This window comes from Salvia miltiorrhiza, chromosome 7 (assembly GCF_028751815.1).
Source record: "Salvia miltiorrhiza cultivar Shanhuang (shh) chromosome 7, IMPLAD_Smil_shh, whole genome shotgun sequence".
Classification (NCBI taxonomy): Eukaryota; Viridiplantae; Streptophyta; class Magnoliopsida; order Lamiales; family Lamiaceae; genus Salvia; species Salvia miltiorrhiza.
Window position 1 is genome coordinate 45,912,479 of NC_080393.1, and position 71,863 is coordinate 45,984,341.

At 39.3% G+C, this 71,863-nt stretch overlaps 4 protein-coding genes across 6 annotated transcripts; 2 read left to right on the forward strand and 2 right to left on the reverse strand.

Annotated features, from left to right (window-relative positions):
• Positions 1-12,547: 12,547 nt before the first annotated feature.
• LOC130994282 (uncharacterized) lies at positions 12,548-13,387 on the forward strand. Its single transcript, XM_057919329.1, has 2 exons — positions 12,548-13,084; positions 13,175-13,387. The coding sequence occupies exons 1-2, from the start codon at positions 12,548-12,550 to the stop codon at positions 13,385-13,387; spliced, it is 750 nt and encodes a 249-aa protein (XP_057775312.1).
• A 12,951-nt stretch (positions 13,388-26,338) lies between these two features.
• LOC130992775 (protein ABA AND ROS SENSITIVE 1) lies at positions 26,339-32,673 on the forward strand. Its single transcript, XM_057917528.1, has 7 exons — positions 26,339-26,704; positions 27,205-27,304; positions 28,295-28,505; positions 29,026-29,320; positions 31,890-31,965; positions 32,104-32,150; positions 32,246-32,673. The coding sequence occupies exons 1-7, from the start codon at positions 26,613-26,615 to the stop codon at positions 32,424-32,426; spliced, it is 1,002 nt and encodes a 333-aa protein (XP_057773511.1). The 5' UTR covers positions 26,339-26,612; the 3' UTR covers positions 32,427-32,673.
• An 8,165-nt stretch (positions 32,674-40,838) lies between these two features.
• On the reverse strand, positions 40,839-46,292 carry LOC130992776 (tobamovirus multiplication protein 2A). 2 transcript variants are annotated; one of them, XM_057917529.1, is made up of 7 exons: positions 46,138-46,292; positions 45,429-45,720; positions 44,919-45,018; positions 44,478-44,558; positions 44,297-44,401; positions 43,625-43,837; positions 40,839-41,096 (listed from the first exon to the last, which is right to left on the reverse strand). In XM_057917529.1, the coding sequence occupies exons 2-7, from the start codon at positions 45,665-45,667 to the stop codon at positions 40,989-40,991; spliced, it is 846 nt and encodes a 281-aa protein (XP_057773512.1). In that variant the 5' UTR covers positions 45,668-45,720; positions 46,138-46,292; the 3' UTR covers positions 40,839-40,988. The 2 variants fall into 2 exon arrangements, with proteins under 2 accessions (XP_057773512.1, XP_057773513.1); XM_057917530.1 differs by lacking the exon at positions 46,138-46,292 and adding an exon at positions 45,840-46,121.
• A 15,102-nt stretch (positions 46,293-61,394) lies between these two features.
• Positions 61,395-70,772, reverse strand: LOC130992777 (protein phosphatase 2C 29). Of its 2 annotated transcripts, none has more exons than XM_057917532.1 (4): positions 68,550-70,772; positions 63,883-63,996; positions 62,924-63,005; positions 61,395-61,997 (listed from the first exon to the last, which is right to left on the reverse strand). In XM_057917532.1, the coding sequence occupies exons 1-4, from the start codon at positions 70,422-70,424 to the stop codon at positions 61,873-61,875; spliced, it is 2,196 nt and encodes a 731-aa protein (XP_057773515.1). In that variant the 5' UTR covers positions 70,425-70,772; the 3' UTR covers positions 61,395-61,872. The 2 variants fall into 2 exon arrangements, with proteins under 2 accessions (XP_057773515.1, XP_057773514.1); XM_057917531.1 differs by having other exon boundaries at positions 62,924-63,188.
• Positions 70,773-71,863: the final 1,091 nt, after the last annotated feature.

The window sequence follows — 71,863 nt, forward strand, 5'->3', positions numbered from 1 at the left end:
CTCTTATAAAAACATGCATTATATACCCAAATTATTGACAATGGACCAAACTACCCTTTAGCATGAAATTCTCTAATTGTTCATCATTTATAAAATTCCTTGTTTGTATTGGAAATAGTCGATATCACTTATATTAATCTTAACATAAATCAACTTCATACATTTAGTCTAATTACTTCTGGAGCCGGCAAGTTGCGTTTGACAGACTGTTCACCTCCTTGGGTCACGTTCAACCATACACTCGCAAGAGATGGTTGCAGCACTCCTCCTTCAGCATCAACTGGAGTCTATCACCCTCGTTTTGCAGATTAGATCTAACCACACAGACGCATCAGATGGTTAAACGATGATTTTCTCTGAAAATTCCCAGCTTCGACGTATTATACTCAGTTCATAAATGGAAGAGAATATTTACTCAACCAAAAAGTTAAGCAAAACAAAACGTTTATTGAGAAATTGTAAGATATTTAATATATAAGTAATATTTCCTTTAGGGATGAGACTAACTCTACTCATAAGTAGCTAACTGCATACATAAAATTAAAGAAATTAAACTTAGAAAGGGTGTTGTGTTTGAAGTGTGATTTTCGGATCATTTTCTTCATTTTCAAAGTTCTGCTTTTATAGAGGTTTGAACCCCTCTATCAATCTTGAATTTTTGGCCTCCGATTCCTTTTCTCGTGGCCAGTTCATTGTTAATTGTGATGTCACCTTTCTTTGTCGGTCATTTCTATCAATTATCTTTTGGTGCCTTCAATATATACAAAATTGTCGCCATGATTTAGTTTGTAATTCACAATTTTCTCATATTTTTACGTGGAATATTTCTCAACATTTTTCTTTTCCTATGTCATTTACAATAGACACGCCATAGTTTATTTTTGAGATGTCATAAGAAATGAACAAGGTTTTCTATTGATCTTGGATGATGAGGGGCAAGATAAGGGCACGCGCCTAAGAATTTTCAAGCCACTGGTTGGGCGTTTTGCAAATTCTTGGCCAAAGCTTTAGAACCATCTTCATAAGTCGTCGTATACTGTCCAAACCAATGTAACCTAAACATCTACGGCTTGGACTTTGAAATTTTCCCACCATTGGATTACTAAGGAGCACTATCAGCTGTTGACTTTAGGTCGATGTATTGCTGAACGAAATGGTCGTACGAGAATAACTACAGAATTCCTCGGCGAGTTTTGTTACCTCAGAGGTTACTAGTAGTGGAATGAAGATATTCTGAGCTCTTTCGAGACGAACTGCATGGCATCGGCATTTACGAACCTATACAGCCTTGTTGTTTACATATGATTGGATCATCAAAGCGGTTAAAGCATTTTGTAAAGTCTGGTGTCCTTCCACCAATACTGTTTGACTCAACCTAAAACACCTCTAGATTGACTTGCAATAGGACAAGGACACTCTAGCAATGGTACGTTGACCCAAAGTCGTCTCTTAAGGAAGATCTTAAAGGCCTTCTAATTGTATCACAAGAAAGCGGTAAAGTTATCGTTTGAAAGCAGTAAAATTAAACTAAAGCTTGGAATTAAAACATAAACTTAAGAATTAACTAGGCAGAAAAGAACCATTAACTAATGCTTGTAAATTAAACTTAACTTAAAACTTAAACTTAAAATTAACTAGGCGAAAAAGAATCATTAACTAGGCAGAAAAGAACAAAATATAAATACGAAGCAGAAATAAACTATTAAACCTAGGCAGAATTAAAAGCATAAAGTAAAGGCTACTAGAAATTAAATGCTACTACGCTAAGAATCTAAATAACTTTAATTAAAAGCTTCTAATCTAAACTAATGTAAACGAAATTTCATAATTGAAAGCAAAGAATAATTCAAGTAGAAACTAATAAATAAACGTAATTAATAAACACCGAAATCGTCTCGAGAAGCAAATCTGTCACTTGATTACAACTCTAAACGAAGAACTAACTAAAACTAAATTAAATGCTAACTAAAACTCGAAACTAAAGAACTATGAAAAACGAGAATTAAACTAAAGATTGTTTTGATTGCCTAAGGTCGAAGCTCAATAATTCCCAAAGGCAAAAGAAGTAAAGTGCCGGAGGCAGAAGATTATCCTTGATCATGAACGTTCAGCCTTTTTTATAGACCACCCTTCATCAACCCTAATGACCATCAAGTACGGCCCAGCCAAACTGGGACTAAGAGATAGACATCAAGGCAGGCGTGTGCGCACAGGAGATTGCAAGGGATAACGTGCTCAGCAAGTCATGGCAACTCTGGCAAGTGATTGCTAGCTCTGGAACAATGTTGGCGTAGGTAGCTCTGGAGTTTGTCATGGCAGAGCTGGAAGTAGTCAGCTCTGGATACGGTGAGCTCTGGGTATGAATTGTCAGCTCTGGAAGCGGTGAGCTCTGGAGACGTAGTCAGCTCTGGAGATGTATTCTGCTCTGGAGATGTATTCTGCTCTGGATGCGTGATCAACTCCGTCATAAGAAGTTCAGCTCTGTCGAGCTTGGTCAGTTCTGGAACTCAGCTCTGGCTTGGGATTGTTAGCTCTGGCTCTGGCATGAGAAATCCACTATGACGAATGGACTTCAGCTCTGTCAGCTCTGGCGACGCAACAAAGTATGCGCCGTCAGCTCTGGACACCACTTTGAGCTCAAAATAGCCATTTTTGATCCAAAAACTCGAACAAAACATTTGCTAGATCCGAAGGATCTCGAATAGGTGCATGGGGGGGAAAAATACACCTATGGGCTATTTTTCGATCTTTACACAGAGATCAAAATGAAACTTTAAACACAAACTCAGACACCTATTTACAGAAAAGAGTTTTGACTAAAACAGGGTTGACGACTGATACTGAAAGCTCTTCAGTAAGGAGTTATCAGTTAAGTAAAAAGAACTTAACTTATGCACGTAAGGCTTCAGTCGAGTTTGATAAACAGAGATGTTATTAATCTTACTGACTATCAGATGATAGATCAGTCAGACTGATAACACACGCAACAGAAAACTTTTGTTTCAAAATAGCCTTTGAGTTGAGCACGTTGTTAGTCTTAAGTTTCTCTTTACAATTAATCAGTTTTCAGTTTACAAAGGAAGAGCACAAGTAAGAACGTAAATACTGAAAGCTGTAAATAACACAGAGATTTTTACATGGTTCGGAAAACACTTCCTACATCCACGGTCTGTTGATCAGACCAACAACTTCACTCTGCAAGTGCTTACGGGTGCACAACAAACCTGAACGTGTGCTTGCAGGTGCACACAACCGAAACAACTGAAGATCCAATCTTCAGTACCAACACACCTTGTTGGATTTCTCACTCCTAGCACGCACTGGGCACTAGGATCTCACGGAGTCAAAGTACCTTCCTGAACTCCTTTACAACTCAAACACTCGATTCTGTCGGTCGAAGGGAGGTTTGAAAACTTGCCAACTAAACTTCAAAGACAAGTTCTTTGCAGTTAGTTTGACCTAGGCTTTGGATAAACGAGGTTTTCCTAAGGTCTAAGAGAATTTATGTAATCAGCGGTGACTGATTTTTGGCTTTAGGGATTCTCTTCTTCGATTCAAACTTTGGAGAGTCTGGGCTTTAGCTGAGAAATAATTTTGGCAGAGTTTCAGCTTATGTCGTTGAATCGGTGAAGATTGAAGTGATCCTCGAGCGCTATTTATAGGAGAAGTCTTGAATAGATCCGTTGGCGGAGAAGGTTTTCAAGATTTCTTCCGTTAGAGAGTAATTTGAACTTGGGCTGAGGCTTCAATCTTCGAGGTTCCTTGTTTGGTGAGAACGGCTATGTTGAAGAGCAGGAGATGCGGCATCTCTGAAAAAGTAATCACCGAAGAGGAATGACCTCTATAGAGAAAGGACGATCCTGAGATCTCTGCGTTTAATGCGGCTGTACTTCTGGAGTGCGTGGCTTTCTTTGAACGTTGGAGGTTCAGTTCGAGGAAGAATGTTTAACTGATACTTGACTTTAGTATCAGTCCGCTGATTCCACGTGGCACGCATTAAGTAATCAGTTAAAAACTGATTCTTCGACTGTTGCTTCAGTCGGCAACTTCAGTCTTCAGTCTTCAGTCCTTCATTCTTCAGTCTTTAGTCTTCAGAACAGCAAGCTAAACTAGAAAAAGAACTCTAACACTTGAGTTCAAGCAGTTATAGTCTATTACAAAATAAACCTATTGATTTTGGTATCATCAAAACAAGGATTATGATATTTCATTAAGTTCCCAACAACATTCTTCCGATCCTGTTTTATCAAAAGCTCATACAAAGCATTAAACAAACCCATAAACACACCAACTTCCAGAATATTTAACTAATAAATAGCACAATCAAACCCCCAAAATAAGAACAATTAAGCCTAAATGAACCCCCCCCCACACTTAGCCTTTTGCTTGTCATCAAGCAAAATCAGTGTGAATCCTAGGAAGAGAGCATTCCACGATGATTATCTCCATCCAAACATTCAACAAATCAATTCAAAATTTTCCAATCAACATATATCTCTCAGATCATGCAAGTAACTTAAAGTTTACGAAGCAACACAACAGTAATGCAAATAATCCGATTAGACCCAATTCTCTGCTAGAAGTGAATTCCCTAATGTGATCGCCTTTATAATCAGTATCTCCATTTCACAACTTTTCCTTTTTCACACTTTGTGTGCTTAATCACTTAAATTTCGACAGTTGAGCCATAATTCGTGAAATAAAACCATTTGGATGTAATCCAAAGTCTTCTCACGTGGTTTCCCGTGCTCATAGTTAAACTAGCGGAGCAGAGACTCAGAGCTGTCACGATTTTCAAAGCTGGCCAAATTTTTAGAGCTGGCAGAATTTTCAGCAATCAAACATTTCACAGATAAGGATACGATCGTAGCCAATCACAATGACAACACTCCCTCTAGCTTCTACCAGACAAATAACATTTTATTTACTTACCAAAGTGTTGCAACAAAACTCATAATTCTTTGCACAATCAAGAAACATATATCAAAAGCAAAACAAGAATAACCACCATTCAATCACTAACCCGAAATTCTCATCAAAAACCATCTCTTCCACACATTCATAATAATTAGCAAGCATCCAAGAACAAGCTAAGAACAGAGAGACCAATTGCCCAATTAAAAGCATAAGCAAAATGCACGCATCAAACAAGTCACCCCCCACACTTAAAGTATGCCATGTCCTCAGGGCAAAAGATAAGTAGAGTTAGAAAAACGTCCCTGAATATCGGCACTGAAAAGCAGAAGCACTGTGAGAGGAGGCGAAAATTAGGGTTTGCGGCAGAGTGTAAAGTCAGCGTTGGCGGCATTGTTAGAGCTGGCGGCAGTGTCAGCGCTGGCAACTTAGTCAGAGTGGAAGTTCAGCGCTGGGATTTCAGAGGGGAAATTCAGTGCCAGAGTGGAATTGCAGCTCTGGGAAATGACTCTTCTACCTAACATAAACAAGAACACCCAAGAATCAAAGCAACCGAGCAGGCACCAAAACAAGAAACACAAAAATGGAAAGCAAAGAATAAGAAAAACATAAATAAAACAAAACCAACTGTGGGTTGCCTCCCACAAAGTGCTCTGATTAACGTCTAGAGCTCGACACCAGCCTTCATTCATCAATAAGGATTGAGCAGAGCTTGAGACTCCACCACCATCGGAGTACTCAGGTGCTCATAATACGGCTTCACGCTATGACCATTTATTCTGAAATTCTCCTTAGTATTCTCATTGTACAGCTCGACTGCACTAGGGTCAAACACCTCCCTTGGCAACGCATCTTCTTGCTCCTGAGGCAGCGCTGCCGATATGATCACCGACTTCTCCTCTTTCACTTCTAAGAACACGTACTTGAGATTTGCAGGGAGTTCCTTCAGCTCTAACTCGGGTTTCTTGAACCCCACCGGTTCATCAAGAGGCAGCATAACCCATTCCATCTCTTCGGCTTCTCGTGCTAACTCCTCCATATCGGTTGATCCTGCAAAAACTTCCACATACTTCTGCTCCTGCACAAAAATCGTCTCGACCAAGCCATCAATAGCATCTATAAATGAGCATTCATTAGTAAAACTTGCAGAAGGTATTGCACGACTACCATGCACAGAGAAAGACACAGACTCCCCTAACACAGTCATTTTAATAGTTCCATCCTTAACCTCGATCAAAGTGTTAGTGGTTTCCATAAACGGTCTTCCTAACAGCAGTGTGTGCTCTATACCATTTTCATGCACCTCCCCAATCTCAAGAACCACAAAGTCGACGGAAACAATCAATCCCCCAACACTCACCAAAACATCAACTATTATCCCACGAGGATATCTAACAGACCTATCGGCTAGCTGCAAACACATGCGAGTGGGTTTCAAATTACCTAACTCTAATTGTTTAAAAATAGAGTAGGGCATCAAATTAATTCCAGCACCCAAATCTAACACACCAGAGGCTTCCTTACCATTCCCTAAAGCAATATTAATCATAAAGCTACCTGGATCGCGCTGCTTTGGTGGCAAAGGCTGCTGCATGATAGAGTTTGCAACTTCTCAGACCAGAACCTTCTCATTGTCCCTGAACTTCCTCTTGTTGGACGCCAACTCTTTGAAAAACTTAACATACGCCGGGACATTTGGTAAATTCACATTCACTTTGGCCAGCATGTTGTAGAGGTCGGCAAACTGCTGATCATTCTTTTCATTTCTCAATCTGCTAGGGAAAGGAATCGGTGGTCGATATGGTGCAGTGGACTTGTGAAGTTTCAGCTCCTTCTCTTTCTCCCTCTCTCCTTCCTTCTGATGCATCTGCTGCTCTTCATTCTCTTCCTGGCAGGTGCTCGCCAAAGTTGGCGGCCTGATCAGAGCTGGGGATCTTGTCAGCACTGGCGGCATTACCAGAGCTGACAGTCTTGGTGATATTGGCAGAGCTGGCGATCTTGACAGAGCTGGCGGTCTTGGCAGAACTGTCAATCTTGGCAGAGCTGGAGGTCTTGGCAGAGCTGGCGGTCTGATTAGCTTTGGCACCCTTATCTGCTCTGGTTAGGGTTGTAAACAAACCAAGCCGCTAGCGAACTATTCGGAGCTCGGCTAAAAAAAAGCTCGTTCAAGTTCGTTTAGAGAAGCTCGTAAAATAAACAAACCAAACTTGAGTTTAGTAGTATTCGGCTCGTTAGCTCGTGAACATGTTCGTCAAGTGATTCAGCTTGAAAAATATAAATTATTAGTAGACATAACTTATATTTATCCACTAAAATTAATAATAATTGTATTAAATCTCTAATTAATTTTGTTTGTTATAAGAAAATAATTAATATATTTATTATTTTAAATAAAATAATTTATTTTTAAAATAAAATAATCAATATTTTGGATATAAATATAAATTTAGAAAGTTCGTATAGGCTTGATTAGGCTCGTGAGCCGCTCGTGAGCCTCAAAGTATTCGGTAAGTAAAGTTCGGGATTTGATTTGATACTTAACAAACCAAACTTGAGCACACCACTATTCGGTTCGGCTCAGTTCGATTACACCCCTAGCTCTGGTACCCTAGTCTGCACTGGTACCCTAGTCTGCTCTGGTACCCTAGTATGCTATGGTATCCATGTTTGCTCTGGTACCCTTGTGTACTCTGGTACCCTGGTCTGCTCTGGTATCCATGTCTGCTCTGGTATACCCTTGTGTACTCGGGTACCCTGGTCTGCTCTGGTATCCATGTCTGCTCTGCTCTGTCCACTTTATTATCCACTATCTTGCCACTGCGGAGAACAGTAACAGCTTGCGCCTGATGAGCCTGGAAAGGCTGACCGTGACTGTGAAGTTTCCCGGGCTGCTGCTGCTACAGCTGATTCAGAGTGCCCAACAGTTGCCTCACAGTAGTCTCAAGGCGTTTGACCGTAGCTGACTGAGACTCCATGTTTTGCTTGGTCATCTCAATGTTTTGCTTGGTCATCTCCATAAACGATTGCATCGTCTCATCCAGAGATAGTTTCGGCTTTTGATACTATGGAGCATTCTGAAATTGTTGAGCAGGCTGAAAATTCCCTTGCTGTTGATTTCTCGGTGGATATTGTTGGGGAAAGTTTTGCTGCGGTGCATAAGGCTGCTGACCTCTCTATCCGCTATTGAAGTTTTGTTGGCCTTGATTGTAAGTCTGCCCAAATTGTAGTCTGCGAAATCCTTGCGCAGAGTGAACTTCAGCTTGCCCTTCTGGCGTGTACTTTCCCATTCTGTTGCATTCATTGATTCCATGGCTAAGATCACCATAGATTCCACAAGGTTAGATGTTCTGCGCAGGGACCAGAGGGGTTTCCATCTTGCTCATCTTGAGCTGCTGTACTTCTCTCATAAGTGTAGCCAACTGTTTCTGCAGATCGCCAGTCTGTGATACTGCGCTGGCCTCAACCTTCTTTCCACGAACTGATTTCTGCTGGGAGCTTTCAGCTAGAGTTTTGAATATTCCCTTTAGCTCGTCTGTAGTCTTCCTAGCAATGTTTCCCCCTGCAGTGCTGTCCACCATGAATTGCGCAGTCTGCACTAGCCCATCGTAGAAAAATTGCATCAACATCACATTAGTCAGTTGATGTTGCAGGCACTGGCGGAGGAGTTCTTGAAATCTCTCCCAAGCCTCATGAAAAGGCTCGTCTGTTCCTTGGATGAAGTCTATGATTTGAGCTCTGATCTCCCGTGTCTTGTGATTCTGGTAGTATTTCAGCATGAACTTCTCACAAGCTTCTCCCCAAGTGGTGATGGTATTGGGCGGCAGAGATAGCAGCCACGTCCTCGCCCGATCTTTAAATGCGTAAGGGAAACACTTAAGCTATAATTGATCCTCAGTAAGATTCAGCAGTGGGATGGTTTGCACTTGATTACAAAAGTCACGAATGAACTGCAGGGCATCCTCATTCGGCATCCCATAGAACAGAGGTAGCAAACTTGAATCATTTGGCTTCAATTGTAGTTTCTGACGGCGGTAGGGAGCATAATAGACGAGGTGTTCGTGTGGCCTATAACGGGCCGAGTGAAGTCTCCCATATACTGCATATCATTTTGCGCCATCTCTTCTTCTTCCTCCTTTAAGGTCTGCTCTGAACGGTCAGAGTCAGAGTCTGCTTCTTCTTTCCTTTCTATGGTCTGCTCTAAACGATCAGAGTCAGAGTCAGAGCTAGAACCAGAACTAGAGTAGTAGAACTCGTCTGCTCTGTCGCGCCCCCTTCTGTCAAAGCCAGACTCAGAATCGTCTGCTCTGTCACGCGCCTTCCCAAAAATACCCGCGTTCGTGCTGTCCAAGGGAGGCACCAGTTTTCTTTTCAGACTACGGCGTCCCTGCATGCACAACACTAACAAACGGATCAAACGCACCGGTGGGAGACAAAAACAAGAAAAAGCAAAAAAAACAAAGCAAGTAAACACAGAAAGTAAAGTAACACAATTAAAACGCCTAAAACCTACCCCGGCAACGGCGCCAAAATTTGACTCAACCTAAAACACCTCTAGATTGACTTGCAATAGGACAAGGACACTCTAGCAATGGTAAGTTGACCTAAAGTCGTCTCTCAAGGAAGATCTTAAAGGGCTTCTAATTGTATCACAAGAAAGCGGTAAAGTTGTCGTTTGAAAGCAGTAAAATTAAACTAAAGCTTGGAATTAAAACTTAACTAGAAACTTAAACTTAAGAATTAACTAGGCAGAAAAGAACCATTAACTAATGCTTGTAAATTAAACTTAACTTAAAACTTAAACTTAAAATTAACTAGGCCAAAAAGAATCATTAATGTTTACCTCGGTTTTGGGTAGTTTTTGTGTATGTTTCTGCTGTGCATTCGAGCATGTTTCATATCTTTTTGCCCTATTTTTCACGTGCTCGATGATCTTTTTGGGTGTGCTATTGTCGTGTGCAGGATTCGTGAGTTGTCAAGCGTTTTCGGCATAGTTTGGAGCAGTTTTGGAGTTTGGCTCACGGCCGCCGCCGTCGAGACGGCGCGAGCCGTGTAATTCTTGGAGATTTCTGCGAAAGGCACCCACGGCGGCGCCGTCCCACGGCGGCCGCCGTCCCTGGCGTTTCGGCAGTTACGGTTTTTCCGTATTTAAGCCCGTTTTTAGGGTTTTTCATGGCACTCTCGATCCCAGCAGCCTCTAGGGCGATTTCCACTATTTTCCTTTGGTTTTTAGAGATTCAAAACATCAACATTCGCTCTCGGATTCATTGGATTACTGTTGATTACACTTTTCATTTCCGTTGGATTAGTATTACTTGGATCGCTACGTTTTGTAAGAACTCATTTGTTTCTCTTAGTTAATTTGAATCCTTTGGTTTATGCTTTTGATGAATGTGATGATTTGAAGTTACTTTCGTTGAATCTTGATAATTTACGTGATTCGTTAGTTCGTCTTTGTTTGCCTACGTATTTCTCTTAATGGTGAATGTTTAGGAATCTCTTTTATGGTGATTAAAGCTTTCTTGAATTTGAAGAATTTGAATTTGATGTTTGATTTAGTTTTCATGCCTAGGAAGCTATTGATTGTTGGTTAAGAGTTTATGATCGCTTTGTTTAGAGTACTAGCTTAAAACCCTAGTTTATAGGTTTAATGTTTAATCTTTATGTTCTTAGTTGTTTAATATCTACTGCATTAGTTAATGTTTATTGCTTTCTTTCATTTATGTCTTGGTGATTAGAGAGTGAGATAGTGCCAGACCCAACTACCCGATTAGAGTGTTTAGGTTTTCTTTCCGTTTCTTGTGAGTGATACAATTAAAGCCCTGCTAAGCCTTGCGTGTGAGACGACTTGAGTCACCTTACCGCTCTAGGACGACCTCGTATAAATTCGAGTCCATCCGCTAGGTGTTTTTGGATGAGTCAAAATTTGGCGCCGTTGCCGGGGAAGGCTTTAGGCATTTGATTGTGTTGCATTTGTTTTCAGTGTTTATTTTATTTCTTTCTTTTAACTTGGTTATTTTCTCCCTCCGGTGCGTTTGATTTGTTTGTTCGTGTTGTGTATGCAAGGACGTAGAAGTTTGAAGAGAAAGCTTGCACCTTACTACGACAACATACATCGACCCCGTGAGATCCTTTCAAGCCTGGAGGAGGAGTCCGAGTCCAGTTCGAGAAACCTTGTGGAATCACAGTTTCGAGAGGAAGACTGTGAAGAGAGAATCACTTCCAACCCCATTCTGGAAGACTTTGAGGATTCACGCTCAGTTGACTTAGAAGACCCGTTAGAGAACGGTGAAGGGCGTGAGCAAGAAGAAGAAGAAGTTCGTCCAATCCTCACCAAGAAGCCATGGCGGAGCAGAATGTCCAATACATGGGAGATTTCTCCAGGCCGGTTATTGGGAACACTAGCACTTCAGCGATAGTGCTTCCCACAGCAGTCCGGAATTACAATCTGAAGTCCAACGATTCAAACCTGCTGCCGCTTTTTCATGGGATGCCGAGCGAGGACGCCTTACAGTTAATCCGTGACTTCTGCACTCAAGTGCAGACCTTCCCACTGCTGGAACTCACCGAGGATCAGTTGAGACTCAAGTGCTTACCTTATGCACTCAAGGACCGAGCGAGAATGTGGTTATTGTCCTTGCCGCCGAACTCCATCACTACATGGGGAGAGGCGTGTGAGAAGTTCATGCTCAAATACTACCCTAATCACAAGACACAGGAGATTAGAAGCCAGATAATGAACTTCATGCAAGGAGCTGACGAGCCTCTCCACGAAGCTTGGGAGAGATTCCAAGAGCTCCTCCGCCGGTGCCCGCAGCACCAGTTAGCACCCGTCATGTTGATGCAGTTCTTCTATGACGGATTGATTCAGACGGCACAGTTTATGGTGGACAGTACAGCAGGGGGCAACATTGCCCGGAAGACAGCTGATGAGCTCAAGGAGATCTTCGACACACTTGCCGCGAGTTCTCAACAAAAATCAGTCAGAGGAAGGAGGGTTGAAGCCAATGCAGTAGCCCCAAATAATGAGCTTCAGAAGCAAGTAGCGGACTTGATGAGGCAAGTTCAGCACTTAAGAATGAACCAGGTAGAGACTCCACCCGTTCAAGCACCGCCAGCTGAGAGTTGTGGCATATGTGGCGATTTTGGCCACCGAACCAATGAGTGCCATCGAATGGGGAAATTCACACCTGAAGGGGAGGTAGAGGTCTATGCTGCCCAGGGATACCAGGGGAGACCTCAATTTGAACAGAGGCCCATGTTTAATCAAGGGCAACAAATTTCCAACTCGGGTTGGAGAGCTCAGCAGAATTCTGGATGGAGGAACCAAGCTCCTGGCCAAGGGTCGGGATCAAATCAAGGCAATCAGTTCCGTCGACCTCCTCAACAATTTGGGTATCAGAACCAGCAGCAGTTCTACCCACCTCAACAGCAGTTCCCCTTTCCTCAGCAGCAGAACTACACTCAAGCGCATCAGCAGCAGCAGCCCCCGCAGTATCAGCAGTATCAACAGTTCCCCATGCAACAAGGGAATTTTCAGCAGCAGCAGCAATACCAGAATGCCCCCCAACAGTTTCAGAAGCAAGCTCAACCGCAGAAGCCGTCTCTCGAGGACACCATGCAATCCTTTATGGAGATGACCAAACAGAGCATGGAGTCCCAGTCGGCTACAATCAAGCGTCTCGAGACAACCGTTGGGCAGCTCTCCGGGACATTGAACCAGATGCAACAACAGCAACAACCAGGGAAGCTCCATGGACAAGGATTGCAACCCCACCAAGCCCAAGCTGTCACTGTTCTACGCAGTGGAAAGGTGGTGAACAACAAAGTGGAAGCCCCTGTGGAAGAACCACCCAAGGAAGCCCGCATGGAAGAGCAAGTAAAGGAGCCGCTGCAGCCAAGAGAGGAGGAGAAGGAGAAAGAGCAGGAGCCCGAAGTGAAGCTCCACAAGGCTACCAAGCCATATAAGCCACCGGTCCCCTACCCAAGCCGGTTGAAGAATGAAAAGCTGGACCAACAGTTCACCGATTTCTACAACATGTTGGCAAAGGTGAACGTGAACTTGCCATTTTTAGACGTGATCAGGAATGTCCCAGCTTACTTGAAGTTCTTTAAAGAGTTGGCCTCCAAGAAGAGGAGGTTCGAGGACAACGAGAAGATTTTGGTGTCCGAGGTTGCAAACTCCATAATGCAACAGCCCTTACCGACCAAGCAACGAGACCCAGGTAGCTTTGTGATTAATATTGCTTTGGGTAATGGTAAGGAGGCCTCGGGGATGTTAGATTTGGGGGCTGGAATCAATCTAATGCCTTACTCTATTCTCAAGCAATTAGAGTTAGGAAATTTGAAACCCACTCGTATGTGCTTGCAATTAGCCGATAGGTCGGTGAGGTATCCTCATGGGGTAGTTGAAGATATCCTTGTTAGAGTGGGTGGTTTGATTGTACCTGTTGATTTTGTTGTCTTGGAGATATGAGAGGTACATGAAAATGGCAAAGAACATACTCTATTGCTAGGAAGACCATTCATGGAAACTACTAACACATTGATAGATGTTAAAAATGGCACCATTAAAATGACTGTGTTAGGAGAGTCAGTGTCTTTCTCTGTGCATCATAATCGAGCCATGCCATCATGCTCACTCACTAATGAATGTTCTTATATTGATGATATTGATGGCTTGGCCGAGATGTTCTTTGTGCAGGAGCAAGAAGTTGTTGAGGTTTTTGCAGGGTCCGCGGACATGGAAGAGTTTGCCCGTGAAGCCGAAGAAAGAGAGTGGGCCCGCAAGGCTAAGCTTCCCATTGATGAGGCCGTGGTGATTGACTATGCCACGAAGATTAAGCCGACCTTGGAGCTCAAGGAGCTCCCCAAGAACCTCAAGTATGTGTACTTGGAAGGAGAGGCGGAAAAGCACGTGATCATATCTGTCGAGCTCACGCACGAGCAAGAGTTGGCATTGATGGTGGTTTTGCAGAAAAACAAGGCAACTTTCGGATGGGGTCTTGCCGATATTAAAGGCATCAGCCCCGCCACTTGCATGCACAGGATCCACCTTGAGGAAGGGGCGAGGCCCAAGAGAGATGGCCAAAGGAGATTGAATCCGGTTCTCATGGAGGTGGTACGCAAAGAAATCCTCAAGCTATTGGCGGAGAGGATCATCTACCCGATCGCCGATAGTGAGAGGGTTAGTCCGGTGCACGTGGTGCCGAAGAAAGGAGGGATCACCGTCATCCTTAATGACGATCAAGAGTTGGTGCCAACCCGCCCCGTGACGGGATGGCGCATGTGCATCGACTACAGGAAATTGAATGCAGCCACCAAAAAGGACCACTTTCCCCACCCCTTTATTGATAAAATGCTTGATCATTTAGCTGGTCATAACTTTTATTGTTTTCTTGATGGACTTTCAGGGTACTACCAAATAGCCATTGCACCAGAGGACCAAGACAAGACGGCATTCACCACTCCCTTCGGCACCTTTGTGTGGAAGAGGATGCCGTTCGGATTGTGCAATGCACCGGGGACTTTCCAACAGTGCATGATGTCGATCTTCGCGGAAATGATAGGTGATTTTGTTGAGATTTTTATGGATGATTTTTCCGTGTTTGGTTGCTCTTTTAATGATTGCTTGGCGAAAATTGATTTGGTGTTGCGAAGGTGCATAACTAGTGGGTTGACTTTAAGTTGGGAGAAGAGTAACTTCATGGTGACTAGTGGCATTGTTCTTGGCCACGTCGTGTCTAAAAATGGTATAGAGGTCGATAAGGCCAAGGTAGAGGTCATTCAAAAGTTGCCTCCACCTATTGATGTGAAAGGGATTAGAAGTTTCCTAGGTCATGCCGGGTTTTACCGGCGTTTCATTAAGGATTTTTCTAAGATTAGTCAACCTTTATGCCGTTTACTTGCCCAAGATGTGCCTTTTGAATTCAATGATTCTTGCATGCATGCTTTTGAGTTGCTTAAGCTTAAGTTGAGCACAGCTCCAATTGTGGTTGCACCCGATTGGGCAATGCCCTTTGAAATCATGTGTGATGCTTCTAATTCCGCTGTGGGTGCGGTGCTTGGTCAACGTGTTGATAAGATGTTGCGTGTGATTTACTATGCTAGCTTGACTTTGAATAGTGCACAAGTGAATTACACCACCACTGAAAAAGAGTTGCTTGCTGTGGTTTTTGCTTTAGACAAGTTTCGTGCTTATATTATTGGTTCTAAAGTAATCGTCCATAGTGATCATGCGGCTCTAAGATATTTGTTGACTAAGTCCCAAGCCAAGCCACGGCTTATCCGTTGGATTTTGTTGTTGCAAGAATTTGATGTTGAGATTAAGGATAGGAAGGGGAGTGAAAACTCTGTGGCTGATCACTTGTCTAGACTTGAACAAAATGAGGTAGAGTCAAACGATGTCGCTATTCATGAGTCTTTCCCATTTGAGCATGCATACGCATTGACTTCGGTCCCGTGGTTTGCAGATATTGTCAATTATCTTACTTGTGGAGAACTCCGACCTAACCTCACTTCCCAAGAGAGGAAGCGTTTTCTGTCTCTTTGCAGGCAATACTATTGGGAGGATCCCTACTTGTTCAAGTTGGGAAAGGACGAAGTGATACGAAGGTGTGTGCCCAATGAAGAGCAACAACGCGTCTTACAGTGGTGTCATGACGCTCATTGTGGAGGCCATTTCGGCGGACAAAAGACAGCACACAAAGTGCTCCAATCTGGTTTGTATTGGCCAACTCTCTTTAAGGATGCTCATTCATTTTATCTAGCTTGTGACCGTTGTCAACGAGTGGGAAACATTGGCCATAGGAATGAAATGCCCCTAACTAACATTTTAGTTGTGGAAATTTTTGACGTATGGGTCATCGATTTCATGGGGCCATTTCCCATTTCTTACGGATTGAATACATTTTATTGGCGGTTGATTATGTGTCCAAGTGGGTTGAGGCAATCCCCACGAGGACTTGTGATGCTAATGTTGTCCTCAAGTTTGTGCAGGAGAACATTTTGTGCCGTTTTGGGTTCCCCCGTGCTATCATTAGTGATGGGGAAAAACACTTCTGCAACAAATTGTTTGAGAAGCTCATGCGAAAAAATGGCATCACCCATAAGGTTGCAACTCCTTATCATCCGCAGACTTCGGGGCAAGCCGAAACCAGCAACCGGCAAATCAAGGGCATACTTGAAAAGACCGTGCAACCATCGCGCAAGGATTGGTCCATCAAGCTCTCGGATGCTCTATGGGCATATCGGACCGCCTTCAAAGGAGTTCTTGGGATGAGCTCCTACCGTCTTGTGTATGGCAAAGCTTGCCATTTGCCGGTAGAGATCGAGCATCGCGCTTATTGGGCTATCAAGGCTGCAAACTTGGATCTTCAATCCTCAGGGAAACACCGAACCCTACAAATGGAAGAGCTTGATGAGTTGCGCAATGAAGCATACGAGAATGCGCGCATCTACAAAGACAAAGTGAAGAAAATGCATGATCGTCGTGTCGTGCAAAAGGACTTCCACCCGGGCATGAAAGTACTGTTGTTCAACTCACGGTTGAAACTCTTTCCCGGAAAACTCAAGTCCCGTTGGATTGGCCCATTCATCATCAAAGAAGTGCTCAATCATGGAGTCGTGGTGTTGACAAAGGAAGGAACCGATGAGCAATTTACGGTCAACGGGCATAGGGTGAAGCCCTACCTGGAGCATAAGTGGTTGCTGTTGTAGTGGAGTCTCAAGCACTCCACGACCCAACGTGTTGACAAGCTTTTTACCGTCGAGCTCTCGACCTTAACTAGAGCGCTTCGTGGGAGGCAACCCACGTTTCTTTCTTTTCTCTTTTCTCTTTTCTCTTTTGTTTTGTGTGGAGTGAGTTCTTGTGGTGTTTTATCCTGTCTTTGTTGGTTTTAATTGGGTTTTTACTAGTGTTTAATTGTGGTTATACAGGTAATAGGCTTATCGGACTCTCTCCGAGCTCGAAGACGGTGAGAAGGGGCCGCTGGACGTCCAGGGACACCCGCCGCCGCCCCACGGCGGCGGCCGTACGTTTTCCTAAGACCAAAACCCACCAAAACGCCGAAAGGGGGAGACGGCGGCGCCGTCCCACGGCGGGCGCCGTCCACGGCACCGCTGTGCCACGGCGGGCGCCGTACCCCCCAATTCCCCCCAATTCCCCAAATTCCACCCAAAACCCCGTAGGGGGTGCACGGCGGCGCCGTCCTACGGCGACCGCCGTCACCCCCAGCCTGTTCCTCCCAGCCCGCCCAGCCCAGCCCAGCCCTCCACTTCCCTGTAAAAAGCTAAACCCTACTTCCCCTCCCCACCATCAGCCACCCGCCTCCCTCACCACCTCTCTCTCTCTCCCTTCCTTCACCAAAACACCACCACCAACATCCATCACTATCACCGCTGCCGCCGCCACACAGCCGCCGCCGCCGCAGCAACCGCACCTGCCGCCGTCAGCACCACCTGCTCCCGCACGCCACCACCAACACCAGCCCCTGCACAGCAACTTCGGCCCACCACCAACCACAGCCACCACCTGCCCCGCCACCGCCTTCAGTAGCCCACGACCGCCGCCGTCTGCACGGCCGCCGCCGAGCTCCACAGCCGCCGCCGTCTGCACAGCCGCCGCCGAGCTCCACAGCCGCCGCCGTCTGAACCGCCTCCGCCGTCAGCACAGCCGCCGCCGTCTGCCACCATCCACCTCATATTATGGCTAATCTCAATACTTACAAGCGCCGACGACGCCTATTAGTCACAGACGAAGAGGACGAGGCCCCACCTAGCCCTCAGGCCTCTCCTAGCCGCCCCCCTCGCCCTCCCATGCCACCGAAGGATATCCGCCATGTCTATAATGCCCCTTTCGCCATCTATGAAGATTGGGAGGGCACTCGGTGGACGGCGTTAAAAGGGAAGCAAGTCACCCAACCTCGCTGTCTTGATTGGCCACTGCTCAGAAGGTTGAAGCTTGACAAGGCCATCGAGACACATTTGAAGAATATGGGACTCTACAAGTTTTCACAAACCACACTGCCGGGTTTGCTTCCGTTGCATTTGGAGTTCCTTTGCACCCTCAACATGACCGCCGACAAGTCCGAGCTCCATTGTCGCATGCTGAATAGGCCGTGCGTCGTCACTTACCGGATAATGAATGAAGTCTTTGGGTTTCACCCGAAGCGATTAAAAGGTATCCTGGATACGTGGGTGGCGGCTAATGCTTGGAAAGAGTTGACTGGTTTGCCCACTTGGACCGGCCAGGGTGCTCCGAGCAACCAACTCATAGACGCCGACATCGGCGTGCTACACAAGTTCCTGTCCTTCTGTGTTGTGGGCAAGGAACAGGCAAACAAAGTGAATGCGTCAGAAGCCTATATGCTATGGTGTGCAAAGTGTAAGAAGAAGATTGACGCCACCACCATCATTTGGAACCAGCTGCACACCATGGCCCGCCACGGGGGTTTCAAGCCCTCCCTGAGTCCTATCTCTACCGCCCTGGCCCTCCATTTCCGCCTCTTCCCGCCGACCCAGGTCCCCGACCACCTGCGCGCCTCTGTCACTAGGCCGATCGATCGCTCAGAGCTAAAGACATTTGTGACCGCTGATTTCACCATCATCCCACAGGCCCAACGCCCTAATGTGCGCTCCATCCTCCTGCAACTCAACCAGGGCGAAGGCACTTCATCCTCGGCGCGCCATGTTTTAGATGACGATGATGAGGACGATGATGCCTAGGAGGAGGAGCCTGCGCCACCACCTTCTTTCATCTATGATCCTGAGGCCGGCCCTTCCAATGCCTTCCAGCAGTTTCAGGCCCACTTTGACGAGTCCTTTGGCCAGTTCCGCCAGGAGGTTTACTCCCGTTTTGATACAGTGCAGGACTCGGTGGGCGGCATCTATGCCAGGATTGATGACATTTACGGTCATCTGGACCATCTCGGTGGCCAAGTGACGCCCATGCAGCAACAGTTGGGCGACGTCTATGGCCGTGCCAATACTCTAGGCGGAGAGGTCACGCGTCTGCGTGAACAGGTGTCGTCATATGATGCTCGGTTTGCCCAATACAACCAGGGCCTCACCGACGCCAACCAGGGACTCACCGACACCAACTACTACATCGCCGACCTCGAGAGGCAGTGGGCCGCCTTCTCCTTGCAGAACCAGGACCAGTTCCGGCACCCCCCGGGCCCCCCTCGGGGCCCCTACTGAGCTTCCCTTTTACCCACTTTTGTACATATTTTCTTTGCTTTCTTTTCTTTCTTGTTTTATGCTGTTTTCTCTTGTGGGTTTTTGTGGTTGCTCGTTTTACAGGTTTTGGGTCGCTGCCCTCTCTACCGCCGTCGCCGTGTTGGCTGCACTCTTATTCAGGGATGTTCTTAAACTTTCTCTTTTTTGTGCCCTGAGGACAGTGCAAGTTTTTCTCTGTGGGGGAGGGGCGTTATTTATTCGTTGTGGGGGTCTTATGGTTTTGTCTTGGTTGTGTTGTTGATTGTGCTGCATGCGGAGTTTATGATGCTCTATCACTACGTTGCATGCTTGGTTGTGGTGCCCTGTTTGCTTGTCTTGGGGCGAATGGTCCCCTCGTCTTGTTTTCTTGCCTGTTTTTAAGTACATCGCATGATTGATGGTGGTTCATTGGCGATTCTGGATTGTGTCTGTGTTGTTTGTTATCCTTGTCTTTCATGATTGATTTGTTCCCAATGAAGTGTAATTAGTTTAAGGTTTTGGTGCAACACCCTGATGAGCAACTCTTGACGTGATTTGTCCGGTAGATGCTAAGGGGAGTGTTTTTCAGTGCAATTTCCTAATATCTGTCTCCGTGTTGAATTATTTGGTTGGTTGTTGAGTTTTTGATAGCCCTGGGTCTCTGCTCCTCTAATGATTTCATTATGAGCATGGGAAACCACACGAGAACATTTTGGATCACCTCCAAAAGTTCAATCTCGTGAATTATGGCCCATCTATTAAGAGCGAAAATAACTTGACCCCCAAAAAAAAGAGAAGTGTAACGTGAAAAAATGAAAGAATATGAAAAAGGAATGAGATATGATTGTAAAGGGAATTGCATTAGGAAATTCACCCTTAGCGGAGAATTGGGTCTGATCGGATTGAGTTGTATCACCTTGTTGTTGCATTTTTAAATCTTAGCTTTGAACACTTGATTGGGGGACATTGATATCTTGAAGGACTTGGATTGGTTTGTGTTTTCTTGGTGAGAAGAATCGCTTGTGGACTTTCTTTCGACTTTGTGATTGTTGCTTGAGGACAAGCAAGGATTTAAGTATGGGGGGGGGGGTTGTTTACCTCATTTTGGGTAGTTTTTGTGTATGTTTCTGCTGTGCATTCGAGCATATTTCATATCTTTTTGCCCTATTTTTCACGTGCTCGATGATCTTTTTGGGTGTGCTATTGTCGTGTGCAGGATTCGTGAGTTGTCAAGCGTTTTCGGCATAGTTTGGAGCAGTTTTGGAGTCTGGCTCACGGCCGCCGCCGTGCCACGGCGGCCGCGGCCCCACGGCGCGAGCCGTGTAATTCTTGGAGATTTCTGCGAAAGGCACCCACGGCGGCCGCCGTCCCTGGCGTTTCGGCAGTTACGGTTTTTCCGTATTTAAGCCCTTTTTTAGGGTTTTTCATGGCACTCTCGATCCCAGCAGCCTCTAGGGCGATTTCCACTATTTTCCTTTGGTTTTTAGAGATTCAAAACATCAACATTCGCTCTCGGATTCATTGGATTACTGTTGATTACACTCTTCATTTCCGTTGGATTAGTATTACTTGGATCGCTACGTTTTGTAAGAACTCATTTGTTTCTCTTAGTTAATTTGAATCCTTTGGTTTATTTGAATCCTTTGGTTTATGCTTTTGATGAATGTGATGATTTGAAGTTACTTTCGTTGAATCTTGATAATTTACGTGATTCGTTAGTTCGTCTTTGTTTGCCTACGTATTTCTCTTAATGGTGAATGTTTAGGAATCTCTTTTATGGTGATTAAAGCTTTCTTGAATTTGAAGAATTTGAATCTGATGTTTGATTTAGTTTTCATGCCTAGGGAGCTATTGATTGTTGGTTAAGAGTTTATGATCACTTTGTTTAGAGTACTAGCTTAAAACCCTAGTTTATAGGTTTAATGTTTAATCTTTATGTTCTTAGTTGTTTAATATCTACTGCATTAGTTAATGTTTATTGCTTTCTTTCATTTATGTCTTGGTGATTAGAGAGTGAGATAGTGCCAGACCCAACTACCCGATTAGAGTGTTTAGGTTTTCTTTCCGTTTCTTGTGAGTGATACAATTAAAGCCCTGCTAAGCCTTCCGTGTGAGACGACTTGAGTCACCTTACCGCCCTAGGACGACCTCGTATAAATTCGAGTCCATCCGCTAGGTGTTTTTGGATGAGTCAATTAACTAGGCAGAAAAGAACAAAGCATAAATACGAAGCAGAAATAAACTATTAAACCTAGGCAGAATTAAAAGCATAAAGTAAAGGCTACTAGAAATTAAATGCTACTACGCTAAGAATTTAAATAACTTTAATTAAAAGCTTATAATCTAAACTAATGTAAACGAAATTGCATAATTGAAAGCAAAGCATAATTCAAGTAGAAACTAATAAATAAACGTAATTAATAAATACCGAAATCGTCTCGAGAAGCAAATTTGTCACTTGATTACAACTCTAAACGAAGAACTAACTAAAACTGAATTAAATGCTAACTAAAACTCGAAACTAAAGAACTATGAAAAACGAGAATTAAACTAAAGATTGTTTTGATTGCCTAAGGTCGAAGCTCAATAATTTCCAAAGGCGAAAGAAGTAAAGTGCCGGAGGCAGAAGATTATCCTTGATCATGAACGTTCAGCCCTTTTTATAGACCACTCTTCATCAACCCTAATGACCATCAAGTACGACCCAGCCAAACTCGGCCTAAGAGATAGACATCAAGGCAGGCGTGTGCGCACAGGAGATTGCAAGGGATAACGTGCTCAACAAGTCATGGCAACTCTGGCAAGTGATTGCCAACTCTGGAACAGTATTGGCGTAGGTAGCTTTGAAGTTTGTCATGGCAGAGCTGGAAATAGTCAACTCTGGATACGGTGAGCTCTGGGTATGAATTGTCAGCTCTGGAAGCGGTGAACTCTGGAGACGTAGTCAGCTCTGGAGATGTATTATACTCTGGAGATGTATTTTGCTCTGGAGGCGTGATCAGCTCTGCCATAAGAAGTTCAGCTCTGTCGAGCTTGGTCAGTTCTGGAACTCAGCTCTGGCTTGGGATTGTTAGCTTTGGCTCTGGCACGGGAAATCCACTCTGACGAATGGACTTCAGCTCTGTCAACTCTGGCAAGGGAACAGAGTAAGCGCCGTCAGCTGTGGACCCCACTTTGAGCCCAAAATAGCCATTTCTGATCCAAAAACTCGAACAAAATATTATTCCTCCTGTTTTATCAAAAGCTCCTACAAAGCATTAAACAAACCCATAAACGCACCAACTTCCAAAATATTTAACTCATAAATAGCACAATCAAACCCCCAAAATAAGAACAATTAAGCATAAATCACTGTTCTTACCTCCTTCCGACTAGCTGTTAGTTTCACTGTGAGATTCGCACTATCTTTCTAGGCTCTCGGTGGATGGATCACTTTATAACGAAACAACTCCCTGTGTGAAGGAACTTACCGGTGTGGATCAACACGAGAAGTCATTTCTCCCTGTAAGTTGCAAGAATTTGTTCTACACCTACCATATGATTAAGAGAGACAGTGATGCGAGTTCGAATTGCCCAATCACGATTGAGAAATCGAATAAGTTTTGGTCGAAGAAGTGCCCAAGATACCAACCGCCCCCTCCATTTAGATAAGGAAGTTAACACGTCTTAAGATGACTCATAATCCCGACGATGCTTTTGGAGTTCATGAGCTATGGACTTCTAGGAATGGGACACTTTTGTTTGCCTTGGTGTTAAGGAAAAACATTGGAACGAGACATATTTGGTTGAGTATATTTCTTCTTGGCAATGTGTTTTTGTTCTCCCTAGTGATGAGCTACCTTGATAAGGCCATCCACATTCAAGATGGAAAGTATGATGGCAAGCCAAAAGAAGTCATTCAACTCTTAGCTAGCATCTACAAAGGTTCGAATATTATTTCTTCCACCGTAGAGCCCTCTCAAGCTCAAGCTACGCTTTCGTTCCACTTTGTCTATTATTGGATGGCGTGCTATTTCAAGACTCATTTTTCCCTAGAATTGAATAGAACTTTTGCGTTCATAAAATGGTTCAATTTTTGGGTGAAGGTAGTGCGAGATTTTATGATCCTAAAGATGCTTAAACCATATCCATAAGTGGGAATTCATCTCTTGAAATTGTACTATGCTTGTGAAGGACAAAGATATTGCATACGTTGATGATGAAAATGCAAGGGTCCAAGAGCGAAGTCTAATCATGGCTATTAGCTCCAACTACTTGGTTCCGAGAATCGATGATTACTTCATTATTGAGTCATATAGCCCACTTCGCTTCAGCCGTCAACTTAGGTATTATCAAACTATTTTGGGTATTCTCAATACGGGTATTCAGAGAGTTTGTTTAGATGGCAAACTCTTGTATATGTCTGCTTTGTGAATCACAATCGACAACTTGTTTCCACGCATGACCCAGAATAGGAATAAGTTTCTCATTGTCGCTGCTTATAAAGATTGGTGGGATCTGCTAAATAAGAATTCTTTGGAAGTCAATATAAGAATAACAGGGCATTTCGTGGAGGTTGAAGTTCTTGAAAGGTCAGGTTTAGGTAAAGCTGTTGATTTTTACGATGAACTTCACCAATCCCAGTCTTTTGTTTAGAGTGTTTAGGTTTATTTTCTTGTCATATGTGTGCAATACAAGTGAATGTCCTACTTAGTCTTCCTCGAGAGTACGACTTGGATTAGCTTACTTCACTAGATGACCTCGTACGATTGCGAGTCAATTCAATAGGTGTATTGAGTTGAGTCAATACTTCAAATACATTACAAATAACTTAAGAATAAATACTTGGTGGGCTAATTGTTTATGTTTGAGAAAGTACTGACAATTGACACAAATTGAAAAATGAAAATCACAGTCATTGACCATAGGCCACAGAAGTTGGCGAAGATTGACGAGTTACGGCAGGGCGGGGCGACAGCGTGGTGCGGCGTGACTCAATGCGGCAGGCGGCGTAGTGCGGTGTGACAGAATGGAGAAGAAAAAATAGGTGGGTGCGAGCGGTCAGGTGCTTTAAATGTTTTCTAATTTTGTTCCCCTCTTTTTGTTTTCTGATTTTTTTCGCCCCGCTCTCTATTTACTTATTACTACTCCATTCATCCTGTAAAAAAAGTCATAATTTTCTTTTTTGGGGAGTTTACAAAAATAGTCTTTTTTTTCTTTCATTCTTTTTAGTTTTTCTTTCAAATTTTGTTCTAGCTATAATAACGGCCAAATTTTTAACGTAATTTTTTTTGCTATAACGTTCAAAAGCATAATGGGCAAATTTTTAACAGTCAATTTTTTTACTATAAATAACACAACAATCTCATATATTTCCTGCACAGCTTTGTATACACATTTCTCAAATTTCTTGCTTCTCACAAAATTTAAAGAATATCATGAGTGGATTTTCAAATTCATTTGATCCCTATGGATCAAATTCTGTTTCTCAAAATTCAAGTTTCCCTTCTCAAAATTCTGAAAATCCTTCTCAAAATTCAGGCATTCGTCCGAATTTTTCAAATTTCTCGTGGTCAAATATGCCTAATCCTCAAATATATCCTAACAATCCCAATCCCATGAGTCAATCGGTCCCTCCATTTCAATTTTCATCCCAAGGGCATCTGCCTCAGGGGTTTCAGCCAACAGATATCCCCCGAGTTGGTATCACATCGACACGGTTTTCCCCGCAAGGATATCCTTCACAGGGGTTGATGTTTTCAGATTCGTCTAGGAGGAGCAACATATATTGGAGTGGTACTGACAGAGGGACACCATCTTCAAGAAAGGCAGTTCAAGATTTGGAGAATATAAATCTTTCTGTTGAACCACAATCCGACGACGACGAACAGAATATGAACAAGCCACGAACGTTTTATTCAGATGCAGAAAGTGAGGTACTTGCGCAATGTTGGATTGATATTAGCATCGATTCGGTGGTTGAAAACGAACAAATGAGCGGAGATTCAGAGAACCTAGCACACTCAAATTCCCATTTAGATTCAAGTAATAAAAATACAGAATCGATCTTGCCTTCTTGATGACCAGAAAATGCAGTAGGAACACGGATATCTCTACGACTCCAATACAATCCACCAGAGTGGGATCTTGAGATGTGGTAATCACCGAATATGATGCCAAGAAACGAGGCTAGATCAACGCCTAAGAACCCACTGAATATGCTTTGAGAGCCTTCTTGCATCTTGAACATCACGAAGGCATACACTCTCTTCGTTTTCGCCGAAGGGCTTGAATGCCTGGACAAGCTGCTCGGTTGTGGCGTCCCCAAACACGAATATATTCCGGTGGGTTGGCTCGGAATCCGCCTTCTGCACGATTTTAGGGAGGACAAGTTTGGGGTCCTTCGTCGCTGCCTCTTTGAGAATGTCTATGATTCGAGATTTTTCGAAGGGATTCCGATAATTCACGGAGGGCTTCTCGCTTTGATGCCTCATCATCTCTTTCTTCTTCTTCTCCATCCCCAGATTCGGATGGAGAAGAATATAATTCAAGTGACAATAACTATATTTGAATACATAAAAAGCATAGACAATTCCGTATAATTTGATTTTGTTTCCACCCTTCAATACTTACAATATTTCAGACAGGATATAGAAATCAAGATTTCATCTATTACATGAAGCTTTGGAGTTGCTTTTCAATTTCACATTTCTTGAGAACAATCAGCTTGCAATAATTTACACATTTTTCTCTTTCCCTTGTGGAAGCATAATCTGTAGGCCTTTATAACTGAAACTTTTTATGTATTCAAATATAGTTATGATCTGTAGGCCTTTATAACTCATTTATGTATTCAAGATGCAAGAAGACTTCTGCTTCCTCTTCACGAACTACTTTTAATTTTCGGTCGTTCGTTTGCTGAGAAGAAGGGGCTTTGCGTTTCTTCGCCTTGGGATTACATAAATGAGTTCTTTACGAGTATATGAATTGGGGTTACATAAATAATAAGATTATACGTAATGTTCTTCGAAATTATTTTTCATAAAATTATTAATTTATTATAAATTTTAAATGAGGATTATAAGGATATAAATCATAATTATTTTGTATTATTTTTTTAAACAAGAGGCTATAGTCATAAAATTGTGGCTATGTTTAAAATTACCCTCAATAAAATTTTCTATTTAAATGAAGTGCAAATTGGGGCCCAACAAATGAATAAAAAAATGAAGGCCCACTACATAATCTCTCATCTCGCCCTTGTCTTCGCGTTCATTTCCCGTCAGATATCTGAATTCCTCTCTTCTACTCTCTTCAATTCCGCCAAGGCTCGCTGTTCAACACCCACTGACGCCGCCCCCATCTCACCATTCTCGCCGGACTTCCAGCAGCCGACACACCCCCCGCCCCTTCCTCTCAATCCTTTAATAGATAGTATGATCGTTTTTGCGAAAACCGGAGACCTAACTTGAAACTGGAAGCTAGTATTTTATTAAGGTTTTGGTAAAACGAAAGAATTATTAGGAATGGATGCTCAAGCGAAGCAGAAAGCATTGTTTCGAGCCAAGTTGAACGCGCAAAAAAGGGAAAAGCAGCGAATTGATTCTCCGCTTGTGAGGTATTGCGTTTGGTTTATTTGAATGCGGGTTCGGCTGTATAATTTTAATGCGCGGATTATTTTTTGGTAAAGAAATTATTGTTTTTATCAAGCCCTGGATTATTTTTCACTTCTTCAAAGTTGCACCTATATGTTGATTGTGTGTATATCTTAGAATATGATGCTCTTTAGCCATTTATAAATTTAGTGGTATCTATTTTCAGAAGGTTTGTGCGTATCTGCAATTGTATTTGCTTTCAAGCATGGGAGATTAGATGAAATTGTGAAATCCACGATTTGTGAATTTTAAGGAAGCGGAATTACTTTATCTTACCGTGTTGTGAAATGTTGCATTCTAGTCCTGTTTGCGGAGTAAAGTCATTGTGGATTTTCCATAGCTTGTTAGGAATATTTGGATTGAAACTATTTTTCAATGTTTTTGAACATTGGGTTCCAGAATATATATACATTTATTGAGTTATTTTCCCTGAAAAGGTGAACTTTGCAATTTGTAAGTGCAGGTATAATGAACATGATCAACCCGTATGTAGAGTCTGTGATGTGGTCGTCAAATCTGAGTTGCATTGGCCTGCACATCAAGCATCTCGCAAACATCACGAGGTAAAATCTTGTGACATAGAGTTCTGTCAAATTAATGATTTGAAATTTTTACTGGACCTGAAGGTATGAGTGTCGTAATAGGGGGCATCGTGCCAGGTCACTGGTTGAGTTAAGTTTGCATGTTTCTGGTAATAACAATCATTCATCATATAAGAATATATGCATACTGTCTAGTTGTAGCTTGACCTCTTAACATTGTATGGCATCAATTGCATTATTGATGTACATAACTTCATACCTGCCATATGGTCAGATATTGGCAAAGTAAGGTTCTACTTCATCAAATTGAATTTTTGTGTGGACTATAACTTCTCACGAAGGAGTTTTACGAGGCATCGATCTTCAAACCAATATTTCAAGGTTGAAAGGGTAGAATGTAATCATGTATGAACCTCCAACTTGTCATGAAGAAGCCTGGTGTGGAACTCAGTATCTGGTTTGTGGGTTATGATTTATCTGGTTTGTGGGTGTAGAAATCATAATTTTGGAGCATTGAGATACATTCAGGTTTCAAGGTTTATATTGGTTAAAGTTTCATGTGTAATAAGTCTTATGGTTTGACTAGTTCAATGGAGGAAGAAAAAGGGAAGACAATTAGATAGCCTCTTTGTGTTCCAAATCTCTTGAGGAAGCTGCTCTTTAGTTTCTGCGCATGCAAGCGTTATAGATGAAAATCCTCAATCCCATCGCATTCACATCATTATCAATTAGGATGTCAGCTTCCGTATAATTTGATTTTGTTTCCACCCTTCTATACTTACAATATTTCAGACAGGATATAGAAATCAAGATTTCATCTATTACATGAAACTTTGGAGTTGCTTTTCAATTTCACATTTCTTGAGAACAATCAGCTTGCAATAATTTACACATTTTTCTCTTTCCCTTGTGGAAGCATAATCTGTAGGCCTTTATAACTGATGCTTTTTATGTATTCAAATATAGTTATTGTCACTTGAATTTTCCTTCATTGTTACTCTGCTTGTTCAGGCTATTGAAAAGTTCAAAGCCAGTGCTGCTGCACAAAATCGGGCTAATGATGCTAAATCTGAGTCTGCTAAAGAGTTACCGAAGCCTAAACCTGTGTTATCCAGAGATTTGAGTGCAAAATCTGAACCTTCAGTTGCCTTGCCTAAACAACAATCATCTACTCTGCCACCAGATTTTTTTGATGATCATAGTACGAAGAGACAGAAAAATGGTAGGTATCTGTTATAGAATTTTGATGAGTTCTCTTTCAATGTCAAACTATTGTTAGAGTAAGTGAATAGTAGTAGTTTTATCTTTATATCTTCTGTCTGGCTGAGAATAATAGCTTAGCATTAACCTTTTTTTGTGCGTAGAGTACATCTTGATAATTTAACCTAGGGGAGGAGGCTTATTTTGCTTTGTGGATACATGACCTTTTGTTTACAAGTTATTGACATATACGACTGTTCTGGATTCTGATCATGTTAATGCACTTTTGTTTGCATTCAAAGCTATCCATAGCTGTCTTAGTTTTTTTATTGATGATAGACTATAAACCATTTATGTGCCACATATTATCCTAACCAATGAACTAACATATGATTCATATGAGAAAGGATTCTTCATGCTAATAACTGATGCAGAACAGACTAAGATCTCACAGGAGGATTGAACTCTTGTTGCTTTCTAGATTATCTTGATCAAAGAATTTTTTCTGCCAATTAACTGTATATGACTTTCTTCTTTTCTAGAAAGGGAGCCTAGAAATTTTGGAACCCCTGATTCAGTGGAGGATTCTGTGTCTGCAAAGAATCAACTTGCTGAGGCTTCTGTCTCAGGGAATGGGATCAGCACATCATCGACTGCTACAACTAAGCAAATGGGACAGCCAGGACTTCAGGCTTCCAAAGATTTTAGGCAGGTGTCAAAATCAGCCACTGGTTTAGAATCTAAGCAAGCCAAAGGAGCACTTCCTGAAGGATTTTTTGATGACAAAGATGCTGAATTACGTGCACGGGGAATCACACCTGTCAAGCCTGATGTTAAGTAAGTTCTGTTTTGGTTTGTTTCCAATATCCGCTTATGTATCTCGGCATTTGCATTTAACATTGTGATTGATGGCATGGTGGTATTTAGAATACAATAATTTGCACGATTCAGTTCTGAATATTTTGGGGTGGTACCTTTTACCCCATCTACAGAGTGATTGCTTGCTTAAGCATCAATTTGTTTTTACTTTTAGTGGCAATGCAGTTATGTTCTTAATTGAAGCCTGCTAATAATAATGAGGCTTGACTGTCGGGAATCGCATAATTTGATCTGATTAATCATCTGATTGTTTGTTCAGCAGTGATGCGTTATTGCCTTCAGTGTATTAAACTGAGAAATCATCTTGAAATATCTTGCTAAAGGCTTGCATTTCTTTATTTGCTTATTTCTTGGGATACTTTGATAGAGTAAAGGCGTATGAAGATGAAGAAATAAGAAAGAAAATAAAAATACAATATATAAAACTCCTCCTGCGAGGCCCTCAGAGAAAAATATCTCTGCCCTACAGCTATTGCTGTCCCTAAACAATGATCCCAAGATAATTAACCCTAAATCGTAAAGAACTATATATAGACCTAATGACTTGAGGCCCAATTAATTAACTTAGAGCCCATGAGTCTTGACCTAAAAACTTAACCCTAAATAATTGAACTACTGCGAAAAAATAAAAGATAACTATGAACTAACAAAATAAAGATAATCCTAAATTTGCAGACTGCAGCTGATCTAACGCTATCAATTGCCCGCCTGTCGAAACAGCCTTGTCCTCAAGGCGGTTGCTGATTCATATGGTCCCATGGGACTTCCTCCTTCAGCCCGGTATCCTCATAATTCTCTAGGTCCCTGCCCGGGTCATCTTCCATGTCACCGATTAAAACCTGTAGTGTTTTAGGTGGGCAGCGATGCAATGGCCCATATTTCAGGCCGCAGCGAAAACAAGTGCCAGCTGCACGGTGTTTCATGTACTCCTCATTGGAGATGTTGCGAAAATTGCGGGGAGGGGCAGACGAAGTGAGGGAGGCAGCCGGGGAAGCGGACGACGTGTGGGAGACAACCGACGATGTGTTCGTTGCTGGTGGGGCTGGCGATGTTGCATGGTCTATCTTTCGAGCAGCCTGTAAAGCGGCTGAATAGCTGAAAATTACACTATCTTGAATCTGGGCTCGCAGATGCTTCTTCAACCCACCCAAGAAAAATCCCAAGTAATGCGCATCCGAGAAATCAGGAATTTGTGAAACCCTATTCTCAAAAGCGGCGATATATTCCTCGAGAGAACCTGTTTGCTTGACTGCAAGCAAGGCTTCATAGCCGTTAATTGCGGACTCATCGCCATATCGAATCAGCAACTCCTGACGAAAAGTTACCCAATCGGGATTAGGTATTCTCCTGATCAGCAATTGATACCAAGACATCGATGACCCTGACAAGGCTATCAGGGCGAACTCCACCTTCTTCGCCGCAGGTGTCTGGTGCACCAAGAAATACTGCTCTGCACGTGCAAGCCATGCACGAGCATCAGATCCGTCGAAACTGGGCATCTCCATCTTCTGCAACATCGGAGTGGGGGAACATTCTGACTCCGACAGCGAGGGATCGGGGCCCCGATCAAAGTGATCAATGGATTTCAACTGGGCGAGAATGGCGTCAAGTTTAGAATCTGACGCTGCTTGCTTCGCCGCCGCTGCAGACTGGGCAGCGCGAAGTTCCTCCAGTGCCTTCTCTATCTGCTCCATGCGTTGTTGGTCTCTCGTCATCGTCATCTTTCGATCCGGCAGGTCGGACCAATTTGATAGAGTAAAGGCGTATGAAGATGAAGAAATAAGAAAGAAAATAAAAATACAATATATAAAACTCCTCCTGCGAGGCCCTCAGAGAAAAATATCTCTGCCCTACAGCTATTGCTGTCCCTAAACAATGATCCCAAGATAATTAACCCTAAATCGTAAAGAACTATATATAGACCTAATGACTTGAGGCCCAATTAATTAACTTGGAGCCCATGAGTCTTGACCTAAAAACTTAACCCTAAATAATTGAACTACTGCGAAAAAATAAAAGATAACTATGAACTAACAAAATAAAGATAATCCTAAATTTGCAGACTGCAGCTGATCTAACGCTATCATACTTAATAAAATTGCGATGTTTTAGCTCTCTTCATCTTAGTACTCTTAAAGTTCTTTGTGTCTTGTGAGCTTTTGTTTTTGTCGTTTTCCATTTGTTGTAATGTAATTCTGGTAAGTTACTATATGGGGCATTCCTCAGAACATTTGTCACTGTTTTGGCCCTCCTAGATGAAAAGTGATAAATAGCTCTTATTGCATTTGCCGAAGTAAAATGATTGACAGCTTTTTCTTGGACTATTTGCGCAAGGATTTCCCAACTGCTGAAATTAGTGCCAACAATTGCTTGATTGACACATGTAACTGCTGCTGAATGTAACTGCTCATACTGGTTTTCCCTTATTAATTGAATTTGTTTGTTGAAGAGCACCATTTTGCTCTCGTGTCTCCCTTAACTATATGTTTTTCACCATTCAGTTTATTTTAATCATTAAAATTGCCAGGGATGAATACAAGGAGTTCGAGAGATTGATTAAAGATGATTTACAGGAAATAGATAATCGTTTGGAGGAAGAAGAGGTCAGCCTTCACCCTCTTTCTGCACCCCCACCCCCCAACAAATAAATATATAATCTCAAATTCATAGACTGAACGAGCCTATCATATGTTTTGTATTGATCAGCTGTACCATTGACATGATTGTTGTTGATGTTGCAGTTTGATGCAGCTGAAACGATCGAAGAGGAGGAGATGGTTGAGCAAAGGTAAATTATTAAAGGAAATTTCTTTTATCCGGATCCAAGTCTATTTGAGCCTTCCATGAAGCTCTAACAATGTTAGTTTTCTTCTTGATTGATAGGAACTACGTAGATAGGGTTGAAATGTTAAGAAGGAAGAAGCTGGAGCTTAAGGCTTCTAGATCTGCTGTTGCTGCTAAGAGTATGGAAGTCACACACAAGGATTCCTGCTACGGCGATTCATCCAGTGATGATGAGGATAACGAGAATTTCAAAGTCGATTGGAGAGCTAAGCATCTTTAGGCACACTCCCTCTGCGTTTGCAGGTGATTGTCTGTATGTGTATTCATGTGTCTGTGTTGCTAAACCAGCCACTTTCCTCTTTAAGAATGAAAATCACTTCAGAGTTGGTTCTAAAGATTGATTGGTGAATCCTAAGCTTGTAAGCGTCTCGTAACAAATTACAGCAGTTGGCTATTTCCTTCATTTGCATAGCTGCTGACTGCAGATTCGAAGCTTATAATGAAAGGGCTATCTTAATGAAATTGAAGTAAACTGTGCTAGCTATGCTCCAGTTTTGCGGATTGTATAGATAAATTGTCCATATGAAATCGGGGGAAAAGATTTATTTAATTTGACACATGGAGACATTATCACATTTTTATGATACGTTTTGTGACTTTTTTTTCTAATTGATGCAATTGAACTATGGTTTATTTTAATGAATATTAACCAGTATACATATTGTAGTACGCATTATAGTTGTGACGATAAATTCTCTCTATTGGGTGTGTTTGGTATTCATGCTTAGAAATGGTATGATTAATAAAATTAAGATGAGTAATATAAAAAAAATGAGATTAGCTATCTATCTAGTCTAGGATAAATAATACTAGTAGGTTGGAAGAGGTATTACTTATTAAGGTAAAATAATATTATTAAGCATTGAGCATCGAAATTATCTGCTGGACTACAGTTTGCCGCCGGCATTGCATATCGTTGTGCTGCCGCTGCAACCGTCACTCTGCCCTCACAGTTGACGATTTCATTCGAAATTGCGGATAGGTTTTTTTTTTTTTTTTCAGCGTATGTAGTCGGCTAGTCGGAGAGGGTCTATCTTAAAGATATCTTAATAACAATGGCTATTATTCATCTTTTTTAATTTTAAATAGGCTAGTTTTGAAGTTGGCTCGAACTAAAAATGTGTTCATGGTCACATAACAAGTAGACAAAAACTTTTATGAGCTTTCTCTTGAATTTTAGAATTAATTAGATTTGCATTTGCACTCGTGCAATGCATAGAAAATATTTTTAGATTTTACTATATATATAAAGTTGATACCAATTCAATTACAATAAAAAAATACTATAACTTTAGCTAAATATATGAGTTTAATATAAAAAAATATAAAAAATTCTCAAAAATAAAAATTGATATTGTGAAAAATATATATTATAAAATAAGTTAAGAAAAAAAAAAAGAAAATAGAAATAAAAATAATTAAAAAAATAGATTTATTTTTAAAAAAGGAGAGGAGAGAATTTTCTTTAGGTTTTAATCTTTAAATACATATAATTTCTACATCTTCAATCCAATATTTACATAACATATACTATCAGATTAATCTCTTTTCATGATTTTTCAATTGATATGCATATCAAATATTTTATAATTAGTTGAATTTTAGAATTTTAAAAGATATAAAAAAAAATAAGAAGTTAAAGAAAAATAAATAAAAAAATACTATAATTTATAAATAAACTTCAATTATATTATAATTATAAATTTTCCACTCAGTTTTGAAAATAATTTTTAATTGAAAAATTATTTTTTAAAATATATTATAGATTAGGGCAGTAACGGCGTAAGAAGTGACCACCATTTTTGTTTAAATTATTTGTGTTGTCATCCACAGCGGCATTAATTGGGTCGGTATATAGAAAAATGAAGAGTGAGAATTTGTGAGAAATTTAAGATGGTTGGGTTATGATTGCTATTTTTTATTTTATTTTATTTTCATTTTTATTTTGCAGTCGACATCAACCAACAAAACAATGCAATTCAGATTATTTATTCCATTTATAGATAAAATGACACGTGATAAATTAAAGGATGTTTATCTTTTGTGTTGATTAAAACTTTCCTTAAATTATAATTTAATTAATAATGAATACATTTTTTGTATTATAAATAATATTTTTTAATGCGTATAAATGACACTTTCATGTATAGAATAAAACGATAAATGACACTTTTTATAAATAATATTTTTTAATGCATATAAATGACACTTTCATGTATAGAATAAAACGATAAATGACACTTTTCATGAATACAAATGATACATTATAAATGACACTTTTAATAACAAAAAATAATATTTTTAATGTATATAAATGATACTTCGTAAATGATATTTTTATAAAATCAAATGAAAGATTATAAATGACACTTTTAATGCATACAAATAAAACTTTTAATACATTCAAATGATACCCTCGAATGCAACAATAAATGATACTCCCTCCATCCACCAAAAGTATGACATTTTTGGTAGGCATGGGCACAAATTGGTGGTGATTTTTATGTAGTGGGGAAATGGTTCCATCATTGTATAAAATGAGTGATTGAGATAGAACTAAGGATGATTTTTTTGGTAAATAAGGGGATTTGAAAGGAAAAAGATGAGGAAAATATATGAGACCATGTTCTAAAAATAAAAGTGTCATATTTTCGGTGGACACAAAAGATGGCAAAAGTATCATACTTTTTTGTGATGGAATGAGTAATTCTCAAATGATATACAAGTAACACTTTTAATAACAGAAAATGATGTACTTTTTAATGTATGTAGCTGATACTTCATAAACGATATTTTTTTTATAAAATCAAATGATACTTTTTTATAAAAATAAATGGTAGTATATTACAAATGACACTTTTAATAAAAGAAAATGATACTTTTAATCCATACAAATGATACTTTAGAATGGGCCGAGAAATACTTATTCACAAATGATACATTACAAATGACACTTTTAATAACATAAAATGATGTACTTTTTAATGTATGTAACTGATACTTCATAAACGATATTTTTTTATAAAATCAAATGATACTTTTTTATAAAAATAAATAGTAGTATATTACAAATGACACTTTTAATAAAAGAAAATGATACTTTTAATCCATACAAATGATACTTTAGAATGGGCCGAGAAATACTTATTCACAAATGATACATTACAAATGACACTTTTAATAACATAAAATAATATTTTAATATATGTAAATGATACTCCCTCCATCCCTGAAAATTGTGACCTTATTACCATATCAGGATGCCCCTGAAAATTGTGACATTTTCTTATTTGGAAATGACCCCACAAACTTGCTCTCTCGCTATTTACAAAAAAGTGTGGGACTCAATCTCTATATACTTTTTTTTAAAATCCGTGCCACTTCCAATGTGTCACAATTTTTAGGGATGGAGGGGTACTTCGTAAATGATGTTTTTTATAGAATCAAATGATACTTTGTATTAAATAAATGATATATTACGAATGACACTTTAAAGGCATGTAAATATTACTTTCGAATGGACGAGAAATGATACTTTGCAAATGATACATTACAAATGACACTCTTAATAACATAAAAATGATACTCCTTTCGTCCTCATAAAATGTATCAAATTTGTCATTTTCGTCCGTCCACATAAAATGTATCCAGTCTATTTTTGGTAAGTTTTTCACTCATAATAAAGTGAGACCCTTCACTCACAGTACATTCAACAACTTTATTAAATCTGTGCCATAAGAAATGGATATTTTTTTTTAGGATGGGGGCAGTACTTTTAATGTATGCAAATGATACTTTGTTAATGATATTTTTTATAAAATCAAATGATATTTGATATAAAAATACATGATATACATGACCTCTAATATACTTTAATGCACGCAAATAACACTTTAAATGCATGTTGTGACGGCCCGACTTAGCTAGGGCCGGCACGTGGATTGAGGGTTTCTTAACTTTGAGTAATTACTCAATTGCTTTAATGAACTAGGTTAATTAGCGAAAATAATTAACTTAAATACTATACTAAACTAGGTTAATTAGCGGAAATAATTAACCTATATGCTTTGATCGATTGCTCAAGGAAATCCGATTTGACACAGAGTATGAAGACTACGGGCAAATCTTAGATATCTAAAAAAATGATTTGAGTGCACAAAGTAACTCAATTGTTCAATTTGTCTTGTGAAGATAAATTTATTTTTCAAGCGCCACACATGACATTTAAAATAAGTAGAGTTTAATTGAAGAACTGGCAGTGAACTCAGTCAAATGACATGAGTCTACATAAGGTAACTTTCGTTGAAGACAACCTTAACCTACTTGCTGAGATTATGACCACCACCACTACACACACCCAGCGCCCAACTTCTCATCAATCTGAAAAGATTTAAAATAAATTTGGGTTGAGTACTAATGCACTTAGTGAAATTAATGTTCTTTAAAAAAAATAAGTTTAAAGAATTTCTCTTAGTGAAATACATGCCTGCTTAGGAAATATAGCAACACTTCAAGAAAACAATTACTATAAATTTAAAAATACTTGAATACTTTAATTGTGAGCCTAGACTCCTGAAACGTGCACACTTTAACTTTATTTGGTGTTACCTGGGTGCTAGGCATGGGGGACCCAACCAACTCGGCCCATACATAGACTTTTACTCGTGTACACTACCCTGATCCCCCGTCGGGTTCAAAGCCGATTGTCACTGTCGGGCGAACTCGACTACTCAATGTGTGACAACCAAATAAAAACTTTTGCATGCATTCACAAACAATACTTTCCTATACTAGACAGTTCTTCATTGTTATACCTTTAACCTAGATTAAAATGAAGTATACCCATTAATTGTTCATTATAACAGTGTGTTCAAATAGTTGGAGGTCCTCATGAAACCTCTCACCCTCTATAAAAGATTAGTGTTGGAAATAGAAGGAGTTCGACAAGTAAACTACGAATGAGTAGTCTAAAAGTGAACAGAATAAATGGAGGCAAACCGTGTAAATTGCATGATACGGTCACGACCGCGTAACTCGTGGATCAGCTTAACAGAATGAGTTGATCGGCTGACTCACAACCTCAAAATAAGGATTCCTAAAGTGAAGTGGATTCCCCTATTCAACATGGTTGTGGATGAAGCAATTGGCTTCAAACCACATTAAACCTTTGTGTAATTTACGTTAGGCTTTACATATTTGTCATATTCGAATCTATTATAGTTAAGCATACAATCATTCTGCATTTAGCGCATCAAGATAAGTTAGTAAATGTCTCATCTATTATTCACTAAGTCGTCTTGTTGACTAAAAGAGATTTTCATAAAGCGAGTTAATTAACCATCACATTTCGGACATGAATTACAAGTCCAACTTTTTTTTTTTTTTATCAGAAAAAGGATTTTATTAGAGAAAGTTCATGGTACCAGAAGTACCAAACTGATTACAACAGAAAAGGGGAAATAGAATTGGAGAACCAACAGCTAAAATTAATCTCCACATCTAACAGTTTAAAAACCTTATTCCAACTCCATAGCCTCGCTTTGATTTCGCCCAGCATTTTCTTGACTTCCCAGTTCTTGTCCTGGAATCTACTCTCATTACGACCTTTCCAAATAAGCCAAGTGGTGCAAGTCCAAAGAGCCTCAAGGAATTTCTTATTGTTCTTTCCTCTGCCCTTGTGAATAAAGGAGTGGAAGTGCGCCTCAATGCAGTCCGTCCGAGCGGTGTAAAGCCCAATCCAATTCTGAATCTCGTTCCAGATCATTTCTGTATTCTGAATTACAAGTCCAACTGATCATCTGATAAGCTATCTCTAAGATTGTTAACTGATCACTTAGTGTGAACAGACTTATTTGGGATCTAGTCAGACTACTTGTTTAACTGGTTAGATTCAACCTCTGCTGACTCATTATCAGTTGGACCTATTCCTTAGACACAACTCTGAACAAAAACGAAAAAAAATTATAATTGGCGTATTCCCTCAATCCTTATACGAATGCACACTCGCTCGAGACCAACACTTAAATTCCTTGTTTGTGATGGCTATAGTAGGCTCTACATTAGAGTTGGATGAAGGATGACGAAGAATACCACAAATAAGTTTAATAAACTGAAGAAAAGATTTATGTTGCTCCATTAATTAGGAGTATCGTTGAGGGGAAGATTGGTCGTGTTAAGCCTAGCCACAACCTTATTAGCAACCCGACTACCATGCACAATATTTCTAAAGCATGTATTTTCTTGTCATTCTCAAATGTAGAATCTATGTCAGTTGAAGCAACACCCAAATGCACAATATATGTATTACCAAAATTATCATTATACATTCTTATCATCGGCCGCAAAGTTGCCTCTCGCAACGAGCTTAGTAATAAAAGCAAGGATATTCGGACTAGTAAATGTAAGTTGACCTGCTTCCGAACTAGACTTGTCCAATATCTCATCCTCTTCCAAAAATAAGTCGTCATAAACGTTAGAAGTGATGATATTGGCGTTCGTTGTACTTTCATCATTGCGATTATGTGCAACTTTGCTATTGGTGCTGTGAGAGTGTTCGTCGGATTTACAACATACTTTATTAGTTCAGCGAGATTTTGCTGTATGAAACCCATCATCCTCTTTCTTCCATGGTTGAAATCATTAGTTTGTGCTTCAACGCCTTTTTAATCAACATATTTGCAAAAATTCTCCAAAGAGTGACCAACAACTTTAGACTTATTGCAAAAATAAGGGAGATTTTCAAATTCAAATTCCACGTAAAATGACAAAGATCCCTATCGATCACTAGATAGGAGACCAAGTCTTTATAGATATCCATCTCAAGAAGCACCCAAGCAAAATGGCCGACCTCGCCGAAAAACGTACTACCATTCAAGCTTAATCAGTGTACCTAAAAAATGCACAACACTTGTTATAATTTTCAGATATCAATACTTAACTATCAAATTGTATATACACACCTACATTATCCAAATTAGAAAATTCTTTGTATGGGTGGAAATCCGAAACTCGATCCCTAATACGAAGAACACCAGTCTTAAGTTGGAATGAAGTCGATTTGTGGTTGTATGTTGATCCGACTCCAAAGAGAATTTAATTATGTAGAATCCTTTACCCATTAGAATTAAATTCCATAGCTGGGATATCTTTTATATATTGCCTAACTCCAACTTCATATTAGCAACACAACAAAGGTAATCTCCTTTATGCGACTAGCAATCAGAGAAAACCTGAACGAGTGAACTTATTACTCAAACAAGGATTGCAAGATTTGCAGTATAAAAGTCTTAGCTTTTTTTTCTTTTTTCTTTTTTTTTTTTTACGGGGACTAATTCTTTAAAGTTGTGAACGCATACGTCCACTTTCTTGGTGGAAAACAATTTTTCTACCGCAATGCAAGAGCGTATGATATGAATTTTCAGAAGCGAACAAAAAAACCTCCTAAAAAAATAAAGCTGGCAAGATCTAAAATACCCTTCCAAAATTTTACATTTCAAGCATGATAATTAGTGTTTGCATGGCGGCACATGAAATGTTCCCTAGGATCGACTGCATCAACTATAGAGTTTTCTTCTGGCCGCCTCAAAGGAGATATGATAGTTGGGCTTAATTCTAGAGAAATAAATTAGTCGTTGAAGAACCATGTGGCCACAGTTGAAAGTTATTTGAAACAAGGAAAAGATTGAGCACCAACGTATTGGTGGGCTAGCCATTAGAGACGGAAGCTAAACCAACGAAGGAAGAGGGATGAGCAGCAACACTCTGAGGCGGAAGATGCAGCAACAGAGAAGACATTATAAGATACTCCCTCTGTCCACGATCAATGTTTCCCAACTTTTTGGGTGTAGGTTTTAAGAAATGTTAGATGAGTATAGTTTGAGTCTCATATTAAAGGTGTTATTATAGAGTAGTGTTTAAAAATGTATGGTGGGGAAGTGAAATTTGGGTCCTACATTAGTAAATTATGTTGTGAGTGAAGTTGGAGTCTCACATTGAAAGTGTTATTATGTGGTAATATTTAAAAATGTGTGGTGGAAGAGTGGAACTTGAGTCCCACACTAATTGATTGTATTATGAAGTAGTGATTAAAAATGAAAAAAGAACATTTTCTATGGACATACTAAAATACTCCCTCCGTCCCACTAGACTTGGCACTTTTGAGTTGGGCACGGAGATTAAGAATAAAGGGTTAAGAGTGTAAAGTAGGTAGGGTCCACTTATTTTATGTGAGTAGAGAAAGTAGGGACCACATACTATTTTAGGAAAGTGTCAATTCTAGTGGGACAAACAAAAAAGGCAAGTGTGCAAAGTCTAGTGGGACGGAGGGAGTAGCAAAAAGAGAACATATGAACGGAGAGAGTATTAAGGTTTAGAAACTTGCCGAAGAGCGGTGAGAGAACTTTTTTTTTTTCTCTAGCCTTGGCCAAACTATTTCCTTCATATGTTCACACCTAATAAGTTACATAAAAGCTTAATAATGCCAAACATTTCCCAAAAACTATATTTTTTAAAAATCTACTTCTAAGCTATTTTAAGAAACTTATAATCTAAGTGAAACATCATCTTACAAGCATGCACAGATAAGTAACACCCCACAACAGTTCTTTGTAAGAAGTTTTGAGAAACATTTACGGAAAGAGGAAACAAGACTTCAAATTAATGAGACGGGAGAAATCGTGTGTTTTTGTCCAACACTGATCTCATAAGATACAAAGATCTCACACCAAATAATTACAATCCGGTTCAGAACATACACTAATACGTGCAAAACCAAGCATCAGCATCACATTATGATGCAGCGACTCCCTTCCTCTGCGGCTTGTGTACCAGCTTGCGGGTGCCTGCCCGACTCAGAAGGGTTGTACGTGAACTCCGAAGTATCTAGCCCGTACTGTTTCACAAGCAATGCATAAGTAACTTCAAATGAAGAATTAATTCAATGCAACTTGAAATGATTATTATCATAACACTTACCTATACGAGTAACAATCTGATGAAATTTATATCATTCAAGGTGTTATAGAACTGAAAGTACTATCTATGGAAGGTCATGTCTACAGGAGAGGTTTAAGACAAGGATATCTGTCTGTGGTTGTGCTTTTATCTACCCTCAAGATACAATGAAATACTGTGTTATATTTCACGATCAAACTAAGTTAAGACTCTAATGAGAGAGTGAAAGTTCATGCTGTATAGGTTGCGGACTAAGAAATCAACAAAGATGGTTTTGCATATAAAGACTAGTGACATTATGCACCCGAGACTAAAACTACTAAAAAGTTGAAATGTTAATCACACTCAAAGTTCTCTCCTTTCGAGAGAATAAATACATTATAAAACAGACAGCACATAAACACTGCACCAAATAAAGCTTCTCAATTTACAGTAGAAATGAGTCCCATGCTGATAAATATGAAGTACATAGAAAGTTACAGACAAATCAAAGTTCTTAGAATGTAATAATTGTTACTTGATTGGGAAGAATTCTGAAATGGATGGTCTATAAAAATTATTGTCTGCTAGCTATTCTTATTATATGCCACAGCTACAAAATGTAATGCCTATCCTAAAGTTCAAAGATCTGGAGAAGTAACATTTGCCCCAAATTATTTAGAAATAGAACATATGAAAATGAAACTGATACAATCTCACAGCAATGAATCATCATGAAGCTGCCACTACTATGGTTGAGCCAACAGACTACCTTCCATGCCAATTTGACCTTTCATCCAAAAAAAGGGTACAAGTTCTATTATCGTGTAAAATACTCCCTCCGTCCTTGATATCGTTTCCACTTTGTAGACGACATAGGTTTTAAGAAAGTGGTGGATAGTAGTTGATAGTAGTAGGTATTGTTGTGAGTAAAGTTTGGGTCCCACTATTGTTGTGAGTGGGGTTTGTGGACACTACTACAGTACTACTATTAATGAAAGTGGAAATGATATTGTGGACGGACCAAAATGGCAAAGTGGAATCTATATCGTGGAAAGAGGGAGTGATTTAAGCATATGACAATGTGCGTTTATTTTTCTTTTGTAAAATTACTCAATTAATGTTATAATTAAAGATAGTATTTAGCATGATGATAATATTTTTTAATTGGGTTAATTGCACCAAAGTCACAACCTTTGGCAAAGTTGTACATTAGCCACAAGTTTAAAGCTATGCAATAATGACATATAAATTTAAATTTGTGTGTTATTTATCATCCCCAAATCACTCTGGAGAATATAACTTGGCATGGCTTATGAAATTTTCCTACTTGGACACAGCTTCCAGCAAACAAAATGACGTCATTTTGGAACAAGATATGTTGGCAAAAAAATATCACAACCTTTGCAAATAATACACAAAATTCCAGAATAGTTGCGAATTACACAACATTTATTTATTTTTTCAATTGAAAGAACATAATTATTATAGAATTGACAATTTTGAACATTACTTTACAACATAAGAAAACAACACTAAACAAATTGACGTCAGAATTACTTATTTTCTTGAAATATGTTCAAAATTGCCAGTTCCAATATGTTGTTTTAATTGAAAATAATAAAATTTCAGGCAAAGAATAGGTTGATCTCTAATTTGCAACTATTCCTTAAGGTTGTAAAAAAAAATTCCCAACAAATTTTGTTCCAAAATAACGTTATTTTGATTGCTAGAAGCGAAGCTACTACACCCACGTAAGGAAACTATCTTTTACCTATCAAGGCTAATCCTCAAAAGTAAATGCCCCCTAATTCTAAAGTCGAGACACAAGACAGTATACTAGTTTATTCATTTAAGTATCTCACTTGGCAATAGCACATTACTATTACAAAAACTCAGTGTAACATTCTTACCACCAGAGAATGCCAAAAGCATTATATAATTAGAATCCCAGCAGATCAGCAGACAAAGTTCTTCTTTATTTTCCCCTTTTCAGTTTCATACTGAACTTTTTCCAGAAACAGATTATGCTACCAGTTATCCTTAACCTAATAACCCCAACCTGATAATTATTCATGCTTTCCACATTAAGGATAGGATGTCATCTACTGACCATCTCTGACAAGGCTTAATTATTGGACATAACTCTAAAATTAGACCCATATATAAACAGATCAGAATAAGCCTGAAATCAAGACATCTTGTTCCTGAATTGCTTTACAATTCATTGATTTCATTTTTTTTTTTTTGGATAAGCATTGGTTAGAATTGTTGAATGACAGCTCATCTAAAAGCGTAAGTTGGTGAGAGAATAGTGTCAAGGCCTTGCATATTAAGTACCTTCTCTAGAAGCTTAGGCTGGTGGAGAGGAGTATTGTTATAATTATTTAATTTAATATATCTTCAACACAAGCAATTGCAAAACATATTATGGAGCAAACCGTCATTGAAGCATTCAATGGCTAAAAAAAAATAACAGATTTTCACCTTTTCCCTCATACGTGTACTCCATGCATCATTCCTACTGGGGCGCTGGTCAAGGGTATTAGCGGCAGAGACACCGGTGGCTGGCACAGGCTGTCTATTTATTAATGGCTGTCGGATCTGTTGCCTTGGCGCACCTATATATTCTTCATCACTATCATAGTCTGCTGGTCTATTAGCAGCCCTTACAATGAGTGCTAACAAAAATATAACTGCCTGCAGTTTCACTGTAATTAGTAAAATTAAAGAAAAACAAAATTGTTCGTCAAGTTTTTACAATCTAAACAACTCAACTACTTTAAGCCAGCTATTCATTCCTGGAAACAACGCCACAAAGTCCCACACTTCAGTTAATTGAGATTACACTGAAACATAATATCATCTCTGCCACACATGCTAAACCTGCATAAGAAAAGTCTAGTAGGAATATATTATATCATTATTACCTAAACTCTGCGTCAGCAAAAGCTTAGTGTTACCAAGAAATTGTTCTTAAAAGTGGCAGTGGAACTGTCAAAGATATACACATATACACTGACAGTTATTACATTATGGTGTTGGTTTTCTGGTGTCACAACTGAAACAGTCACAAATAACAGAATTACTTGCATAGAGACTTTCAGGGCATACAACCATTCCAACTCACATACAAGCATATGTCAATAGTACTATTACCTCTAGTATGACAGCACCAAGGGCAACCCACTTGACAATTTCCCAATGGCCCTTCAGAAATTTATATATCTCATCGAAGTTCCCAGTTTTGTCAGTTGGAATTTCCTGTACACTTGGCTCGTGAATTAGATTTACAACTAATAAGTCAGATATCAAAGATAACAATCACAGTTCGACTAACCTCCTGCCAGCTTTTGTCAAAGAATATAAAAGCAGCCAGTCCCAACTCCACCAATATCAACAGGATTACCAGTATTGAAAACTAAATTATCTTAAGGAACTCAACCATCTTTCGGAGAACGAAAAAAGAAAAATAACATCGACAATTTTAAAGAACTCTTCAACTAACTTGTTTGCATCAATTACCATAAAGATGATCAGATGAGTAATATTAAGACAAAACCAAGCAACCAGCATATAGTTAATCATACTTCTACTCAACAATGAAAGTATCTTGATATTGTCTACTAGTGAAAAACTCCGGGGTTGAGGAGCGATAATTTACAGTTAACAAATCATTGTATTCCTTGAGGACTCTGCGAATCTCCTGGGCATGAAGCCATGCAGTTTCACCCTAAATTGATTGATGATATAGAAATATAGAATAAATTGGGAAGGATACACAAGTCAGGCAGCAGCCATTTCGAGTCGCCGTTCCAATGCAACCACAACAAGCAACAAAAAGAACAGCTACACCAATTCCAATAAAGAGATAAATAAACCTGCAATTAGAACATATGACACAATCATTATTGGAGGAAAACATAAAATAAGACATAGATGATGAGAGTTAATGAGGGCAACTTTCGTATTAAACTCCAAAACGTCATTTTTGAAATATAAGTTACAAAAAGACTTACGTTATGAATAGGAGGAAGTATATCATATTGTGTTCAAGTAAATGTGCGATAAATTTTACAATGATTACCAGTAATTTAAATATTCAGAGTAATTAATAGACCAATAAGTTCCAAGAGTAGATACTTGACCAAGCCCTTTTGAGGCTTTACGCTATCTAAAGCATGGACCACACAGAATGCATTAATAAAGAAGACTCTGATACTCCAGAAAACTACTAAATATTGATTAACAGAACCGTGAACAAGATAGAGTTGAGGTTATCTCTTCATACCATGCCTTTGGGAGTTTGTCAAAAATGCTATCGGCCAAAGACACAGCTAACAGCATGGGCCGACCAAGCTGTACAAGCTCCTGACTTGACGGGGGAACGGGCTCATCACCGCCAGAGGAAGCAGAGTTCTTGTACTCCACGAAGAGGTATATGCCATATCCAACCATAGCCAAACCCACAAGCATCAATAAGAAGTTCAAAAGCTTCAACAGGCATTCCCAGAACCCTTTACACCCCATTCTGTACAACGAATAATCTCTCTTCTGATACAACAACTCAAGCCCTTTACTCCCTGCAAAGCAACTGAATTACTTCGCATGCAAATAAGAAAATTGGTTTAAGAAGAAATAAGAAAACTATGACTTAGAGATAATTGATTTAAAATCCACAAAATCAGACTATGTTTCTCACCCCCAAAAAAGTCCCCAGCTACCCTTATTCAGCCCAATACATGAATATGAAAATTACAGAGATGCATCCAAAATTATCCACAGAATAATTCAAGAAAATGCTGAGACAGAAAGATTAACCCATAAAGAACCATTAATGCATGTGAATTCTGCATCAGAAAGGTGAGATATGCTGGAATCAACAAATACTAAAAACAACATTCAGGAACAAGAATAGTGGCAATAGATCAGAAGAAAATTCGTTTATAGCTTCTCAATTGAATAGATAAAGAAACGAGAGAGAGAGAGAGAGAGCTTACAAGAGAATAATCGCAGATCAAAGCATCCAGCGAGAAAGAGACGAAGAGAAATGGAGAGATCAGCGGATTTAATATTTTGTTTGTATTAAAAAAAAAATGAATTGTGAAAGTGGCCTTTCGCTTCTGTCGACATTGCGCCAAAATTGCTTTATTTTTTTATTTTTATTTTTTAATAAATTACATAAGCAAAATTGCTTTAATTTTTTTAGTGGGCCGCAACGCAACGCAACGCAAGTTTATCTATCACCGTTTGTAAGCACAATTTTCATGAATCTTCTACGTATTATCTATATTTCTTTTTCTTCTATTTATTCGGCCGCTGCTGACTTTCGGAGTTTCTATATGAGTTAGTGTTACATTTTTCAATTCAATTTCGCATTATATAATTAATTTATATATATATGATAATAGTAATCTGACAGATTAACTGTAACCTTGAGCGAGTGATATCCTAATTGGGTATCACGAATGTGTATATCTTAACTAGCTTGCTGCTCGCCCGTCCGTACCACAAAAGGGAAGGAAAGGGCGGTCCATAAGCGTACTAAAAGGTAACTAACAATAACAAACCATGATTAACTCTAAACAATCGAAGGTAGTGATGGACTATCGGGTGATAGGCCAGAACGATATAGAGTAAAGAGAAGAGATTAATCTATGAAATCTTGTCTTCTAAGTCTTAGTTTTCCTAGTAGCTAACGTTTCACATCTGCCTATGTTCTCGCATCTGCCACTCACTTCTTGGCTCTTATCTACGCCCCTTGAGAAAGAAAAATCAAGAAAAGGGATGAAGGGGGCCTTTTCCAGTTACAAGCAATACAGTTTGTTACAGGTCAATTCAGTTCTAAGCTTGCCTTAACCTAGTGCTACGTCTTACTCCTACTCCATACCACTGCGGGGAAAATGGGCTTTGATGCGTGGATTCCCTTGTTATAGTAAAGCACTAAAGCAAGCAGGAGAGGAAGAAGGTGCAACCTAGTCTCTGTCCGTGGTGGACGTTCGAAAAAAGAGCTTTTTGCCATTCCATTCTCTCTCCTGTTTGTGAAAGGCACGGAGGAGCCTAGCCTAAGTCAAAGAATCAGAAGTAGATGCGCATGAATCAAGAAGAAAGATAGAAGCCTTTCGCCTATTAGTTGAATTTTATGTCTTAAGCATAGTTCACCTATTGATAGATTAGAATTTGAACCTGAATTTTGCCTATGGTTAGTTAGGAAAAATCCTCTATCGGTACCCTTGGTCCCTCAGTTACCGGACTTGTAGCTCTTGTCAGCCTTAGAACTAGTAGCTCTCTTCTTCCTTACTTTGAGCAACAGGTGCTTTTGAGCTCCCTAGCTAATCTCCACAAAAGTCCCTTTGGTCGTGGGTGCTTCCTTGCTATTGATCTGGCCCTCTTCTCCTTCTCAATCTCAGACACCAGCAACCTCTGCAACAGGCCCTATTAAATAGGGGTGAAAGGTTGCAAGCTTCCTCCATCCCATTAGGCTTGTCCCATTTTTTTGGGCACGATAATTAAGAAGATTATAATTAATATAAGTAAAAATGTGTGAAACTATATTACTTGTAGTGTGAAATTATTACCAAATATAAAAACATGATAAGATCAATGAGACAATCTAAAAAGGAAAATAGGATAAGATCAATAGGACGGAAGAAGTATATTATAGGAAGTGGATTATGTAAATCCTCTTCTTATAATAGTATATAGATTCAAACATAAAATACACATTATGTGTATATGGCACACTAAAAATATGACACGTGACAGAGACATTCAATAATAAAATACACAAGGCAAAATACACAGAAGGATAAGTTGAAAATATAAATTTTGGATATTAAAAAAATAATGTAATAATTTTTAAAATTTCTTTTTATCTTTTTTTGTTTTTGCACCGCTCGCGAAAATATGCAACGTAAATATACACATAGTGAAATATAAATATTCATGTTGTTACATACAGATATGCATGATGTTGCCACATGGATGAGTCTTAATCTATTACCTGACAGTCGCCTAGTGCAATGTATATTTGTGTGCAATGTTATACATATATGTGTTCAATTATATACATAATTAAAGCAGCAAGCGATAAACAACAACGAGAGATACATGACGGCTCGCCTAGCGATATGCATACTTTTGTAAAACGTTATGCGAAATGAAATGAAATGAAATGTTTAAATAAATAAGTATAAATATTAAATAGAATTAAAATATACTCCCTCCGTCCCACGAATCTTGACACGTTTTCCTTTTTGGGCCGTCCCACGAATCTTGACACATTTCCAAATAAGGTTATAGTTATTACCTCCTCTATCCTACTTTATCACTTTTATTACATTCTCTCTCCTACTTTATCACTTTTATACTTTATTAACTACACACTTAAAACACTAATCTACAACTCCTTAATTCTCGTGCCGAAACCAAACGTGTCAAGATTCGTGGGACGGAGGGAGTAAATAAATGTAAAATATATTTTAATAATAAAATAAATAATCCACATCAATTACGTAGTAAAATTTCGAATTTAAAAACGTAAATTTTTTATTCTGTACAAAGTGTAATGATAATTAAAGTTATTAAATAATTTTAAATCATTTGATAATGAAAATTAACATTACACATTATTATTATAGAGTATTACACATGATAATAAATAAATATTTTCATACACAAACATAAATAAAAAAGTTGTAAAATTTAACGAAGAGAGAGAAAATAAAATATTTTAAAGTTTTCATAACTTATTCGTTTTAAATTTATTTTTAATGATTTTTATACCATATTAAATATTTTGTCACGAACTTAAATTTAAGATGCATGTTAAATATTACTTCCTTCATCCACAAAAAGACGACCTAAATGAGAGTGACATGAGTTTTAAGAAAATTTGTGTTATTTATTTAGTGAGCGGAGAAAGGAGCCCATAGATTAAGAAAAATGAAAAAAAAGTTAACTAAGTTAGTGAGTGGAGAAAGGGGTCCACAAGTTAGTAAGGGCGTGTTTGGTTTTGGGTTTTACAGCATATTAGTTAAGTTAATACAGAGTAGTAAAGAGTTTGGTATTCTACAACACTTATGTGGACGGCCCTGCGATATGTGAAGGCCCTGAGCTAAAAATTCGGATTACGCAGGATAATTAATACCGTCTCCCCTCTCGAATTACGCAGGATAATTAATACGGCCCTGCAATTGTGTCCATTTTTAAGCTTATCTAACCTAGAAATATGGATACCAAACGAAAATCATGATTAATTAACCATAATAGCAAACAACCAACCAATATTAGTAACACATATTTATCCACGCTAATAATCTAGTTTACTAACTATACTGATTAATCCCTTACCCAAAACCAAACACGCCCTCAGTGGATAAAGGGACCCACAAATTATTAATAAAATAGGTTATGATATCTTTTTGTGGATGGACTAAAATGAAAAATTATGACTTTTTTTTATGGACGGGGGGAGGGGAGAGAGTACTTCTTATGGGTTAATGGTGTTTAGTATTCTCTATGGATTTGAATGCTTGTTAAAGTATCGTTGATGTTAGATTGATTAAGTGAGTTAGATAATTGACGTTCTTGATGTTTGTTTATCTTATTGAATCATTGCTTTTTTACTTTAGAACCCTAGCTTAGATTATATGTTTATTGCCTAGCGATATGTTTACAGCCTTTGTTTATGTATATTAGATTCTTGCCTAGGTAATCTTACATGTTTATTTCAATCACGCATTAGTTATAAGAGAGCGAGTGCCAGACCCAAACTTTTGTTTAAAGTGTTTAGGAATTTACTGCTTTTCTGTGCGTAGCATAATTAGTCGCCCTACTTAGCCTTCATTGAGAGACGACTTGGGTTGGCTTACCACACTAGGATGACCTCGTGCGATTGCGAGTCAATTTCATATGTGTTTTGGGTTGAGTCAAATTTTGGCGCCGTTGCCAGGAAGGCTTTAGGTGTTTGATTGTGTTACATTATTTTCTGTGTTTATTTTGTTTCTTTCTTTTTGCTTAGTTATTTTTCTTTTTCCACCAGTGCATTTGATCTTTTTGTTGAGTGTTGTGTTGCTAGGGCGTCGAAGTCTTAACAGGTGTTAGGTCCCGGAAGGTCTGGAATAGGTGCATGGGGGGAGGGAATACACCTATAGGCTATTTTAAAACTTAAGACAAACCAACACAACCTTTGACAGTAAAAAAGTTTGGCAAAACTTTGGTTGGTGACTGGTACTGATTCTCTCTTCAGTAAAGAGTTATCAGTTAAATCCTAGACTTTAACTGATATGCATTAGGCTTTAGCCAACCTTGTAAAACAAAATGAATGTTATGAATCTTACTGACTATCCAAAGATTTATCAGTTAGACTAATAACACTGGCAGCGGAAAACTTTACTTAAGAAATACCCTTTTGTGATTAAGCACGTTGTCAAGATTTAGTTTCACTTTGCAGTTAATCAGTTTCAGTTGAAAAAGAATTTGCGCATAGATAAAAAAGTCAAGACAGAAAGTGATAAACGACAAAAGGGATTTTTACGTGGTTCAGAATCCAATTCCCACATCCACGGTCAGTTGATCACACTGACAAGTACTCTGGGCTTGTGCTTACGGGTGCACAGCAAACTTTGAACTGAAACCACACGTTTCAGTACCAACACACTGGATTGGATTTCTCAAACACACTTAGCACACACTGGGCACTAAGATTTCTCTGGAATCGAAACACCGGTCTGAACTCCGCACAACTTCAAACACTCTTTTCGCTCAGTTGAAAGGAGGTTCGAAAACTACCAACTAGATCACAGAGAACAGGCTCTCTGTAATTAGTAACTTAGGCTTTGGATAAACAATATATGCCTAAGTTTCTAAGAGAATATATGTAATCAGTAGTGGACTGATTTTAGCTTTGTGATTCTCTTCTTCGATTCAAACTTTGGAAGGCTTTGATTTGCTGAGTAATAAATTCGGCAGCGTTTCAGCTTATGTATTTGAATTGGTAAAGATTGAAGTGATCCTCGAGCTCTATTTATAGGAGAGGTCTTGAATAGATCCGTTGGAGGAGATGGTCTTCAAGAATTCATTCGTTGGAGAGTATTCTGAATTTTGCTGAGGCTTCAATCTTCGAGGTTCCTTGTTTGGTGAGAACGGCTACTAAGGAGCAGGAGATAGGACATCTCTGAAAAGGTAGTCACAAAAAAGGAATGCTCTGCAGAGAAAGGACGATCCTTGAAATCTCTGCATTTAATGCGGCTGTACTCTAGGAGTGCGTGGCTTCCTTTTAACTTTGGAGGTTTAGTCCGAGGAAGAATGTTAACTGATACTTGACTTTAGTATCAGTCCGTTGAATCCACGTGGCCTGCATTAATGAATCAGCTCGCAACTGATCCTTTAGTTGAGAAATTGACGATCGTCATTTCGATCACCGTATTTTTTAAGCGGAAAATGTGTTTTTATTTGTGTTTTCGAGTTTTGTACTATATTTTCCTTATGCTTATATATAGATCCTTTTGTCGACCTATTAGACACATTATTCTCCCTGCGTAACTCAAGGTGACTTGCACTCCGCTGCTTCTCTCCAACCACACACTGCCGAAGCCGCGCGCCTCGGCCTCTCTTGCCTCTCTTACTTTCTTCTCCTGTATTTTTTTTGTTACAAGAAAATCCTAAAAAAAATGAATGAATTCATGCAATCGAAAACACTCGTTTTCCATGTGAAGCTGAATTTTGGATTTTAACCGACGAATATGGCGGCGACGGCGATGGAAGCGAATGTTGTACCGGAGCAGCTGGCGCTGATTTTGACTGCACTTTATGTTGGTGACATTGACGGCAGTGTGACGGAGGAAGTGCTGCTTCAATTGTTCAATCAAGAAGGCGACGTCGTCTCCGTTAAGATATACATGGATGAAATCAATCAGCGCCCACTTGGATACGGTTATGTCAACTATAGGAATCTTGATGAAGCTAAAAAAATGTTGAATGTTCTGAACTTCACTCGTCTCAACGGAAAATGCATTCAGATTGTATACTCAAACAAAGAGGGAAATCATCGTAAAAGTGGTCAAGGCAACTTATTTGTTAAGAATTTGGATAAAACAATCGAGCACAAAGGTCTACTCGACATTTTTAGTCCATTTGGGAAGATCTTGTCGTGCAAAGTTGAAACAGATTCATGTGGTCAATCAAAGGGGTACAATTATGTGCAATACAATGAGGAGGTATATGCTGGCAAAGCTATCGAACATCTGCATGGTGTACTGTTGTTGGATTTGTATACTGAAAGCAAGAACTTTTATGCTTGTATACAATAATTCATGAGTTCACTATTTAATATCCTATCTGAATTGTTCATAATTGCATATGTATGTCTAATTATCTCTATATAAGTAGATTATATGGTGTGTTGTAGATTATAGAAGACCATATAATTGGAATAACCTTATGAGATATAAAATTCATCACAGCCGAGATGAGTCTAGGACGAGTTGTTGGTTTAGGCTCCAGTATAGATGGACGTAGTTTGTCTTGGCTACTTGTCTCACTGGTGCATGTAAACGTATTGATAGGATCGCGGTGAGATGTATTCTTCTGTCTGACCTAAGTAAAGAATCAAGATCTTGGTGACTTAATGAGACCTAAATCCCAATAAGATTTCAAGTGTATATATAAATTTGTATATCACTTTGATTTACTATGGGTGAGAGTTACATATTAACTTGAGTACTTTGTATCTTGGGTGATAGCAATTTATATATGACATTTAGTAATCTGTATTAGGTGACCGTATCCAGTATAGGCTGATAACATCCCCTTAAGGAGCTCAAAAGGTTTGTTGAACTAAACCCTGCAGGTTGATTAAGTTCAGGTGAAATAATAAAGTTTGAGTGGTACTACTTAAGGATTAATAAGAAATTAATATAAGTTGTCAGAAGCTTTAATTAATTAATGGATGTTGGACATCTTAAATACGGGGGTTCGATAAGTCTAAAATACAAGCTCCAACTCATCATCGGCAATGAAGGGGTAAGTCAATATTGATTCTCTAGTGGAATGAATTAATATTTATGAATTAATTGTGATCTGGGCTAATCATAAGAATTAATTCTTTGAGGCCTATCTTTATTCCATGTATTTGATCCCTGGGCTGGCCCAAAGACTCCTGAGCCCAGTAGGAGAAAAATAACCTAACTCATAAGTCTGGATCATATCCTATATTTATAATTATAAATACAGTTCAACTCTCAGAACAAAATAGACCAGACGTAATACGATAATTTCATATTACAAAATTAGGTTTTCTGTGAGAGTTGAGCGCGCCTGTTGAGTGGGTATTTTCTCCGGGGAATCCTCGAAGATCGTCGTCCATCCGACGTTAGGGATTGAGCGGGACACAGTCCAGAAGATCAGAGCTGGAGTCAGTTTTTCGCAGGAAATCAAATTCTGGCAATTTCAGAAGAATGACCATAACTTCCTCTACAGAACTCCGATTGAGGTGAAACGAACAGCCATAGAAATCTCTCTCGAAGAAAAAAAAGTCGTATTTCTGGGCAAAATACAATTGGAGGACGTTTGAGGCTTCAAACGAAGAATTGAAGTTGGATGACCTATTCAGCGACGAATTGATGAATTCTTAGGAATTCTTCAGGTATTTCTGAACTCCTTGGTGCAGTATTTAAATTAATAAGAGCATGCTAGGTTTAATCGATGTATGATGAATTAAGATAATCCAAGAGACGACCCTCGGGCAAATCGAGTATTAATTAAGTTTAATATTCCTACAATTGGTATCAGAGTTCGGATTAGTTTTCTTGGCTCTGTCTGATAATTCGCATTCGATTAATATGTGTGTATTTTAATTTATTTATCTGTTGTTGTTCTTCATGGCTTGTTGATTCGTGGGATACATCGTTTTGACATTGTAATCGTTTTCCACCACGAGAAAATTCGTGGTTAGATTGGCTTTTTCGAATTGTATTCGTTCTTGATTTGTAATCTGGAAAATGAGACGTACAAAGAACGTAACAAGAAACGGATGGACGATACAGCCGCAACTTTAGATCTGTCGTTCACCGCCGCAATGCCACTCGTCGGTGTCGAGGGCTGAGGTTGCGCCGGCAATTTATGTCTGCTCAACGACCGTGCAACGAGGGCGAGAGGCCGTGGGGCGACATGCGGCGACGGAGGCGTGAATTGCAGCAGCAGCCGCTACGTTTTCTCTCAGCCGCAGCAGCAACAACGTGCGGTGCTGCGTTCACGCAACAACATAATTGTTGATGGCCGTCGACGGCGCCGGAGCCACGGGTGGTCAGGCGGCTGGGTTGTATAACGCGGAGGGAGACGGTGGTCGTGCAGATCTTGCACGATGGCTGTGAAAGCAGCGGTGACGTGAAAGATTGTAGACGGCAGGGCTGCGGCCGGAGTCATGCCAAGCCTTAAATGGCGACATTTCCGACTTGACGTCGGAAGGCTAATGGATTGGTGGCGAGATCCGGAGGTTGTCTAGGCGGCGCCGCAAAGGGGGGTCAAAACCCTAGGCAGCGCGAAGAAGGTGCAAAGCCCTAGTATCTTAGCTTTTGACCGCGGGTCTGAGTTTTGACCGCGGGATTGGCCAGTATCTTGGGCTAGGCGGCTTTGCATTGGGCCTGGAGGAAGAGGCAGCGGGTTTGGGCAGTTTTTTAGCCCAATTTCGAGTTTTTTGGGCTATTTTCAGCTAAGTTTTTGTTTTTATTTCTTTTCTATTTTTATTTAATAGATTAGAAAGGAATTTCACGAATGGACCACGAAGATTTTTTATTTTTATTTTTTATTGCTCTTCGCATGTCATGGATGTTTTAATTATGCAAGTGCATGTAGTTTATGTCTTTGCGTTGGATATCGCAGTTATAGCATATCCTTTAGTTGTTAATATATGTTTATTAACTGCGCTTAGACGAGCATGCTAAGTTTTATCGCATTTATTAAGCATGTTTTAGAAATTCTGTGAGCATGTTTTACATGTTGAGTTCTAGAAAAACATGTTTAGGATTATGTGATATTTTGCATGATCAAACCTTTTGAAAGAAAAAGACTAAGCATTTTTATAATTTTATAGCTGATTACAAATTATTTAGATTTCCATTTCCACAAACAGTCTCAAGACAAAGTGTTTAACAATGTGAGTAAACGTTCACACTACGTGGCTTACTTCACATTCGTTTCTCACGAGTTTGTCAAGTTGAGACTTCTAAACAAATATTTAATCCATTTAAGTAGTGGGAGTTATTCGGTAAACGTCCACACTTCAGGAAACACTATCTCCCAAACTACATGAGCATCAAATCTAGATGGTTTTTTCTACGGTTTGGCATGGAGTTTAGAGCTACATACCTAGACTCACGATGGATTCGTTCTATTCCATTGGGGACGGTTCCACGATTTACTTTTGGATTGACAATTGGCTTGGTTATAAAATCATTGATCGTCTTCACATCCCTCACTTTATGCATGGCTATCTGCGCAATCCTATCTCGAATTATTTTGTGGATGGATCTGGCTTTTCACTTTGGAGTTTGTCACGGCCTATCCCGAGGTTGCTTTCGAAATCATCCCGGCCCTCATTTTCTGGTCTGCATGACTCTCGATCCTGGATTCATGATGCTTTTGGATAGGTTACGGCTGCCACTGCGCGCAATTATCTCACATCGAACATCCCCGATGTGAATTGGGGTAGATGGATCTGGGCCTCTCACGTTCCCACTCGTCGTTCTATTGTGGTTTGACGACTTATTTTGGGTCGGTTGGCCACGCATGACTGCATCCAAAGACATGGCTTTTTTGGCCCGGGTAGATGCCATTTGTGTATGGAAGCCTTTGAAAGTCTTGATCACCTTTTTTGGTTCTGCAAGTTTTCAAACCAAATCTGAACTTCGTTTTTTGGCTGGTTCCGCTCTAGTCCTGACCTTGTCATTGACTCCGGAAGTTTGGTGCTTGCAGCTATTAAGTTTGATGGCAGCCCTCAGATTTGGAGCCTTTGGAAGATTGCCTTCATCACTATGATCTGGAGTATTTGACACATTCGGAATAAGGCGATCTTTGATGATATTTTCCCCTCTTCGCATCAGATTTTTGCCCTTGTTAAAATTTCGCTCAAAGAGGTTGCTACGAATTTCAAACTGGTGCATATGTCCAATACAGTGACGGACATGTTCATTCTTCGTAACATTGGCATTCAGGGCACGCCGCGCAACCTTCTTTTCTTTATCAATGTGTATTAGCGGGATCATCTTCCTACATGGGTGAAGTTCAATATCGATGGTTCCATCAGAGACGGTGTTATCATGGTGGCGGCGTGCGTAGAGACGCTCACAATGGCATTTTGGGTTGTTTCCAATTTTCGAATGGGAATGGGCAACCTTTTGAAGCTGAATTCTTTGCTCTGGTCATTACTATGGAGCGTGCCTCTATCTATGGATGACACAAAGTTTGGATTGAGTTAGAGTATTCGTTCGTGGTTAACATCCTCAAGACTAATTCAGATAGAGTCCATTGGAGATACAAAACTCATTAGAATTGGATCTGTCTGTGGACGAGTTTCTCACAAATTTCGGTTTAACACATTGATAGGAAGGGCTACCATGTCGCAGATCATTTAGCTTCGAGAGTTACTACTGAGGCATGGTGGGATCATACCTTTCCTGACATTGCTTTCCATATTACTGCTGATGTCTCGAAGCCTTTATTTGTTCATATAGTTTGCTAAGTGGAGTTGGACGAGTTTTCCTCGAGGGTTCTTTACCCCTCATGTGGTGCTTCTTCTTTGGGTTATTCGTGTTGCGTTTTTCATAGTGATGACTCTGGTTCGAGCCCTATTTGGTGTAGGTCCTTTTTTGCTTGCACTTGGGCTTGGAGTGGCTACCAAAACTTTTTGCAGGTCCTTGGTGTACTAGGGACTAGGTTTTGGTAGTCGGGCTCCGCTGGTTTAGGATTCTTTGGGTCCTAGTTTTTTGGGGGTTCTGCGCTGTCAGTTCTCTCTCCCTCCCCCCTTTCCCTCCCCTCCCCATTGTTGGTCTTGGCTTTGTTTTTTCCCCTTTCTCCCGTTGTAATATATGGGTACTTTTTTTTCTTCACTAGTGTTTTTCTATTTGGGTTTTCGCCATGAGGGTTTTGATGTGACCCTTAGTATGCGTCCTATGCTCTCAAGGGTTTATTTTTAATAAAATTTCTATTTCAATATAAGGATACAAGTTCTATAGCCCTATTTTATAATATACATGTTATATAGCCATTTAAAGGTTAAAGTACAAAATTGTCCATAGTTGACTAGGTTTTTGACTTAGTCCCCCACTTAACCCACTTAATCCAACTCTCTTTCTATCTCTCTCTCTCTCTCTCTCTCTCTCTCTCTCTCTCTATTGTTAGCCCACATCCCCCCAACTCCAATGTCCCTCTTTATCTCTTACTCTCCAGAATTACTGAATGTCACCGCCGCTCATTATCTTCAGCATCCTTAGCATACTAATCACCATAGACGCCACCTCTCCTTTGAGCATTCTCCTGTCGGAGCGTCTGCTACCGCCACTACCGCCTTGAGCGTTCTTCTGTCGAAGCGTCTACCGCTGCCACTCACTCATCCCCTCATCGCCATGGAAGGAAACTTGTGATATGTATCAAGAGGCTGGTTTCTGCATCACCAAATATTGAGTCACAGGAAGACACTGTTATTTGAAAAAAACTTCAATAGAAACACCATGACTGACAGTGGACATCAGTCATATAAGCACAGGAGGTTGCACTTCTTCAAATGCTGGAAGTTCATAGTTGCATGATCCTCTTGATCTTCCCCCCATCGCCATCGTTCAATCCCTGACCCCTCATTTGATATGCTTCACTCTAACAGTCATCCTGCTCTGAGCTGCTGCCGTTCAGGATCATCGTTACTCGATACTCGTCCCCTCGTCAGCTCTGCTTGAATTGTTGCATAGAAAGGTTATAATCGAGCTTTACTGCCCTGACTCTTCTTTTTGTGCCTTCTGTCTGAACTCTTGCCTTGGGGGTTCTATAGCTCAAGGTCTGCTTTTCAAAACCTATGTTTTAGCCCGCGCCGCTTAGAACCGCCTGCCACTACTCGACGATTTACTCGATTGATTCGATCGTCTACACCATCGAATAATGGACAATGTGTTGTGTTTTACTTATAATTTTCTATTATTGACTACTTGATTGTGTTTGGTTTGATTTTATGTTGTGTTAAATTTGATTGTATTTTTTACTATAATGGACACGATGGTGGACTGTCACTACTCAACAGTATTTTTTTTTATCATCATATTGGATTGCTGGTCACTTTAAATAATGTGCGACTAGTTATGGATGATAATTTCCACCAGCAAATATAGGGATACTTGATAAGGATGGGCCATCGAGTAAGGGGGCATCAAGTGTATAATAGTGTATTAAAAAACATATATATATATATATATATATATATAGGGTGTGGTTCTAGAGAGAACTACATTATTTGTAAGAACGGGAGAACCATCAAATCTAATGCATTCACTGTAGAAATTAATGCATTCGCTGTTAAAATTAATGCACTAAAATTTTTTTAAAAAATGCTCCCTTCAGGATTCGAACCCAGGTTCTATATTCATCCAACAAGATGATGCATCCACCGTAGATCTTGATGATCCAATGGCTGAAAATGGTTCTCCGTTCTTTTTTTATTTATGGTTCTTTCTTGAACCTCTCCCTATATATATATATATATATATATATAGGAGAGGGCTAAAATAAGTACATTTCTTAAGATATAAAATAAGAATCATTTTCAGCCCTTAGATCATCAAGATCTATGGTTGATTCATTATCCTGTTGGATGAATTCATGGTCCTGGGTTCGAATCCCAAAGGTAGCAAAAATTTATTTTTCGCAATTCATACCTTTATACAACGAATTCATACGTGTTCTACATAAAATTCATACATTTTTCCTAGTTCTTATTTATAATTTTAAGAGGTGCTCTCACGGTAGCCCTCCCCTATATATATAAGGGAGGGCTACCGTGAGAGCACCTTTTAATTTTATAATTTGGTGGGCCTAATACTAACCTTTAACACTAAAATCATATCTTTCAACTTTTTTATTAAAATTCGTATCCTGCATTCCACGTCACACTCTTTATAGACGAAGGGAGTATCATTTAGGGGGGTGTATTCGTTCAGGAATTCTGTAGATTTTTAAAATCTAGAGATTTTAAAAATCTACAGATTTCACACAGATTCCAAATGTATTTTGGAATTCTAAATAGAATCTGTACAAATTTTGAACGGATTTTGGACGGATTTTATCAAGAATTTGACGTGATTTTTACGGATTTGAAATCTACCATCCCAGCGCTCGTTGGAGTTAATTGAGCGTTGGAACAGCTCCCAGCGATCGCTGGCTTCGTGTAGTGCTAACAATTATAAAAAATTCTCATGAAAATTCTCGACAACGATGTAGTTCAGCAAGAAGAAGCAAATAATCAAGCAGAGGCAGAAAGAGAAGCGGCCGAGCGTGGAATCCGGAGGTTTCAAGAATTTGAATCTCTTGAAGAAATCGGAAAAGGGGCATCTTGACAAATACAATCAAGAACTCTAGCGATTGAATCGGTACTTAACATCGAATCAGTAATTGAATCACATCCTTCCGTTTCCAGTTGCAGTCAATTCGAAACAAATTAGAATGAGAATAGAGAAAATTACGGTGTAATTGCCTGAGTTAAGATGAATCGCCTCTTCAGTGAGCTAAAGTGCGCATGGGGATTGCTCATCGTCTAGGTATACTGCTCTGAAGTAATCCATGGTTTCACTGAACTCATCGGTGTAGGCAATTGGCACCACCGGATTCGGGCCGTCGTCCTGTGGAACCGGCCGGACGCCAGCCCATTCCGGCCGCTCCTTTATCGGAATTCACTGTCTCTCTTCTTCTTCTGCTTCTCAGTTCATTTTCGATCTGAAATTGCGAGCAATTTACGAGTTGCAGACTGCAGAGAGAGACGTTGACGTGTGAAATAGATTTGTTCATGCCCAACGATCGCTGGGTGCTAGCGGCCGCTGGCTTCTTCGAGCCACGGCCGCTGGAACCTAGCCGGCGCTGAAATATGAAATCTTTCGAATTCTCGTGGTCGGAGGTCGGATTTGTTCATGTGTATTTTTTGAATGAAATCAATGACAATCAGTACAATTTTAAAATCCATATATTTTTAAATACCTCTAGATTTTCATAGATTTTTAAAAGTCTGAAACGAATACCTCTGGATTTTTATAGAATTTTAAAAGTCTTGAAAGAATACTTCTAGATTTTCATAAACTTTTAAAAGTCTTGAATAAATACACTCAGATTTTAAAAGTCTGTAAAAATCTATTAAAATATTAAACAAATACACTCCCCTTATTAGGACAAATATTGTCATTTACATTTTCCGGGTAAGTCTTCATCCAATTTTATGTAATCATACATTACCCCAATTTCAATTCCAGATCCACAATCCCACATCCACTCACATTACCTCTTATTCGTCCAACATGATATCACCATTACACAACCACCAAAATACCAACATTTCATCGCATTATACGATTCAGCACAAAATTTCAGCATACAACCATTAAAAATTGCAGGATTTCAATACAAAACTGCAAGATTTCATGTAGTTGAAGATATTAATGGACAACAACAAATCTAACAATGACAATAGAAGAATTCCATTTTAAAACACTTTATTGAGCTGATCCAGTGGAGAATTAATTAAATTAGTGAACGGGTTGTTGCTGCCCGCTCCGATGTGAGGTGGGGTTGTGTCGAGCTGTTCACATATGAACTTCGCCCTGTTGACCCCTTTAAAGCAATAAAATTTACTTGCGCACAACAAAATCGTACAAAGGCAATGGCATAGAATTTTATAAAATAAATAAAAGTGAATGTGTACCACGTATTTTAAACTCCCTCCGTCCCGACTATTTTTGAACCTTTTTTTCAGCACGAAAATTAAAAAATAGTGTTTTGTGTGTAGATAAAAAAGTAAAAAAATTAAATAAAATTTTTACCAAATAAAAAAATATCTCAAGATAGATGAAACACCCAGAAAGGAAAACATCTCCAAATAAGTGGGACGGAGAGAATATTTATAAACTTTGTTTTGCAGTATTTTGTCCTTCCAAACTGTGAAAAGTATTGTTTTATATACGCGTATTGTTCAATTTCTCAAAGCTTTGTTTGTAGGATAATTTACACATGCTTTTGGATTTGAATAATTTGTGATCGGCACTTTGGAACATTACTTCCCAGAATTACAAATTCAGCCTTCAGGGAAGAAGGCAGATGTCAAAGCTCAAACCCACTAAACCCCCTCCACCCCAATGAAGAACAAACGAATGAGAAGGCTCTCAAAAAAGAAAAAAGAAAAAAAATTATAAAAATAAAAATAAAAATAAAAGAACAAAATAAAATAGGTCTCCTTTTCCCTGCCTAAAACAAGTTTACGGCAGCAACTACAAAAATTTCCTATCCATGGAAACATTCCCTCTTTAAGAGCTTCCAACATCTTGTTGCCATCATCACGTTCGTTTCGCCTTCGCATATGGCATCAGACAGACGATCATCCACACCCAGAAAATACAGCTCTCTTGGCAAAAACATCGGGTGATGGATGATCAAACGATCATATTCCGTTCTGTTGGAGATTACATATTGTTATGGTGGCTGCAGATGCTTTCTCAAAGGTACTTCCCCGAGGACTTCCAAATTCTTCCTTCAAGTGATACCACCATAACAGTGACATCATCATGGTACTTCCGACGGTCTCCTTGAGGAATGTCCAGAAGCTCGTGAAAATCCATTCCTGCAAACAACCGTATGGCTCAGAACACACAGCTAGTCTGCTGAGTGATTTTAATAACTGTAAAGAAGTAAAAAGCAACACATAGATACACTTTGCGCTGGGAAAGAATGCAGCCTGCACATTCTTTAACAGTCATGTTGCAAGCAACAAGTACACAAGCCCCTCAACTACCCCCTGTTTGCATTGCACCCAAATGAAATGAGTAATCAAGAATATCAACTGTTCTATGCCACTAGAATTTTGTTGAGCTCTATAATGTAGTTAAACTAGGCCATATAACTCATGCATACATATCCACTTATACAGTTTTTTCTTTACATGTATGAAAGGAAGTTAATCCTGTCCGTAGCCAAGAGGCAATAAAGTTCTCAGACCAATAATTTCTCATATGAAAAGATGAACAGGTGTTATTCCTCTTAACTAGTTTTGCAGTTTCCATAGGAGTATATGGACACAATAACTCCCAGAAAGTACTCTCTTGTGGAGGCGTTTGGTTTGAGTGATAAGGCGTTATTGATAAAATAATCCACGTAAATCAAGTGTTTGGTTTGCATGATTGAAGTCGTGATTGATAACACGGCCCACATCTAATCATCCAAATGAGTGATTATTTATCACCCCAAAGTTGTGTGGATTATTTAATCACCTTTCAATCCTATCAATCTTATCTATCTCATCCACCAAACCAAACGCCTAGTCATCTAGAGACTTGATCAGCTACATGCTTGAGCCCCAGTTGTGAGAGAATAGCACATTATGGAGTTGAGATGTGACGCATGAAAATATTCAGACACTAAGAAACTGCAAATAGGTTTAAGAAAGTGATGTGATATGCCTGACCCAGTATAACTTGTGGCTCGATATTTACTCAACCTTTAGTAGATTTTATAATAAACTGTCATACTTCTTTTAAGGTAAAAATGTACCAGCTTTTCTGGCAGCACGAAATAGAAGTTCCTCTATCAAGTGCTGGGCAGGGTCTCCATCAGGGAACCTCTCCATGAAATTCTGCACATGGGAAACCACTTCTTGATTGCTAAAGTACTGATACAAGCCATCAGATGAAAGCACCAAAAATTGATCTCTGGGGCACAGATGGTGGTGACGAAGGGAAGGTGAACACGAGATGTAGGGCGCAGTACCAATATAATCATTCCGAAACATTTCTAGTAAGGCATCATTCCACTTATGCTGCATCAATATGCATTACATACCATTAGTGAGATGGCAAAATGCAAAACAAAATACAAAGGAGAGCTCCGTGAAGTACATTATAGATGTTAAAAGACTACAAATGCGCTCAACCAAAAAAAATATGTTCATTTGGCTAAGAAAAAAAAGTTCTTAACAGAAACTGCAAAGTAATGAGCCAAGAGGTAGCAACCATGGAGAAGGTACTGGGGTCAGCAAAACTAGCTATTTAACATAAAAATGATGGTGAACAGACATTGAAATACATAGTATGTAGCTAAAATTTATCGGTTGTACCCAACTAATGAATAATGATTGCTGAGAATAAAATTTCTGAAGCCTGATCCTCCAACTCCATTGAAATCAGAGGTGGAAGTATGTTGCAAACAAACCTCTCCAGAATATAAATATTAATCAGGATTTATCATTAAAAGAGCGCACTTGCAAAACTTTTAGATGAAGCAAGGTTGTCTTTGTTGCACTAAAAATAAAAGACCATAGAATATAGGTTAAGCAAACTGAAGGTGGCTAACCTCTAAACGTGTCAAGTAAATAACAGCGCACTTAGCCTAAAAGCTCAAGGGAAACACTCACAAAGTGTAAAAGATACACCATGTCAACAGGCTGAAGGCTGAATGAGAAGTAAACTTTGACAGAGAATTACAAAAACAAAAAAGAAGGGCAGGGGACATACCTGTTTAAGGAATCCAGCCCCAAATGCACGGGTAACTTTGAGACGACCTTTAACTCTGTCATTTACTATACAATTGCTGTCATCTGGGTGCTCATTCTTGATTCTAATAATTTCCTGAAATTGATCATATGAAACAAATGACTGACAAAGCTAAAAAAGTTGAGGTCTGAAAGCATTTTAACACAATGCTGAAAATTCATCCACCCTCCGCCCAAACCCCTCGTCATCTGGGTGGTCATAAATAGACCATAAAATAAAATGATAGAAGCAGCAAACTGCACTCAACAGTAATGCTCCAATCCAGTACCTTTGTGATACAATAGCACAAGTAACTCCTCTAGCAATTTAGTAGGCAATAGCATCCATCCTCACTTGGTCAAAATAACTCAACCCAAGTTGCTAAAAAATCGCATTGCACCACTTTTTATAGACAATCAATTTTAGTTTTATGGGATATTACATTCATCCCCCGATGATCTGTAGCACTGCTCTGTTGAAGCTTTAAGATTTCACTCTTATATCTAATGTGCGTATTACAAAAACACTCCCCCCCCCATCCCCATGAATAAGGAAACAAATGATTTAAAAACGAAAGGGGATAGCAAAATTTAAACGCAAGAAGTAACTTAAATAAACGAAACTCTGGATGTAACTTAGCAGTGTACAACCACAACACGGTTCAATTAGAGATATTTAAATTAAATAAATTAGGTTACCTTAATTTTAAAATTCCATCCATCACTCATCATCCACTAAAACTGAAGAGATAAACCACTTTCCTTTTATTCTAATTACACTCCATTATCAAGGATTGCAAATTAAAAGGAATCCATGAGGTGATAAAGTTCTTTTAAAAGGAAACAAGGTGAACCAGTCATATCTTATCTTACTTATTGCATGCTAAGTGCATTTCCAATGCAACTTGTTACACACAATGTATACAAGAGATTCTTTCTCCGGTTCATCTGCACTACTTTCTTAATCTATGGGAAAATATTGCTTGGTGTCACGACTAGTTTATTTTCGACTAATCGCGATCTGCTTAATTGTTTGGTACTCTAATAGCATTCCCGGTCCTTTCTTGAGCTAATTTATCAAGATCAAACACTGACTAGTCAAGAATCAAACAATAATTTGTCAATAACAATAACGAGTAGAAGAATCATAAATAAGGAAGTGGAAATGAAATAAAAGTGTTTAGAACTGATCTTATGACATGGATTTTGTAACTTTATAATTTATCAGTGGGAGATAATTCCGCCTCATAGATAGTTCTTCATGGCCTAAGAGAATGCCATGAACAAGACAGATAAACAACCATAAAGTTACTTATCCAAAATGTGTATATAATGGTAACTCAAAAAAAACTTGTTGCTTGAGTGTTCTCAAATAATAAATTTCTTCACATGTTGCATATCAAATGACAAAAGTATGGAGGTCAAGTTTAGTCATATAGTACTAAATGATTGAATTACTTGGTTGCCTTTCATAAAAAGACACGCTCCACAACGGAGAACCTCTTCACAAAATTTTATGTGCACACTTCCTGATGCTTCCACATTCTTCCTGCCACACCCACACCACAATGAACTCTTAACTGACTAGAGTTCTTCTTACCAAATTCTTCAATTAGACCAATAAATTACTCATTTATAAGATTAATTTTCATTCACTTTATCGCTAGCACATAAATGTGTACTCTTAAATAAAGAGTCATACACATCTCAGTTTTCCCTTACAATCCTAACCAAACAAAATAAGCAAAAATTCTAGTTTTAACATTACCAGACTTTTATTTTTCTGAATTTAACATCCCTTTCCAGTGATCCATTCCATATGCAAAGGCCTTGAACAACCACGCAGAATGCTCTTTAGGTTGTTCGACATATTTCATGTCCATGTTATAATGACATGACACCCACACAATATTTGATGTTGTGAATTGTTCACATTGTAATACATACAGATATAAAAAGATTCCCATGCAGTAAGCAATGTGGATTTCAGTGTCTAATGCTACTTCCCCACAATGTTGCTTAGTGAATTTCCTATGCAAATTTCCTTCCTAATTTGCCCACTTCCATCCTATTCCCACTAAAGTTTTGGAAAAGTGTTAGCATGTATCTGTTCATTCCATAATCCTAAACTGTTAACATACTTTTGTAGCAACTTGCTATATGACTTCATAAGTCACTACCTTCTAATATTGTTGATCATCAGACTTTATTCAAGATATTCCTAACATTTAATTTATTATGCTTTACTAATCAAGCTCATAAATAAAAGTTTCATTCATTGATTCTACATTAATGCTATAGGGCATACAGACGATCAAAACCAATCATTCTCACTTCAAAGGATGAAGTAAGTATGACAGCCTGAAACTTCGATGACCATGCAAGTAAGCCAGTAGCTTCTTACTACTGAAAACTTAGGTCTTAGAGATACACACATACCAACAGTGGCAATATGTACATGGTCAATTCCTAACAAGAATAATTAAGAATTTAAGGATATATACTAGCATCACTTTCTGTTAATATCAATGTGAGACCAACTGCATAATGGAACCCTATAAGGCCATATAGTTATTTACCACCATCTAAAGCGTTTGAGAAGATCACCGATTTCAGTAACAAGAAAAGTAATATATATATATAAAAAATATTGTTAAACTTGAAACCTCTAACAAAGGTGAAGTCCAGAACTCTAATATCACATCTTAAATTTAAATTAACAAAAACATTCACTTTTCACTTACAAACAGCAAAGAAGGTGAGAGAAAGAAAAGTAAATCCCACTTATTGCTTAAAATCTCACAAGCATAGTCATTGTTGAAAATAGCTAATTGAAATATTGAACACTAGAGCACCCTTCCTGTCAATTGTCAGTTCCAGAACCTTACTCATTAGGGAAATAACAATTTTTACGCATTCCAATGTTTAAACCATTTGCAGTGTAAAATTCCATAGTAAAAATATTTCTTTAACCAGACCACCCAAGGGTCTACAGCATGATAAACATACATGGGATTCGGCCGCCCATGTCTGTACAATTTTTAGGCAATTAGGTCACTTAGGTGAAGTGGCAGCTAGTTCCCCCAAGCCAAATTGTGTTGAGTATGCAAGATGAGATAATGCTTTTTGTAAGTATTTGCTGTGAGTATAATGTGCAAATAAGCAATGACTTGTGTTCTGGCTGGCACAGTAACAGGAGTTGTCCAAGTGAACTATGTAATAATGCCAATCCATTTTATGTGTTGAAAATGTTGGGACTTGGGAAAAAATAACTTTACAATGACAGTCCAAACCAGCTATTGGCTCATCTTCAAGCTCCTGCTCAATCTTGCATGAGCTAAGTAGTCCAGCTCGTATCTTTGCTTCTCCTTTAATATATCATATTAAGATATTTTTGGTCAATTTGGCGCAGCAATTAATATTGACAAGAGTTGAGGGTTAATGAAAATATTTCTTGTTGGACCTGCATAAACAAGTCTCTCTCCTACTTTATCTAGTTCCACAAATGATTAAAAGTCTCCATTTTGTATAGCATATGATAATTCAACTCAAGACCTTAAGCCTAGTTTCTTGCTTGAGATATCTTAAGCTCAAAAGTGCAGGGAGAATTAGTCATTTTGACCTTATTATCATCACTTTATATTTTCAAATGTTTATCACCTTTTGTCTGTGAGAACTATTTAACTAATTGAGTTGGTTATGATTTGTACAAAAAGTGGCTTGTAGCGTGTGTTGTAATTTAACAATCTAGTATCATTCTGGTTATCCCAGTAACTTTCTTTCAATGGGTAAACAATAATATTTTGTTTTATTTTTAAATAATATAAGTACAATGGAATGAGGAATCCTGCATAAAAATGTAACATGTGACACCATCCTAGTTACTTCATAACATGCAAGAATAGAAATTCTGTGCAATAGCTTTTTTGAACATCCTAGGTTTTTATAAGTTTCCTATGCTCACTAACATCTAGATATATCTACAGCTCCACCAAATATTATACCTAAATTACCACAACTTTTGTATCCATCTTTACTAATCACACCATAATTGCATCCAAAAATTCAGTTGACATATCTCCATCCATGAACTTCATTCTTCTTGGTCTTTCCCTAACAATAAATAGCTGAATCAAGATGCCTTAAGTTGATACCCATCTCTCTTCAAGAGTATTTCCCGACAATGTCTACAAACAGACCTCAAGACCTTCCATCTAAAGGATGTATTATTGAATGTGTGTTTTACTAGTTAATCTCAAGTCAAAATGAAATCCCAACCGAAGTAAATTGACAAAACCTATATACCTCAAAAAACCTTAAATAAAATTCGCAGCGAGCAAGAGATCCCTCAAATTACAACATATTTTACCCAGACTGAAATTGGGAAAGTGCATCAAGCTTAAAGTATATTGAAAGGGACCTTCTTCTTAGATGGGTGAATTCTGTACTTTTCCCAATCAAAAGTAATAATTTGAGAATCTATAGGAATTACCATAGGCTATAACCATCTTAACTCAAAGCAGCACAATGATACTTGCAATCTAACAGTTCCAACTATTCATGGAATATTGAGTCAAAAGCAAGATTCAGAAACAAGCCAAGTGGCATATATTATACCAAGTATCTCAAGCAACAAGGAGGGAGTGTTACCTCTTCTATGCTTGTGCTATGGTCAGTCGATAATTGCAACGCAGTCAAACCAATGGGTTGATGAGCATGAGCTTCATCTACAGCTTTACTCTCCCTCTGACTGACAGCAGAGAACTCTTCAACTATGCCCTCGCCATTAAACCCATAATCCCCGGAACCTTGCAGTTCTGTATCACAGGTTACCTCTTCTGGCTCGAACTGAGCCACAATGGCTCGACTATCCCCAACGTTCATCACATACACATCGTCATCCCTCATCAACGCAACCAACAAGCAAGAACCCATCAATGCAAGCTCCGGGTAACGATCAAGAACCCTGTCAGTCATATCTAAGTATGCCTGCTCTGTCACTTCAAGTGCTCTAGACATTGCACTTAATACTAGCTCGTGATCAACTAATCCTACCTTTCTTTTCCTACCAGTTCTACTAGTTCTCTCCATCTCAACCTCCCCATCACCTGCTACATTGCTCTCCCTCATTTCCTCAATTGCTTTCTGTTTCCCCTCCAACCAAAATTTCCAGGGAAATAATCTGTTGCCCTCCTTCTCCTTATGCCTATTCAACAACCCATGTTTTAGTTTTGACAACAATAAAGACCTCCTACTCACTGCTGAACCTGCGTTGTTCACACTCAAAGCATCATCGACTGAAAAGGCAAATCTTTCAGAACCTGATAGATCAAGCCCATCTTCGGGATCATCCTCCACCAAAAATTCCCATAACCTCCTCCTCCTAACTTCTATTTGCTCCCCTCCAAACATCACTTTTTTAACTAATCTTGGCTCTACTTGGCCTTCTTTGCTTTCTAGATCTTGTCGATCATCTGTATTAACATCAGAAGGGTTAGAATTCCCCGTTACATCTGCAGTTTCTGAAGCTGCAACTGCATCCTCTGAATCCCAAAACAAACCCTCTAATTCATTATACATGGCTTTGTACAAATGGCTCATGAGGAATTCCGGGGCATCAGGTCCATTGAATCCATCATAAATTCCAACAAACAGCCAACCTAACTCCTCCGATACAACCACATGGACCCGGTCCTCCCCTGCCTTACCCAATGCCCACTGCACATTGCCCTCACAGCCAATCTGTGCCGCCTCTCTGCAGCCATCGCTTCCCGGTGGAGCATCCTTCCGCTGCCCCCCTCCACTAATGAAATTCCTTACAGGCACCACAGAGAAGTTACGGTACAATGCGTTGCGAATTCCCGAAATGCTTTTCTTCTTCCTCTTCTTAACATACATGCCCCCAAGTGGCGCCGAAAACGGCACGCCCCCATTGCTGTCGCCCGGGGGAGCGCCGTCCAGCGGGCCAGAGAGGGCGCCGCGCTCGATCGGGCCAGACATGAAGAAAGCTCTCTCCAGCGGGCCCGAAGGCTGCTGCTCCCCGCCGCGCGGCACCCGCTGCAGGGGCAAGGCGCTAAACGACGACGTACTCTCGAACCCGTCCAGCAGAACATTGGGCGGCCCGGCTCCAGCCACAAAACCCTTGCTGCTGCCGCAATTATTCTGATAGTGGTGGTGATTAGGGGCGTCGGCGGCGGCATCCGTGCAGATGTCGTCGAGCTGGAGGACGGTTATGGGGGTGGAGGTGTTGGCGCTGACGGAGGCGCCGGAGATGGCCCGGAACCCGGTCTCCGGGTAACCCGGCGGTTTGGAGGGGCGCGGATCGTCGAAGCGGAGGGACTGTGAGGGAGAGACGAAGCGATCGGAGTGAGTGGGGGAGATGAACCGCGCCGACGAGCGGACGTAGCAGAAGGAGTGGCCGAGGGTTTCATCGTTGCCGCCGAAAATGGCATCCGGCTCCGACCGGTTTGGACCGGCGGCGGCCGGATTGAAACAGGGGAACACCTGCGAGAACCCCGCCCCCATCACATCCCACGATTCATCCTAACCCCAGCCCCGAAGCAGAAAAGGGAAATTTTCCGAAAGATATGAATGAATATTTTCCCCAGAGAGGGAAAAAAATCCGAGTTGAATCCTCGGTGCGTATCCAAGTGGTGGAAGGAATGCTGAGAAAGTGCGTGATAAAATGAAAGGGGGGAATGGGGGAAGGTAGAGAAGGTGGAGAAGGTGGAAGTAGTAGTGTTGGTAGTAGTAGGTGTTTGTGTTTCTCCTTTCGTTTTTCGAGAGAGAGAGAGAGGGGGAGAGAGTCAGAGAGCTGAGACTACAGTTAGGAGAGAGAAACACAGGAGAGAGAGACAGATACTAACTGGGTTTTAATCGCCTGTTTCTCTCCCTACCTCATGTTTTCCAAATAATCGAGTTTATGCTTACATGTCATTACTAAAATTAGAGATAATAATAATGTAAAATTTCTATTTTGATCGTCCCACCTATCTTCAAAGCTTTCTTTATTTGACAAAAATACTACTTCCTCCGTTTTTTATAAAGTGTCACCAACCGTCAAAATACACATACCAATAAAATAAGATATTTTACATTTGTAACCTTATTAATTATCATAATAAATGCATATATACAACTAATTATTATATTCATACAAGTATTAAATAAGGATAAAATAGAAAAAAATGTCATAAATATACTCTCAAATTTTACATTTACACTTTTTATTTATTTTTTCATTTACACACGAAACACATATATTTCTTAATTTCGTGCCCAAAAAAAATTCTCATTATAAATGGGGGAGTAAATTTTAAAGAAATTTTGATTTTGTACACTATAAATAAAATATGTATATAAATAATCATAATTTTAATCGATTTTGATTTTTGCAATTGAGATCGATTTATCTTCAAATTATTATTGACATAATTATGTGATTTTTGACTATCTTAAATTTTCAGACGATGATATTATTAATTTTGAGAAAAAATCATCTTGATTGTAAAATTAAATTTATAGATTTTTGTGATTCGTAAAATAAGAACTTGGCCAAATTCCACAGTTTACAAGTCATTATTCCTAAAATTAGTTTGTTATCATTCTTAGTAAATTAATTTGTCATCAATGAACACAAATGAGTAATACGTTGAGCTATATTTATAGCTGGTAGTTAACAAAACACCTGAAATATATAAATGCGAGCATTTATTTATGAAATTTAGTGAAGCGGGTGGTAGAGCGAGTGCAGGATAAGTGAGAAGTAGGTGATTGGAGCAAGCGAGGTGAGAGAAAGAGAGGGAGAGGCATTTGAAAATATTTTAGTTGGGGGGTGCTGACCTAGCAAACTCTTTCATTGTTTTCAAAAATTTGGAGGGATGGGGCCCACGTAAGAAAAAAGAGCCAGGTGCTGGATTTTTTTTCCTTCTGCAAAAGACCAAATTAGACATGAGGATTAGGGA

What these genes read in the sequence shown, in the direction of transcription:
- LOC130992775 (XM_057917528.1), top strand. Translation starts at nt 26,613, where the DNA reads ATGGATGCTCAAGCGAAGCAGAAAGCATTGTTTCGAGCCAAGTTGAAC. An exon ending in CCTGTCAAGCCTGATGTTAA is followed by an intron (nt 29,321 to 31,889) that starts GTAAGTTCTGTT and finishes TAAAATTGCCAG; the next exon opens with GGATGAATACAAGGAGTTCG. An exon ending in GAGGAGATGGTTGAGCAAAG is followed by an intron (nt 32,151 to 32,245) that starts GTAAATTATTAA and finishes CTTGATTGATAG; the next exon opens with GAACTACGTAGATAGGGTTG.
- LOC130992776 (XM_057917529.1), bottom strand. Translation starts at nt 45,667, where the DNA reads ATGGGGTGTAAAGGGTTCTGGGAATGCCTGTTGAAGCTTTTGAACTTC. An exon ending in ATGGCTGCTGCCTGACTTGT is followed by an intron (nt 44,559 to 44,918) that starts GTATCCTTCCCA and finishes AAGATAATTTAG; the next exon opens with TTTTCAATACTGGTAATCCT. An exon ending in TTGGTGCTGTCATACTAGAG is followed by an intron (nt 43,838 to 44,296) that starts GTAATAGTACTA and finishes GTGAAACTGCAG; the next exon opens with GCAGTTATATTTTTGTTAGC.
- LOC130992777 (XM_057917531.1), bottom strand. Translation starts at nt 70,424, where the DNA reads ATGGGGGCGGGGTTCTCGCAGGTGTTCCCCTGTTTCAATCCGGCCGCC. An exon ending in ATAGCACAAGCATAGAAGAG is followed by an intron (nt 63,997 to 68,549) that starts GTAACACTCCCT and finishes GATCAATTTCAG; the next exon opens with GAAATTATTAGAATCAAGAA. An exon ending in TCGTGCTGCCAGAAAAGCTG is followed by an intron (nt 61,998 to 62,923) that starts GTACATTTTTAC and finishes GGTTGTTTGCAG; the next exon opens with GAATGGATTTTCACGAGCTT.
- LOC130994282 (XM_057919329.1), top strand. Translation starts at nt 12,548, where the DNA reads ATGACCAAACAGAGCATGGAGTCCCAGTCGGCTACAATCAAGCGTCTC. An exon ending in AGAAGATTTTGGTGTCCGAG is followed by an intron (nt 13,085 to 13,174) that starts GTTGCAAACTCC and finishes GGTAATGGTAAG; the next exon opens with GAGGCCTCGGGGATGTTAGA.